The 72,089-nt window shown below is 40.8% G+C and overlaps 2 protein-coding genes across 2 annotated transcripts; both read right to left on the minus strand.

Moving 5' to 3' along the window:
• Positions 1-12,026: 12,026 nt before the first annotated feature.
• Positions 12,027-20,373, minus strand: LOC306826469 (uncharacterized protein). Its single transcript, XM_079347829.1, has 7 exons — positions 20,302-20,373; positions 19,044-19,103; positions 18,878-18,946; positions 17,828-17,866; positions 17,635-17,748; positions 16,991-17,050; positions 12,027-13,055 (listed from the first exon to the last, which is right to left on the minus strand). Exons 2-7 carry the CDS (start codon positions 19,069-19,071, stop codon positions 12,994-12,996), a joined length of 372 nt encoding a protein of 123 aa, XP_079203955.1. The 5' UTR covers positions 19,072-19,103; positions 20,302-20,373; the 3' UTR covers positions 12,027-12,993.
• Positions 20,374-24,112: 3,739 nt separating this feature from the next.
• On the minus strand, positions 24,113-41,431 carry LOC306827148 (uncharacterized protein; the record flags this gene model as incomplete). The annotated part of the gene is made up of 6 exons (XM_079348815.1): positions 24,113-24,376; positions 29,977-30,036; positions 30,624-30,737; positions 30,817-30,855; positions 41,105-41,182; positions 41,272-41,431. The coding sequence occupies 6 exons, from the start codon at positions 41,429-41,431 to the stop codon at positions 24,342-24,344; spliced, it is 486 nt and encodes a 161-aa protein (XP_079204941.1). The 3' UTR covers positions 24,113-24,341.
• Positions 41,432-72,089: the final 30,658 nt, after the last annotated feature.

The following is a 72,089-nucleotide window of genomic DNA, read 5'->3' on the forward strand; positions in this document are numbered from 1 at the left end:
CTGTGTTCAGACTGTTCTTCAGTACGTAGGAGTCTGTTTCTTTAAATAAGCCAATGAGGTACACCCTTAAGATCAAATTGGGAGGAAATTTATCAAACAAGGTAAAAAAAAAAAAGCACAGGCTGAAATGGAGATTACGAGCCTGATGAGAATATGACACATGAAACAGAGGCTGAAGTCATAATGACGTATAACTTTACACAAAGATGAAACATTTCATGCAGGATACCTTCAATCCAGCCTTTACCAAAATGTCACATTTCTCTTTCTTTCATTTAGTTTCCTTTAAATAAACAACATACGTGAATTTTACCTCCAGAAATTCACTGTTAATGTTAAAGATGCCAAATGAAATTCATCACAAATCATAAATAAAGGTTACGGTTACAAAGCTGAAGAAATTACAATATTTGACAAAGTAAAACATTTTCCCTTTACGCTGGAAAAAATACATGAAAGGAATAATTAAACATGTCATCAACATGCTCTGCAGTGTCAATGTGCACACTGCACTCAGTCATACTTCTACAAGTCTTTATACTTTTACTAAATGGGAGCTTCCCATCGACTGAGATCATTAAAATGCATTTATTTATGGTTGATTTAATAGAGAGGGATACAACATACATCGAAAAACTGAAAACAACAATCCATTACAAGTATGTTTATAGCGGGTGGTAATTTGCAACACTTCTCCCAAGAAGGGCTTTTGTGTAAATAAAAGATACAAACAGTTAAACAGGAGAAATAACGAGTACACTGGGTACGGTAGGATACACAGTAAGATACTGATTTAGATTTGAGTCTGTTGGTGAACTAAGCTGGACTTGATGGCGTCCTAAAAGGGATGAAGTTGGCAGTGAGCTTCAAATAATTATGTGGCGAGTTCCAGGATTTTACTCCTTTTCACAGAAAAAGTTATTTGAGCAAAAGATGTTTTGCAAAATGAAACTTTACAGTGAGCACTTGAAGCTGCTCTGCTGCAGCCCTGCAGTCTGTGTACAGTATGTTCAGAAAGGCTGAAGACCAAGTCTGTTAAAACATTTAAACACAAGCTTCACATGATACATGAATATTGACTTCACAATGGACGAAATTATTTCTCTGAGAGGATCGTCTCCGCCTGTTAATCAGCTCTCACTCTTCGTATTGGACAGATCCTAAAAGAAAGCAGCCTCTTTGGATGCCTTAGATGAGTTACCTGGATGGATCCAGTCTGAGTCTTCATAGGGAGACATCACAGCTAATGTTGGCAAAAATGCTGAGTCATGGAATGACGGGGATTTTTCAGTTATTAAATGGACATCTCAAGGATTAACCATGGGAGACTTCACAAGTGTACGTGGAAGAAAAATGGCAGGCCAATGATGGATGATGAACTTTGCAGCCATAACTCCAGATCTGAAGTCTTTCTTGGACACTTGAGGAAAGAGAAATGCAGAGCTGTCAACTGATGACCACCTATAGAGAGCTGGATCAGATGATTGGGGAAGCTGCTATCTCTAATCAGTGAATCCTCACGTTCTACCTCGGTAAAACTTTAGGAAGCTTTTATTTATTTAGTTAGTTAGTTCGGAGTTATTCCAATTAACAAAGACATGTGGAAGTGTCTCAAGTTTTTCATTATAAGTGACTATTGTGTGCACAGATGCCTCCATTAGGTCATATTATCTCCCATCCCAACATTTCATTTCAAGAGGCTTCAATTTCAATGACGTCCAACTGTATCTCATTATAAAACCATCTCAGTTCAATAAACCGGCTACACTTCAAAGTTGCCTAATCGATGTGAGATGATAGATGTCACACAACTTCGCCCAATTAAATTCTGACAAAATGGAAATGCTTCTGATTGGTCCTGAGATTCTACAGAAACATATTTAGCCACTGCTCGCCCCGCTTTCCCGAACTTCAAGGACACTGTGAAACATGATGAGGTTATATTTGACAATGACGATGCTTTCAATGAAACACACTAAGAAAGTGATTGAATTTGTTTTGATCAGCTCCGGAGCATGTCCAAGACCAGAGCAATATTACCAACACAGACATAATCTCTGTCGTGCTTTTATTTCTTCAGATTGTGTAGATCTGTGCAGCCAGACTTCGAACTTGCACATCACTCCTGTAATAGCTTCACTGATTGGATGTTTCTGAATTCATTTAAACATTTTCCTTGAGTCTGAAAAGCCTTGAATTATTTCATCTTGAAAGTTGTTACATAATAAAGTATTTTAATAAAAATACTTAAATGCAGGATAACACTCCTATGCTTTAGTGATAGTGTGATTAGAGCACAGTTTCTGCAAATGATGGGACTGGAGCTCTTCAACAAGCATCTGCTGCCCCCTTCTGGATAAAAACAGACTTCAAGGAGCTTGAACCCTGAAAGAAAACAACCATCTGATGTCCATCACTGAGCAAGCTTCAAACACGAGTTTTTTCAAAAGTATTTTACATTCAATGCTTCTGCTGACATTAGCATGACCTCCTCATGTGTACAGTGACACACAACAAGCTTCTTTTAAAAGCCATCCACAAAACATTTCTGTTTTGTAAAACATTCAAAGCTAAATATGTAGCAGGGAGAACATGTGTGTGATGTAAGTATTAGACCTTATAACAGCTCTGTGCATCTTACAGACAAACATGGAATTAAATGAAGCATGATTCCTATAGTCTTGATGGTTCACTATTAATGGTATCATCGTAGCACCTTTACCTTGGGTATTTGGCTTGTTAGAGGGACCAGAGAGGCTGCTTGAGCTCTCTTGGATTCCTAGTTTCCTTTTGTTAGGACTTTGAAGATGCATCGTCTCTTTATGTCCAACAATGAAGGAAATAAGATTTATATGTTGCAACTCTGCTGTTTTACCTTCAAAAATCAAACCAACATAAAAAATAACATCCCAGAGAGTGTATTCAAAGTGAGGATGAAGAGTGTGTGTGTCTGTGTGTGTGTGTGTGTGTGTGTGTGTGTGTGTGTGTGTGAGGTGTGCTGTGTGTGGCTAAAGGTAGATTGTGTCAGATCTAAAATGGACCAAATAATGAGACAAAACCCCACACTAAATACTGAGGTTGTTTCACACCGGGCCGCTCACATTCAGTGGGAAGCAAGAGGGTGGATTTAAGTGCCATAAATGTATTCCTTTGACTTCGTCACAAGCCGTTTTTTTAATTTTAAAATCAATTTGATTTCAGTAAAAGTTTGAATATGAAAATAAAAACATTTTACTGAGGTCACGTGTGGGTCAAAGCTGTGCATGCGAGTGAGGATCATGAAGAAACAGGCGACATTAACACATTCTTCTTTTTACTGGGGCGCCGCAGCAGAGTCTACCTGTCAGTCACACACAAAACGCCACGCTATCACCCCATTGTCCCCAGAAAACTGGCTCAGAGCTCACACTGATGGTGAGTTCAGTTTTGATTTTCAACAGTTTTCTTCAGTAGTTTGAGTTGCATTGTGCTTTTGCTGAACTTCACATATCTCAAAGTGACATAAGTAAAGGATTGCCATAAAGCGTGATATAATCCTTCCCATCGGCCCGTCACAAATATGACAGCTGCTGTCTGGTCTGTCAAGTCAAAATGGTTGGGTACCCCTGTTCTGCATCACATCAGTTAACTTTCCTCTTGTTGAATAAACTTTTAAACTGCACGTCAGTGTGGCTGCAGCATGCTGTACATCATGTCATTGCTGGCTGTTGCAGTCGTCCTCTCAGGGATGGTGTGGTACAAATGGTACAAAGACCGCTGGAAAAAGAAAGAAAAACCAACTTGAACATCTGTTTTATCTGGAAAATAATAATTATTGTTCTTCTTGTCAGACTTACGTTGCTTTTCCGAGACTCAGTCCTTTTCAGTCCCTCAGAACCTGAGACTGAGGAAGACACACAATGAGAACATTGACTGATGGCTCTGCTTTGTTGTTTGTTAGAAAAGGAGTAACTACAGCATGTTTTAGAGAAGTTGGGAAAACCAGACTGAGGAGAAGCATTTACAACATGAAGTAAGTCATGTAACAGGCAGTGGGGGAAACATTGACACAGTTTTGTGGGAATAGGGTCAAGAGGACATCTAGAGGATTTCAGATGCTTGACCACCTCCTCAACATCAGTAATGCTAACAGGTTAACCCCTTATCTTCTGCCACTAATAGTGGTCTACAGTCCAGAGCAATCAATTTAGCGAGTGAATTTGTACGTTTATCAGATATGGAATTACAAAATTTGGTCTTGAAGAGTCATTTAGTCGAGTTTAGGCTGCAAACTCTTCTTGTTTGTACTTTTGGCGAAGCTAGCAATCAGCTAGCACGTAGCCAGCTCGAAGCTAGCACGTAGCAATAACAAACAGTTCTGTGCTGTTTATCAGGCAAACTGTGATTAAATCTGTTTAAAAATGTTAACACGTTATTTTCTTGTAATTAGTTAATCGTAATTAACTTGTTAAAGTCCCACCCCCAGTAAAAATACATCTGAAGCCATTGTTTTCAACATTCACCTTCAGCCTGTCAGCGAGATCTTTTGAGCATCTTCATCTTTTTCCAAAGAATTATTTATAATAATGGACTTCAGCTTGTATAGCACTTTTCTAGTCTTCTGACAGAAAGGGGCTTTTACACCACACCAACCACACAGGGATCAAACCTTCAACCTTCTGTTTGCTAGACAACCAACTCCACCACTGAACCACAGCCATGTTGTTTCAGAGACTTCAGACGGGAGCACTGCTGCCAATGATCTGACTGAAAACAACTAAATTTGGCCATCACTCATAACATGATGATATTGAGCAGATTTTAGTTCATGTAAATCTGAATAAACATCATATATAACAACATACAATAACATTATAACAACTTCATTGCAATGTCTTGTTGTCAAGCTCATTTTAGAAATAATGCAGAAGTGATCTGAAATTGAAAACCTGTTACTGCGATACTGTGACCTTTAAATAGAATCAGGACGTTGGTGTGACCTTAAACACACTGTGAGAACTCAAATGCTTCTAGCATATTTAATAATAGTTTTGTGGTCAGACAATAGGGATGTTCACTGTGAATATAAAGTCACTGGAAATTACAACGCAGTCAATGGAAACTTTTGAAACGTTCAGTAAACACATCAGTAAAAAGTGAGGTTTTCCAGGTAAACGCAGTGATAGTTTACTTCCTGTCTTAAATTCGGTCTCGAGATGCAGTAGCTCAAGTCCCCTTCATTGTCTCTGTTCACTTTCAACTTTAAATCCATCTCAATCCAAAAACAAACTGTTTGAACATTTACAAACTCCGCAGAGAACAGTTATTGAACATGTTTTCACAGACACCATCTTCACGTCTCAGCACTGTGGTCTACCACGCTTGACTTTTGCGCAGTTTGAGCTGCAGCTCTTTGTGGTTGTTGATGCACATGCTGACATTTACCACAGAAAGTATTTTAATAAGCTAGGTGTGAAAGTCAACTCAACAGTCCCCCCCCCCCGCCCCCCACCCCCCCCCTTTTGTTTTTTTTTTAAAGTCCAAGCAAAAACGTGTGAAAGACACCTCAGGGAGGTGACCTGAACCTCAAAAAAATAAATGAAATGAACAACTCAGCTAAAATTAATAAATGAACAACTCAGCTGTGCATATGTCTCTTCAGCGGAGTCTTCAGTCATGCTTCACTAAAACCTTTACAGCTGGGTGCCTGTTAGAGCAGCCAATCAAACCTGACCATTGTTACTGATACTGACTCACACATTCATGTCATCAATGTTTCTTAAAGTGTTCTCCAAATGCAGCTTCTGTATTAATAAAACTAAATGTAATTCCGTTTGATTTATTGTAATAAAAATGCATTACAATTTGTTTTCAATGTGTCTGACTGAAGCACGTAGATAGTCAAAGTACATTTTTAATCCTTTTAAATGGATTTAAGGGACGACTGTGTCTCAGTGGTAGTGTTGGTCATCTCTCATCTAGAAGGTCAGGGGTTCAATCCCCAGCTCCTGCAGCCAATTCTGTACTTTGGCACAACTCAACCCCAAGTTTCTCCCACTAGTAATACTTTTTTGTCAAAGTGATCTTCAATCATACAATGTCCTACCTGTGGTTGTGATGAGTGACGGTGTCCTCTGGGTCCTTCTGGACTCTTTCTCTTTGATACCTACAGCAGAAGAGGCTAGAGTGATGTCATTATCAATCTGCATGATAACATGGGACATTTCAGGTTTTCTATGGATTTCCAGCAGAAAAACCTTCTCTGTAGTTGCAGATGGAAGGGACTATAAAACTGTGATGATTTTGTTAGAGCTTTCATTGAATCAATTCTCTCTTGTTTTCTCTTGTGTCATGGTTTGGTTACCAGACCTAAACAAAGAAATACAAAAATACAGCTCTGAATCAGAACTTTATTGTTGACAGCTGCAGCGTAAAGCAAGCTCTATTTTCCAAGACTGTTCTCCCCCTTAAAGAGTTTCAGCTTCTTCCCTCCAGCTGTCGGCTTGTTGATCGGTTGGTAGAGATGGTCGTTTCTGAAGTGGAAGGTTGGAGGTTTGATCCCCAGCTCCTGCAGCTACATGGCTGATGTGTCCTTAGGCAAGACACTTAACCCCAAGTTGCTAAACAAGCTCAAGTCCTTTTAACATTACACATATTTCAATATAAAAGAAAAACTGAAAGAGTAAAGCTTTACAGCTTCATATTTCAGTCTTCTAAATTAAAAAAAGATTCTGACTTCCTTCGACTCACCAGCTCTTCTTTTGATCCGGAGAATAACTTTAACAATCCCAGTGACGACCACAGTGGATCCACAACCAGCGAGAACCCAGACAAACGTCCATATCCACGATTCTACAGTCAGACCTTTGTGCACAGCCAAAACACTTTTACAACAAGAATAGAGAAACATTTTATTCATGTAGTGATATTAATATTGGTCTCCCTTTCATTTCATCCTCAGGTGCCGTCGATATATCTGTATCTTAAAAGCACACAAAACAATGTCAACATTAAAACCCAGCCTTGTCTTTGTTCAAAGAAGAAGCCTTGACTCTGTAAGTGGCCTGCTTTCAAGGAGTATTGTTGTTATTAACCATTAGGTGTGCATGCTGCAGGTCTGGGTGTAAGAAGTCCTCACTGATAGATATGTGTGCATGCTGCAGGTCTGGGTGTAAGAAGTCCTCACTGATAGATGTGTGTGCATGCTGCAGGTCTGGGTGTAAGAAGTCCTCACTGATAGATATGTGTGCATGCTGCAGGTCTGGGTGTAAGAAGTCCTCACTGATAGATATGTGTGCATGCTGCAGGTCTGGGTGTCAGAAGTCCTCACTGATAGATATGTGTGCATGCTGCAGGTCCTCACAAAGGTCCTCATCTTCTTTCTTGAGATGAAATTTATAAAACAAAACCGTCCCCTGCTGTCTCTGTGCTGCCTGTGAACACTTCTGTATTTATTTTGTATATTTGCATAATAATTATTACCATGTTGTTCATGTGAGTGAGCTAACAAGCCAACCAACTTGGCCATGGATCACTCTCTACTAATCAGCCATTGACCCACCAGATTCTCATCACTCTGCAATCCTTTACCTGCTATGTGTCTGCACCTGGGTTCAACCAGAACCTGTGACACAAGCAGCTGAGTATAAAACATTAACATGCAAGTGAAGCTATACTGTAGATGGTAGCTTTCAAATGTGTTTCTCTTTCTGTTAAAATAATGTAATGGATCTTTTGCACAGTTTCAGGATTCATCTGCTCTCGGCCTGGTTTGAACACAATTGATGCCTTCAGGCTTTCAGGTTACTTGAATTATTCAACCTCGAGTGTAAAACACTCTTTAAAGCAGTCACATAATCCCAGACAGCAGGGACTCTTTCTTCACAAACACTTACCTACATGTCCATCACCCATATCAAGTTAAGCAATCAATAACCATCAACTGTCCAAGTTGTCTCGTGCTTAAACAGACATTTAGGTTAAATGCAAAATTAAACATGTCACCTGGTTTCACTGGTGTAGAGGGGGAAAAGGTGGGGCCATCCTTGTTACTTGCTGTACCAACAGTCCAACCTTGTTAATATAAAACAGATCATTTCAAACAAATCATAATGAAAAAATAATATTAACTTCATAAGTAATGTCACATGTAAAATATTTTATTTCATTACCTGATGTTTGTTTTAAAGGTGTCACCATTGTGGAAGCACGAGAGCTACTTGTATGTAGAGCTGGTGGATGAAGTCAAATATAATTAGTTATACTTGTTTGTTAAAGTGATGTTGAATCATATAATGTTTAACCTGTGGTTGTGATAAATGATGGTGTCCTCTGGGTCCTTCTGGACTCTTTCTCTTCAAGACCTGCAGCAGGAGAGGTCAGAGTGATGTCAGTGTCAATATGCGTGATAACATGGGAAACTTTATTTGGATTTCCAGTAAAACTCATCTCCTCTTTTTGTCTTTAGTCATAGTTTGGGGACCAGACACTTTGAAATAAAACACTCTTAAATACATCTGGTCCACTGCAGAGTATAAAGCCAGGAGACTCTTTATTAATCCCCTAGAGGGAAATTCTGGTTCGCACTGTGTTATTTTAAAGACATGCTTCTCAAATACACAGGCCTGAATCACACATATGCACTGATTTTTTTCCCCATAATCCATCTGTAGCCCAGTGAATCTGTATCTCTATACTATCCTTCTCTAGGAAAGATTTCATGATGGTATCACTATTAGGCCAACGATTCCCAAAGCTATTTTGGAAAAAACACCATAAAAAGGAATCAACCTTCCTCTCATAACTGTTAATAACTTTGTCGCTACCCAAAAGTGTATTTATCTTAATTCTCTCCATCCTGATTATTGTCATTGAAGCTCAATGACAATCTGACAGCTCCCGCTGTGTGGGACTTGTTTAAAGAGTGACTGTCTGAATGTCTAAAATATGTTTTAACAGGAGTCTGAAGTTTGAAGAAAATGTGGCACCAAAAGGTTGATGTGACAGTGTTTGTAAATGACTGTAAAAGAGTAGTAGCACTACTCTACAACACACTAACATATCCAATATACTCACCTTGATCAGCAGGTGATGTTTTAAAAGAAACTGAGGTTTTCAAAGTGCTGACACTCTCCTTGTTTGGGTTTGTAACACCTGAAAATAAAATAAAATGTTTTTCTTCATGACATTTACACCACAGGACTTTTCTTCTGCTGATCCAGCAAGAAGACAGATTTACTTACTTTTAACAGTGACGGAGGAATAAACACTGTGTGAAGATCGAACATTTCTGTCTCCACTCTGAACAGTGTAAAAACATTTCACTTTGACCTCAGCAGGTGAACTCTGATGATCCATCTTCAGTAGTTCACTTCCTGTCAGAGTCTGCAGACAGGATAATATCCTCACAGTTCCTCCACTTAAGGTGAAGTAATAACACTGAGACATAGATGATGGAGTCAGACAGTTCAGTGTGACTGAGTCTGTCTCTGTGATCACTGCTGGATTCACCGTCAGGTCAGGTCGAGGAAGAGCTGAAAATATGAGCATATATGTTGTAAAAATATTAAACTAAATACGTATATTTACAACTGCCTAAAACCTGTCTGTTTCTCGCTGATTACATAACAAAACTATATTAATATTTACAACTCTACTATTACTCACTGTGTATGGTGATGGAGACTGTGTCACTGTGTGGAGATGGAACATTTCTGTCTCCAGTGTAAAAACATTTCACTTTGACCTCAGCAGGTGAACTCTTATGATCCATCATCAGCAGTTCACTTCCTGTCAGAGTCTGCAGACAGGATAATATGCTCACAGTTCCTCCACTTAAGGTGAAGTAATAACACTGAGACATAGATGATGGAGTCAGACAGTTCAGTGTGACTGAGTCTGTCTCTGTGATCACTGCTGGATTCACTGTCAGGTCAGGTCGAGGAAGAGCTGAAAATATAAACCATGAATATGTTGTATGAAACTCAAACATAATCTGCATGCTTAAACTCTTCAGTAGTACATCGATCTCAGCACAGTTAAGAACAATAAGAGATCACAGACTGACCTTCTGTTTGAATCCCATTAAAGACATCTGTTGGAAATACAGAGAGAAAGTAAGGTGACTACACACAATAATAAGTTCAAGAGTTCACACTTTCAAACTCATCCAAATATTTAATTATTTCAAACAGAGAATTATTAACTGAGAGAAAAATAGATTTTATTTGTCACAACGTGCAGAACATACAAAACACAATCTCACCGACTCAAAGTTTAAGCACAGACATGATGATGTCATCAACGTCATGTTTCTATGTATTAATCTGCAGTGCTTTATAACAGTCCATGATATTAATGAATAAATCAATAAAGGTTTAACTTACACACGAAGAAGACAAACAGCAGACGTGCGGCCATGATGAAGCTGAACACTGAGACTGTGCAGAGGATACTTGTGTGTCTGACTGTGAGGACTTTGTGGTTAATGAGACCAAGTTCTTAAAATGTGACACGAGAACTATCACCAGAAATTATACTCGCTGACAGAGAAACCACAGCTGAACATTTAAATCTCCCATATCGGAAACTATCATCTGTAGAAAGATGACATGGTGAATCTTCAGGTGTAAAACATACACTTCATGAACACACTGAGCTTGTTCGTAGTCTGCTGTATTAAAGTTTTTTTCATTTTGCCTTTATTACTAAAACAGCTTACTGAATATTCACTAATTTGTCTCCTCAAACTGGATGTTTTCTTCTGCTTCTTCAAGTTTTCAGTCATTGTATGAATAATATTTTACATACAGATGTGATAGATTTGTGGTTCCCTCTTTCTCCTCATTGTATTATAAAGTGTTTAATACTCTAGTTCTTTTATTTTTTGCTCTAGTCTCCACAGTGGACAGATGAGTAAAAGCTGTTTTAGGCTAACTGGAGGGGTTTTGATGGAATGGTTTAACATCGATTGATTCTCAGGAGTCCATGACCCATAGTTTGAGGGTCCGCGCAATAATTCACAATAAAATTGTAAAAGTTTGGTTATCATTGAAAAAGCATGTTTATGAACTGGGACCTCTTGCACCAATAAAATCTATTAGAAGCTCTTGTATCCAAGCCATTTTAGTTTTGTGCCAATAGATTAACTGACATGATTATGGCGTCTGTCACTTCATAGTGTGCAACACACAAGAAAAAAACTCAAAGTTAAAAAAACACCTCGGAGCCAACATTTTCTCAAAGTTTATAAAATGAATAACTTGGAAAGTATAAATGCAGCCTACTTCTATGGTTGCAAAGTACTCCATAGTATATTAATACACTGCATTAATATATGATTATCAATGTTACGATAATGAGGGGGGTCCTTGGAAAAATGTCTCACCTGAAAGGGATCCATTGTCTAAAAAAGAACCCCTGCTGTAGAAGACATTAAAAAGCCATACACTGCCACCCACTGGCCAGCTGTAGTAAGTGTATCAGACAGTCTTCAAAATCAAGATGACCATCACAAACTCATCATTGCTCCTGCTGATTTGTATTTAAAATGAGAGTGTCCATAGTGTCCAGAGTGTCCATGCAAATAGGGGCAGCAAACAAGACAAGGTAATTGAGTAAGTAAGTATTAAGTAATTGCATAAGTAATTATTAATTGTATTATAATGTGTTTAATATACTATTTTTATAGGTGTGTAAAAAGCTTTTCTCTGTTTAATGCAAAGCTCTGTTTTACTCTTACATGATTGGTTTATATACTGACATCCTGTTAGATATCAGGTGCAAAAACAGAAAGACAAAGTTGTAGATATCTGTATCTATATCTTAGCTGAATTAAGAGCTTAGTTTGTTGTTCCAGGTGTGTGTGTGTGTGTGTGTGTGTGTGTGTGTGTGTGTGTGTGTGTGAGAGAGAGAGAGAGAGAGAGAGAGACATATACCCACTCTGAATTAATTCAGTTTTATATGAATAAAGCAAACAGTAATACATTCTGTGCACAGTGTTTTTGCCGAAGTAAGCAAACAACAAGTCTAACAAGCGAACATGTTTGTCTGAGACCTCAAAACGTTGGTGTCATTTTAAAGCTTGGTTGATTTGAATAGAAGACATGACAGAAGCTCAGGATTACTCTACATCAGGGGTCCCCAACCATCGGGCCATGAGCCGTTACTGGACATTGGGTTGTTTCCTATCTCAACGTCACATAAGTAAGGTGATAGTATGTATTTTTATGGATTCATTCATCTTGATGAATTTGTGTATATATCTTTTAAATGTGTCAACCATGTGAGAGTAATTCTTTTAGGTTTGTGAAGATGTACTACATACATGTGTAAGAGATCTTATTACAGTAGCAGCAGAGTTATATTTGGTTTGAAGCCAACGGTCTGTTGTTGTTTTCTGAGAGATTTTGCTTAATATAGATGTTTGACATTTGAGTCAAAGAGATGAGTTCCTCATGCCTTAAACAGAGTCAAGTATTTGTGGGCTGTCTGTCTAGCAGAATATAAGGAACAATGTGAAGAAGGATACTTTGGCCAGTGACTACGGAGTCCTGGTCCACCACCACTATGACAGTGATTGTGAGATCCTGGTTCAGCAGCATGTCAGTGATTGTGAGATCCTGAGCAGCATGTCAGTAACTGCTAAGTTTCTGGTCATGAAGCGTGTTGTCAATTATTGTAAAGTCTCGGTCAAGCATGTCTGAATGATTGTCTGTGATGTAGTTATGTTATTTGACCATGGCTAAATAAATCTAAGATAATCCACAAGTCTGTTTGATAATGTCCTCCTCATTCATTCAACACAGATATAGAAACCCCCACCTTACATAAGGATTGCCATTAAGTGTGATATAATCCTTCCCACCGGCCCGTCAGAAATATGACAGCTGCTGTCTGGTCTGTCAAGACAAAATGATTGAATACCCCTCCTCTGCATCACATCAGTTAACTTTCCTCTTGTTGATAAACTTTTAAACTGCACGTCAGTGTGGCTGCAGCATGCTGTACATCATGTCATTGCTGGCTGTTGCAGTCGTCCTCTCGGGGATGGTGTGGTACAAATGGTACAAAGACCGCTGGAAAAAGAAAGAAAAAACAACTTGAACATCTGTTTTATCTGGAAAATAATGATTACTCTTCTTGTTAGACTTCTTATTATATAAAGTTCTTATTGTTGCTTTTAAGAGATTCAGTCCTTTTCAGTCCCTCAGAACCTAAGTAAAGTAAAGTAAAGTAAAATTTATTTATATAGCACTTTTCGCAGGCAGGGGCCACAAAGTGCTTCACAAACAGGGTTTAAAACATCACAAGCAACAAACAAACAGTACAGAGACCATAGCAGCCCTAAAAGAGACCAACCAAAAGCCTGGACAAATAAAAAACGTCCCCAGTTGACTCTTGAAAGTGTCGGAGTCACATTGAACGAGCATCCAATAGGCCGACGTGGATTGACGTCTCGGAGGTAGTGTCCGTGTTGCGGAGCGGGACTGGACGAAGGCACATCCAGCGGTCACGTGAGCTCCAGCTGGTCCACGCTAGAAAAGCCGGCATAAACACGGAAGTAGGCGATGGCGATGAAAACCCCTGATCATGGCTCCAGCACTGTGAAGGGTCCAGGACAGTTGTTGAAGTGCGGGCGGGCGGCAGCGAGGACACGCTGGCGCACACGTCGAGGAGAGGAATCCGGCGCCGGAACCGACGGAGCCCCCGGCAGCCGCAGCACGCCCTCGCTTCACTTGGATACCGGACCGAGAGCCCCTTTTTCTGGATCTCCTGCGGGTCCTACCCGGCACCCGATACAGCACCAAGTAGTCAGGTGAGACGGGATCGATTTCAAACGGAGGCAGAAATGCCTGTTTGTAACGGTCCCAGGTATGAAACATGTCCTCCAATGACTCTTTGATACGAAATAAAGAGTCCCGATCATAGGTTAGTAAAGCCAGGACACTTCCATTTGTCATCTGGGCTGCAAAGATCACATATAGTGTAACAATAATCATCAATAATCTACAAAACAGAGAGCGAACCGTGGCAATGCCAGTCACAGGCGCCAGTACGGTTTGGTCTCCATGGCAACATTCAAGAACATTCACCTGAGACTGAAGAAGACACACCCAATGAGAAAATGTTCCCTATATTTTTATTACAGCACACTCTGTCCATTAATTAGCTTAATTACCTTTTAGACACATTAGATCAGTTTTCTTCCAGACAGAGAAATTAATAATGTTGTTCTCCATATTACTTGACTGACATTATTTAATTGTATTTATTTTTTCTTTATTCAGGGGTGTTGGGAGACAAGTCAACTTGAGATGGGGATGATGTAAGGTAAACCTAGAAACTGGATTGGAGAAGATTTGAGGTTTGTTTTACATGCATTGAGGCAGTGAGGGAAACTTTTACACAGCTTTGTGGAAATAAGGTCAAGAGGACAGGTATAGAATTTCAGATGCTCGTTGGTGCTTTGCACTCCTGTGTCTTTCTTGAGAACATCCAGAAATGTTATTGTGGGAAGTCCTTGTGACCGGTGCTCATGCATTGGTTCCTACAGCACCATATTGCTGGCTGCCAGCTCTTGGTGTCTTTGTCAGTGTCCTGCAAGTCTCATTTTCCTGGCACCTATTTTGTCACTCACCCTGGATACTCCAGTATTCAGAGTTGGCTTCAGAGTCCAGCATTCACTGCCATAAAGGAGAACATATTCTACCGTTGCATAGAAGAAGCTGAGTTTGATTTGTGCCTTTCTCACTTTCAGATCTTGCTCTGTGGAGTTGATCCATGAGTCCAGGTACTTGAAGTCGTTGACTTCCTTCAGAGCAGTGCCTCCTCACAACCATGCTTGTGTCCCTGTTTTGTTATATATGTTAACCATTTTCCCCAGCCTTTAGTAAACTGTTCTTCCTTAATTTTCAACTTGTAGGTTTTCTTTTCCATCACAAGGATGTTGTCTATGACTGACAGCCACTGCCTGTGCTTTGGTATGTCAGTCTTTAGCCAGTTCTTCGTGATGGTTTTCTTTGCTGCAGAATCTTGATCAAGTATTAGTTGCTTGCATGTACAGTTCCTTCCAAGTGTCCCAGGTATAGAACAAGACCAGTTCAAGGGATTACATAACCCAGCACCTTACAGGGAGCCGAATGAACATAATACCAGAAAGGCTTTATCTTGGGGCAATACCAAAAAATGTGTGCATGGTTCGAATCCATGTTGTTGCACATTCTCCATTAGTTGCTTGCATGTACAGTTCGGTGATTGCAAGCATGGTTGTTGTACTTTCATTTGTTTACTTTTATTCTTTGGTGTGATGAAGCATCGAATGAGGTTTCTCCAAATGAATTCTCTCCATATCTGTGATTGTGTTGTGGTTTGAGTAATTTTCCACAAATTATACCAAACAGTCTCTGGGATCTCCTCACTCAGCTCGCTTTCTCATTTAACGTTTGTCCCAAAGGTAAAAGAAGACAATTGATGAAAAGGTTGAAGCTAGCAGTTTTTATTTCTGTAAAGTTTTCCAGGTGAACACTGTGATAGTTTACTTCCTGTCTTAGATTCGGTCTTATTTATATATTTCCACCGAGCGGTCCAGCTCGGTTTGTCTCTGTTCTACGCACGTTTTGTGGCGTTTCCATAGACTAATCCCGGGAAAGATTCCCAAATAACCGTTCCGTGCCGTCCCACTTTTTGGGACCCTTCAGTTGGGGTACCAAGAATGTGGAGCCGACCCGAAAAGGTGTAGCTAAACACTGCAGTTTGTTGATTGGTTGAAAGAATCGTCACTTCCCGTGTTACGTCGGCAAACAAAACCCCGCCGTGTTTAAACCATACAGAGCTGATTGTTTACGTCTGTATTTCTCCTCGCGGCACACAGCCTTCTCTGAAACAAGGCTTGATTGAGTTTTTGTAATAAAGAGTCACATGTCAGTGACAGAGGAGATTAACTGCTGGATGTCTTCCAGCATTGGTTTTGTTTGTGTAACGTTTTTCTCCTTTGTTGAATTTATTAGTTATAGGTTAGCTGTTAGCTGCTGTCATATGACGCTATTTACATAGCGGCTATCGTCATCCGGCTTACACACCGCCTACCAAATAGGGCACAGGTGGCTGTGGAAACGCAAACGGGATCGGGCTTAATCGAACCAAACTGTACTGATCCGTACCGGACTGCTGTGTGGAAACAGGGCTATAAGCTCCCTTCACATTCAACTATAAATCCATCTCAATCCAAAAACAAACAGCTGTTTGAACATTTACAAACTCCGCAGAGAACAGTTATTGAACATGTTTTCACAGACACCATCTTCATGTCTCAGCGCTGTGGTCGACCACGCTTGACTTTTACTCAATTAGAGCTGCAGCTCTATTGATGCACAAGCTGACATTTACCACAGAAAGTATTTTAATAAGCTCGCTGTAAAAGTGAACTCAAGTGTTTCCTTTTTTCTAAGTCCAAGCCAAAACGTGTGAAAGACACCTCAGGGACTGACCTGAACCTCAATAAAAAAAAAAAAGAAAAAGAAATTGACATCTCAGCTGTTCATATTTCTCTTCAGCGGAGTCTTCAGTCATGCTTCACTAAAACCTTTACAGCTGTGTGCCTGTTAGAGCAGCCAATGAAACCTGACCATTGTTACTGATACTGACACACACATTCATATCATCAATGTTTCTTAAAGGAATCTCCAATTGCAGCTTCTGTATTGCATTAATTAAACTAAATGTAATTTTATTTGTATGTATACAATATGTTTTCAATGTGTCTGACTGAAGTAGTAGCTCTTACAAGTAGATATTCAAAGTAAATTTTTAATCCTTTAATATGGATTTATGGATGTGTCTCAGTGGTAGAGTCGGTCATATCTACAAGAAGTCTAGAACTAGAACTAGAAGGTCAGGGATTCGATCCCCAGCTCCTGCAGCCAATTCTGTACTTTGGCACAACTTAACCCCAAGTTTCTCCCACTAGTAATACTTTTTTGTCAAAGTGATCTTCAATCATACAATGTCCTACCTGTGGTTGTGATGAGTGATGGTGTCCTCTGGGTCCTTCTGGACTCTTTCTCTCTGGTACCTGCAGCAGAAGAGATTAGAGTGATGTCATTATCAATCTGCATGATAACATGGGACATTTCAGGTTTTCTATGGATTTCCAGCAGAAAAACCTTCTCTGTAGTTGCAGATGGAAGGGACCATAAAACTCAGATGATTTTGTTAGAGCTTTCATTGAATCAATTCTCTCTTGTTTTCTCTTGTGTCATGGTTTGGTTACCAGACCTAAACAAAGAAATACAAAAATACAGCTCTGAATCAGAACTTTATTGTTGACAGCTGCAGCATAAAGCAAGCTCTATTTTCCAAGACTGTTCTCCCCCTTAAAGAGTTTCAGCTTCTTCCCTCCAGCTGTCGGCTTGTTGATCGGTTGGTAGAGATGGTCGTTTCTGAAGTGGAAGGTTGGAGGTTTGATCCCCAGCTCCTGCAGCTACATGGCTGATGTGTCCTTAGGCAAGACACTTAACCCCAAGTTGCTAAACAAGCTCAAGTCCTTTTAACATTACACATATTTAAATATAAAAGAAAGACTGAACGAGTAAAGCTTTACAGTTTCATATTTCAGTCTCTTAAATTAAAAAAAGATTCTGACTTCCTTCGACTCACCAGCTCTTCTTTTGATCCGGAGAATAACTTTAACAATCACAGTGACGACCACAGTGGATCCACAACCAGCGAAAACCCAGACAAACGTCCATATCCACGATTCTACAATCACACCTAAGTGCACAGCCAAAACACTTTTACAACAAGAATAGAGAAACATTTTATTCATGTAGTGATATTAATATTGGTCTACCTTTCATTTCATCCTTGGGTGCCGTCGATATATCTGTATCTTAAAAGCACACAAAACAATGTCAACATTAAAACCCAGCCTTGTCTTTGTTCAAAGAAGAAGCCTTGACTCTGTAAGTGGCCTGCTTTCAAGGAGTATTGTTGTTATTAACCATTAGGTGTGCATGCTGCAGGTCTGGGTGTAAGAAGTCCTCACTGATAGATATGTGTGCATGCTGCAGGTCTGGGTGTAAGAAGTCCTCACTGATAGATGTGTGTGCATGCTGCAGGTCTGGGTGTAAGAAGTCCTCACTGATAGATATGTGTGCATGCTGCAGGTCTGGGTGTAAGAAGTCCTCACTGATAGATATATGTGCATGCTGCAGGTCTGGGTGTAAGAAGTCCTCACTGATAGATATGTGTGCATGCTGCAGGTCCTCACAAAGGTCCTCATCTTCTTTCTCGAGATGAAATTTATAAAACAAAACCGTCCCCTGCTGTCTCTGTGACGTCTGTGAACACTTCTGTATTTATTTTGTATATTTGTGTAATAATTATTACCATGTTGTTCATGTGAGTGAGTTCAAAACAAAAGCTAACCAACTTGGCCATGGATCACTCTCTACTCCTCAGCCATTGACCCACCAGATTCTCATCACTCTGCAATCCTTTACCTGCTATGTATCTGCACCTGGGTTCAACCAGAACCTGTGACACAAGCAGCTGAATATAAAACATTAACATGCAAGTGAAGCTATACTGTAGATGGTTGCTTTGTTGTTAAAATAATCTAATGGATCTTTTGCACAGTTTCAGGATTCATCTGCTCTCGGCCTGGTTTGAACACAATTGATGCCTTCAGGCTTTCAGGTTACTTGAATTATTCAACCTCGAGTGTAAAACACTCTTTAAAGCAGTCACATAATCCCAGACAGCAGGGACTCTTTCTTCACAAACACTTACCTACATGTCCATCACCCATATCAAGTTAAGCAATCAATAACCATCAACTGTCCAAGTTGTCTCGTGTTTAAACAGACATTTAGGTTAAATGCAAAATTAAACATGTCACCTGGTTTCACTGGTGTAGAGGGGGAAAAGGTGGGGCCATCCTTGTTACTTGCTGGACCAACAGTCCAACCTTGTTAATATAAAACAGATAATTTCAAACTAATCATAATGAAAAAAAAATATTTTAACTTAAGTAATGTCACATGTAAAATATTTTATTTGATTACCTGATGTTTGTTTTAAAGGTGTCACCATTGTGGAAGCACGAGAGCTACTTGTATGTAGAGCTGGTGGATGAAGTCAAATAGAGTTAGTTATACTTGTTTGTTAAAGTGATGTTGAATCATAAAATGTTTTACCTGTGGTTGTGATAAATGATGGTGGCCTCTGGGTCCTTCTGGACTCTTTCTCTTCAGTACCTGCAGCAGAAGAGGTCAGAGTGATGTCAAACTTTATTTGGATTTCCAGCACAAAGAAAACCTCTCTTCTTTTTGTCTTTAGTCATAGTTTGGGGACCTGACTGTTTAAAATAAAAACACTCTAATACTAAACTGACTGCCTGATTCAAGTTTAACCCGGACTGTTATTTTACCATAATCCACCTGAAGCCCAGCGACTCTGCATCTCTCTCTTTCTCTCTTATACATAAGTGTATATATATATAATCTGTGAATGTTTGCTGAAACACTGGAATAAACTCAAATGAAGTGTTGCCCTGTCATGACTCTTGCTCCTGTTTGTTTTTTTCATTTTATATACTTTATTACAGGGTATGAAATACCTGGAGGCATTCGGGGGTCCCCCCTCCAACATGGGGCTTTTTTTTCTTTTTCTTTTTTAATCGTGAGTGGGCAGGAGTTTAATATTTTTCACAAACAGGTTATGGAGGATCTGGGATCTACAGCGTTTGTAGTAGTGTGCTTTGTATTCAAAGACCAGCGGACATCGCGCTTTCCTTTTCTCTCTCTGGTTCATTGCAGAGTATAAAGTCAAATATAGGTGATTCTTTATTAATCCCCTAGAGGGAAATTCTGGTTCGCACTGTCTTATTTTGAAGACATGTTTCTCAAATACACAGGAATGAATCATGCATTGATTTTTTTTTCTCATAATCCATCTGTAGCCCAGTGAATCTTCATTGTCTATTATCTCTATACTGTCTTCCTCTGGGAAAGATGATATCACCATGAAAAGGAATCAACCTTCCTCTCATAACTGTTAATAAATTTGTCGCTACCCAAAAGTGTATTTATCTTTATTCTCTCCATCCTGATTATTGTCATTGAAGCTCAATGACAATCTGACAGCTCCCGCTGTGTGGGACTTGTTTAAAGAGTGACTGTCTGAATGTCTAAAATATATTTTAACAGGAGTCTGAAGTTTGAAGAAAATGTGGCACCAAAAGGTTGATGTGACAGTGTTTGTAAATGACTGTAAAAGAGTAGTAGCACTACTCTACAACACGAACGTATCCAATATACTCACCTTGATCAGCAGGTGATGTTTTAATAGAAACTGAGGTTGTCAAAGTGCTGACACTCTCCTTGTTTGGGTTTGTAACACCTGAAAATAAAATAAAATGTTTTTCTTCATGACATTTACACCACAGGACTTTTCTTCTGCTGATCCAGCAAGAACACAGATTTACTTACTTTTAACAGTGACTGAGGAATAATCACTGTGTGAAGATTGAACATTTCTGTCTCCAATGTAAAAACATTTCACTTTGATCTCAGCAGGTGAACTCTGATGATCCATCATCAGCAGTTCACTTCCTGTCAGAGTCTGCAGACAGGATAATATCCTCTCAGTTCCTGCACTTAAAGTTTGGTAATAACACTGAGACATAGATGATGGAGTCAGACAGTTCAGTGTGACTGAGTCTGTCTCTGTGATCACTGCTGGATTCACCGTCAGGTCAGGTTGAGGAAGAGCTGAAAATATGAGCATATATATTTGAAAAATATTAAACTAGATATATTTACAACTGCCTAAAACCTGTCTGTTTCTGGCTGATTACATAACAAAACTATATTAATATTTACAACTCTACTATTACTCACTGTGTATGCTGATGGAGACTGTGTCACTGTGTGGAGATGGAAGATTTCTGTCTCCAATCTGAACAGTGTAAAAACATTTCACTTTGACCTCAGCGGGTGAACTCTGATGATCCATCATCAGCAGTTCACTTCCTGTCAGAGTCTGCAGACAGGATAATATCCACAAAGTTCCTGCACTTAAAGTTTGGTAATAACACCGAGACATAGATGATGGAGTCAGACAGTTCAGTGTGACTGAGTCTGTCTCTGTGATCACTGCTGGATTCACCGTCAGGTCAGGTTTAGGAAGACGAGCTGAAAATATAAACCATGAATATGTTGAATGAAACTCAAACATAATCTGCATGCTTAAACTCTTCAGTAGTACATCGATCTCAGCACAGTTAAGAACAATAAGAGATCACAGACTGACCTTCTGTTTGAATCCCATTAAAGACATCTGTTGGGAATACAGAGAGAAAGTAAGGTGACTACACACAATAATAACTCAAAGAGTTCACACTTTCAAACTCATCCAAATATTTCATTATTTCAAACAGAGAATTATTAACTGAGATAAAAATAGATTTTATTTGTCACAACGTGCAGAACACACAAAACACAATCTCACCGACTCAAAGCTTAAGCACAGACATGATGATGTCATCAACGTCATGTTTCTATGTATTAATCTGCAGTGCTTTATAACAGTCCATGATAATAATGAATAAATCAATAAAGGTTTAACTTACACATGAAGAAGACAAACAGCAGACGTGCGGCCATGATGAAGCTGAACACTGAGACTGTGCAGAGGATACTTGTGTGTCTGACTTTGAGGACTTTGTGGTTAATGAGACCAAGTTCTTAAAATGTGACACCAAAACTATCACCAGAAATTATACTCGCTGACAGAGAAACCACAGCTGAACATTTAAATCTCCCACATCGGAAACTATCATCTGTAGAAAGAAGACATAGTGAATCTTCAGGTGTAAAACATACACTTCATGAACACACTGAGCTTGTTCGTAGTCTGCTGTATTAAAGACAACGTTTTTTTTCCATTTTGCCTTTATTACTAAAACAGCTTACTGAATATTCACTAATTTGTCTCCTCAAACTGGATGTTTTCTTCTGCTTCTTCAAGTTTTCAGTCATTGTATGAATAATATTTTACATACAGATGTGATAGATTTGTGGCTTCCTCTTTCTCCTCGTTGTATTATAAAGTGTTTAATACTCTAGTTCTTTTATTTTTTGCTCTAGTCTCCACAGTGGACAGCTGAGTAAAAGCTGTTTTAGGCTAACTGGAGGGGTTTCGATGGAATGGTTTAACATCCACCTCTGTACAGCATTGATTCTCAGGAGTCCATGACCCATAGTTTGAGGGTCCGCGCAATAATTCACAATAAAATTGTAAAAGTTTGGTTATCATTGAAAAAGCATGTTTATGAACTGGGCCCTCTTGCACCAATAAAATCGATCAAAAGCTCTTGTATCCAAGCCATTTTAGTTTTGTGCCGATAGATTAACTGACATGATTTTGACGTCTGTTACTTCATAGTGTGCAACACACAAGAAAAAAACTCAAAGTTTATAAAATGAATAACTTGGAAAGTATAAATGCAGCCTACTTCTATGGTTGCAAAGTACTCCATAGTACATTAATACACTGCATTAATATATGATTATCAATGTTACGATAATGAGGGGGGTCCTTGGATAAATGTTTCACCTGAAAGGGATCCATGGTCTAAAAAAGAACCCCTGCTGTAGAGAACATTAAAAAGCCATACACTGCCACCCACTGGCCAGCTGTAGTAAGTGTATCAGACAGTCTTCAAACTCAAGATGATCATCACAAACTCATCATTGCTCCTGCTGATTTGTATTTAAAATGAGAGTGTCCATAGTGTCCAGAGTGTCCATGCAAATAGGGGCAGCAAACAAGACAAGGTAATTGAGTAAGTAATAATTAAGTAATTACATAAGTAATTATTAATTGTATTATAATGTGTTTAATATACTATTTTTATAGGTGTGTAAAAAGCTTTTCTCTGTTTAACGCAAAGCTCTGTTTTACTCTTACATGATTGGTTTATATACTGACATCCTGTTAGATATCAGGTGCAAAAACAGAAAGACAAAGTTGTTGATATCTGTATCTATATCTTAGCTGAAATAAGAGCTTAGTTTGTTGTTCCAGGTGTGTGTGTGTGTGTGTGTGTGTGTGTGTGTGTGTGTGTGTGTGTGTGTGTGTGTGTGTGTGTGTGTGAGAGAGAGAGAGAGAGAGAGAGAGAGAAAGAGAGAGAGAGAGAGAGAGAGAGAGACATATACCCACTCTGAATTAATTCAGTTTTATATGAATTATGCAAACAGTAATACATTCTGTGCACAGTGTTTTTGCCGAAGTAAGCAAACAACAAGTCTAACAAGCGACTTTAACTGAAAGCAAACAATTATGTAAAAGCAGGTTTGAACTTGTTTATCTGAGACCTCAAAACGTTGGTGTCATTTTAAAGCTTGGTTGATTTGAATAGAAGACATGACAGAAGCTCAGGATTACTCTACATCAGGGTTCCCCAACCATCGGGCCACGAGCCGTTACTGGACATTGGGTTGTTTCCTATCTCAACGTCACACAAGTAAGGTGATAGTATGTATTTTTATGGATTCATTCATCTTGATAAATTTGTGTATATATCTTTTAAATGTGTCAACCATATGAGAATAATTCTTTTACGTTTGTGAAGATGTACTACATACACGTGTAAGAGATCTTATTACAGTAGCAGCAGAGTTATATTTGGTTTGAAGCCAACGGTCTGTTGTTTTCTGAGAGATTTTGCTCAATATAGATGTTTGACATTTGAGTCAAGGAGATGAGTTCTTCATGCCTTATACAGAGTCAAGTATTTGTGGGCTGTCTGTCTAGCAGAATATAAGGAACAATGTGAAGAAGGATACTTTGGCCAGTGACTACGGAGTCCTGGTCCACCACCACTATGACAGTGATTGTGAGATCCTGGTTCAGCAGCATGTCAGTGATTGTGAGATCCTGAGCAGCATGTCAGTAACTGCTAAGTTTCTGGTCATGAAGCGTGTTGTCAATTATTGTAAAGTCTCGGTCAAGCATGTCTGAATGATTGTCTGTGATGTAGTTATGTTATTTGACCATGGCTAAATAAATCTAAGATAATCCACAAGTCTGTTTGATAATGTCCTCCTCATTCATTCAATACAGATATAGAAACCCCCACCTTACATAAGGATTGCCATAAAGTGTGATATAATCCTTCCCACCGGCCCGTCACAAATATGCCAGCTGCTGTCTGGTCTGTCAAGACAAAATGATTGAATACCCCTCCTCTGCATCACATCAGTTAACTTTCCTCTTGTTGAATAAACTTTTAAACTGCACGTCAGTGTGGCTGCAGCATGCTGTACATCATGTCATTGCTGGCTGTTGCAGTCGTCCTCTCAGGGATGGTGTGGTACAAATGGTACAAAGACCGCTGGAAAAAGAAAGAAAAACCAACTTGAACATCTGTTTTATCTGGAAAATAATGATTACTCTTCTTGTTAGACTTCTTATTATATAAAGTTCTTATTGTTGCTTTTCAGAGATTCAGTCTTTTTCAGTCCCTCAGAACCTGAGACTGAAGAAGACACACCCAATGAGAAAATGTTCCCTATATTTTTATTACAGCACACACTGTCCATTAATTAGCTTAATTACCTTTTAGACACATTAGATCAGTTTTCTTCCAGACAGAGAAATCAATAATGTAGTTCTCCATATTACTTGACTGACATTGTTTAATTGTGTATATTTTTTCTTTATTCAGGTGTGTTGGGAGACAAGTCAACTTGAGATGGGGATGATGTAAGGTAAACCTAGAAACTGGATTGGAAAAGATTTGAGTTTTTTTTTACATGCATTGAGGCAGTGAGGGAAACTTTTACACAGCTTTGTGGAAATAAGGTCAAGAGGACAGGTATAGAATTTCAGATAGTCATTGGTGCTTTGCACTCCTGTGTCTTTCTTGAGAACATCCAGAAATGTTATTGTGGGAAGTCCTTGTGACCGGTGCCCATGCACTGGTTCCTACAGCACCATATTGCTGGCTGGCAGCTCTTGGTGTCTTTGTCAATGTCCTGCAAGTCTCATTTTCCTGGCACCTATTTTGTCACTCACCCTGGTTACTCCAGTATACAGAGTCTCGTTGATTACATGTGAGCTCTTGCTGATGTTCAGCACTACATGTAGTAGGTGTAGCCCCCATCTAAAGCCTTCTGCAGAGTTGGCTTCAGAGTCCAGCATTCACTGCCATTAAGGAGAACATATTCTACCGTTGCATAGAAGAAGCTGAGTTTGATTTGTGCCTTTCTCACTTTCAGATCTTGCTCTGTCGAGTTGATCCATGAGTCCAGGTACTTGAAGTCGTTGACTTCCTTCAGAGCAGTGCCTCCTCACAACCATGCTTGTGTCCCTGTTTTGTTGTATATGTTAACCATTTTCCCCAGCCTTTAGAAAACTGTTCTTCCTTAATTTTCAACTTGTAGGTTATCTTTTCCATCACAAGGATGTTGTCTATGATTGACAGCCACTGCCTGTGCTTTGGTATGTCAGTCTTTAGCCAGTTCTTAGTGATGGTTTTCTTTGCTGCAGAATCTTGATCAAGTATTAGTTGCTTGCATGTACAGTTCCTTCCAAGTGTCCCAGGTATAGAACAAGACAAGTTCAAGGGATTACATAACCCAGCACCTTACAGAGAGCCGAATGAACATAATACCAGAAAGACTTTATCTTGGGGCAATACCAAAAAATGTGAGCATGGTTCGAATCCATGTTGTTGCACATTCTCCATTAGTTGCTTGCATGTACAGTTTGGTACTTGCAAGCATGGTTGTTGTACTTTCATTTGTTTACTTTTATTCTTTGGAGTGATGAAGCATCGAATGAGGTTTCTCCAAATGAATTCTCTCCATATCTGTGATTGTGTAGTGGTTTGAGTAATTTTCCACAAACTATACCAAACAGTCTCTGGGATCTCCTCACTCAGCTCGCTTTCCCATTTAGCGTTGATATTAGGAGTTGGACTTGAGTAAAAAATTGTAACTAATTAACTCAGGGCTTTCTAATTAATTAATTGAAATTAGTCGCATTTTCAGTGCATCACAATATTTGCCCTCAAAAGCAACAGTTCTCAGTCTAAATGGATTTTGGTGGATGAATAAATGCAATGCATTCAATTATACTTGCTTTTTATTCATAAAGCTGTTGGAACTTGTTTGAAATAGTTTATCTGCAGAGCAGCTTGAAAGTTGGATCACATGTTGGTATCTGTCGCACATTTTCTAACCCCTTATCTTCTACCATAAATAGTGGTCTACAGTCCAGAGCAATCAATTTAGCAAGGGAATTTTTAAGACGTTGAATTACTAATTTTGGTGAAAATAGTAATTTGGTTTAGTTTAGGCTGCAAACGCCTCTTGTTTGTACTTGTGGCGAAGCTAGCACGGAACTAGCGATAAGCTAGCATAACATAGCCTAGGCCTAGTTGAATTTTCATTTCAGTTATCACAACACGTGAGCTCACGGGGAATAGGCTTGTTAGTTGGTTGTAAAAAACATAAGAGAGAGCAGAAGAACAATGGCTGCATCAGTTAAAATAACAAGATTATTTGTTCCATCGCCAGGGGCGTCGTAGTGGTGGGAAAAGTAGGATTGACTATACAGGGCCTATGTGGGGAGGAGGCCCTTAATGGGCGAGAAATAAAACAATATTTTTATCAAGTTATTTTCCTTGAATTATAACGGCATTAAGATAACTAAAATTGTATGAATAAAAAATGAAACAAATATTCAGAAAATGTGGAGTTTCTCTCAAAGGCCTCTCTCCCCTTCTTACTGCACAGAATGGTTTAGTCTGCCCCATATTTCTTCACTAGTTGATCTTTCTGTGGTCAGTGAGTCAAGAGTGAAATGAAGGATGTTAGAGGCTTAAGTTAAACCAGATGATAGAGGAATTCAGCCAAGAATATTGTTTGGATCATGTTTGTGTTTTATGTGTAAATGTATTCGTACGGTTTCATATGAACTTTGTGAAATATTACATTGTGCAATATTTAGCGCCTTTCCCAGCGAGCTACAGTAACAGCTTTGACATGATCATATTTATTGCAAACTGTAAATTAATATACTGTATATCAATGTTGTTGCGCTAGCATTAAAACTAGTGAACTGGCTAAAAAACATAATTTTTAACGTCAGGTGAGACAAATGATTAGTAGAATAAAAGTAAACTCAAAACCGAGAAGAACTAATACAGCCTCATTTTAAAGTCTTGATGACAAGTGTGGCATAATCTAATTCAGAGTTATTTTTGTTTACAGGTTATTATTAATACTAGAAGAATTTTTAATTCAGTAATCTCTGCAATAAGATCACATTTAGACATTAAAAGCCTTTAGAACATTAATAAGTGAGTTAAAAAGTCAAACTCTGCCACTAGAATCGTTCAAATGGATGAACAGTGCTTATGACAATGTTTAAATTATTTTAAAACTATGACGAAATATATATATATATATATGTATATGTTAAATCTTTTCCTGTGGCCCGACCTTCCTGGCGGCTCCCCTGCCCTTCGCTGACTGACTCTCTCAGAACTGCTTTGTTGGACTCTCTGATGTTAATGTCTCTTGTTCAAAGAGTTTGTTGTGCTGTCATCCAAAGTGCGAACCTTAAATGTGCAGATAACTGTTTCTAAAGCCCTGTTGGTTTGAAAAAAATCAAACAAACTGTTGCATATAACCGGGAGGGTTTTCAGCAGAGGAGCAAAAGGGGAGGGGAGACAGGTCTGTGTGGCAGCATGCCAAATGATATGCCCCGAACCATGGCTGTGGAACAAAATGGGATGGATATTTGTTAATTCCATTCACCACCAGCCTAAATGGCTAATAACTCTACAATGACACCCGTAGTAAAAGTGAAATTTTACCCGTAATTGGTGGGTTGGCCGGTGTTAATTTAAAGCCCTGGTTGTATCTATGTATATACATATATAAGCATATTTTCTCAGAGGATGGGTCTTCTGAGTGTCCCAAAGGTCAAAAAGAAGACAATTGATGAAAAGGTTGAAGCTAGCAGTTTTTATTTCTGTAAAGTTTTCCAGGTGAACACTGTGATAGTTTACTTCCTGTCTTAGATTCGGTCTCAATATGCATATTTATATATTTCCACCGAAGGGTCCGGCTCGGTTTGTCTTGGTGCGACACATTTTGTGGCGTTTCCATAGACTAATCCCTGGAAAGATTCCCAAATAACCGATCCGTACTGTCCCACTTTTTGGGACCCTTCAGTTGGGGTGCCAAGAATGTGGAGCTGACCCGAAAAGGTGGAGCTAAACACTGCAGTTTGTTGATTGGTTGAAAGAATCGTCACTTCCCGTGTTACGTCGGCAAACAAAACCCCGCCGTGTTTAAACCATACAGAGCTGATTGTTTACGTCTGTATTTCTCCTCGCGGCACACAGCCTTCTCTGAAACAAAGCTTGATTGAGTTTTTGTAATAAAGAGTCACATGTCAGTGACAGAGGAGATGAACTGCTGGATGTCTTCCATTGTTGGTTTTGTTTGTGTAGCGTTTTTCTCCTTTGTTGAATTTATTAGTTAGCGGTTAGCTGTTAGCTGCTATCATATGACGCTATTTACATAGCGGCTATCGTCATCCGGCTTACACGCCACCTACCAAATAGGGCACAGGGGGCTGTGGAAATGCAAACGGGATCGCGCTTAATCGAACCAAACTGTACTGATCCGTACCTGCTGTGTGGAAAACAGGGCAATACAGACGTAAACAAGCAGCTTGAATTTCCCTTGGGATCAATAAAGTATCTATCTATCTATCTATCTATCTATCTATCTATCTATCTATCTATCTATCTATCTATCTATCTATCTATCTATCTATCTATCTATCTATCTATCCATCCATCCATCCATCCATCCATCCATCCATCCATCCATCCATCCATCCATCCATCCATCCATCCATCCATCCATCAGCCCCCTTCACATTCAACTTTAAATCCATCTCAATCCAAATTTGAACATTTACTAACTCCGTAGAGAACAGTTATTGAACATGTTCTCACAGACACCATCTTCACGTCTCAGCGCTGTGGTCAACCACGCTTGACTTTTGCTCAATTAGAGCTGCAGCTCTTTGTGGTTGTTGATGCACAAGCTGACATTTACCACAGCAAGTATTTTAATAAGCTCGCTGTAAAAGTGAACTCAAGTGTTTCCTTTTTTTTTTTTTAAGTCCAAGCCAAAACGTGTGAAAGACACCTCAGGGACTGACCTGAACCTCAATAAAAAAAGAAAAAAAAGAAATTAACAAATCAGCTGTTCATATGTCTCTTCAGTGGAGTCTTCAGTCATGAATCACTAAAACCTTTACAGCTGGGTGCCTGTTAGAGCAGCCAATCAAACCTGACCATTGTTACTGATACTGACTCACACATTCAGGTCATCAATGTTTCTTAAAGTGTTCTCCAAATGCAGCTTCTGTATTGTATTAATTAAACTAAATGTAATTCTATTTGTATGTATACAATATGTTTTCAATGTGTCTGACTGAAGTATAGCTCTTGCAAGTAGATATTCAAAGTAAATTTTTAATCCTTTAATATGGATTTATGGGACAACTGTGTCTCAGTGGTAGCATTGGTCATCTCTCAACCTAGAAGGTCAGAGGTTCAATCTCCAGCTCCTGCAGCCAGTTGTACTTTGGCACAACTTCACCCCAAATTTCTCCCACTGATAATACTTTTTTGTCAAAGTGATCTTCAATCATACTGTGGCAAGCTGCGTGGAAGAATAACATGTGGAACGAGAGCTGGTCTCATTCACTGCACACTGGCCCAAGCAGGTGCTTTTATTTAGACAGAACTCAACAACCACACCACATTGCCAACAGCAGGACGTGATGAACAGCAAAACCCCAAACACTCATGGTTTAACCAAAAGTCCCGAACACCCATAATGCTTTGCAGCATCCAGTCCCCGCGATTGGCTCTACGATCGCTACAATACAATGTCCTACCTGTGGTTGTGATGAGTGACGGTGTCCTCTGGGTCCTTCTGGACTCTTTCTCTCTGGTACCTGCAGCAGAAGAGATTAGAGTGATGTCATTATCAATCTGCATGATAACATGGGACATTTCAGGTTTTCTATGGATTTCCAGCACAGAAAAACCTTCTCTGTAGTTGCAGTTGGAAGGGACTATAAAACTCTGATGATTTTGTTAGAGCTTTCATTGAATCAATTCTCTCTTGTTTTTTCTTGTGTCATGGTTTGGTTACCAGACCTAAACAAAGAAATAAAAAAAATACAGCTCTGAATCAGAACTTTATTGTTGACAGCTGCAGCGTAAAGCAAGCTCTATTTTCCAAGACTGTTCTCCCCCTTAAAGAGTTTCAGCTTCTTCCCTCCAGCTGTCGGCTTGTTGATCGGTTGGTAGAGATGGTCGTTTCTGAAGTGGAAGGTTGGAGGTTTGATCCCCAGCTCCTGCAGCTACATGGCTGATGTGTCCTTAGGCAAGACACTTAACCCCAAGTTGCTAAACAAGCTCAAGTCCTTTTAACATTACACATATTTAAATATAAAAGAAAGACTGAACGAGTAAAGCTTTACAGTTTCATATTTCAGTCTCTTAAATTAAAAAAAGATTCTGACTTCCTTCGACTCACCAGCTCTTCTTTTGATCCGGAGAATAACTTTAACAATCACAGTGACGACCACAGTGGATCCACAACCAGCGAAAACCCAGACAAACGTCCATATCCACGATTCTACAATCACACCTAAGTGCACAGCCAAAACACTTTAACAACAAGAAAAGAGAAACATTTTATTCATGTAGTGATATTAATATTGGTCTACCTTTCATTTCATCCTCAGGTGCCGTCGATATATCTGTATCTTAAAAGCACACAAAACAATATCAACATTAAAACCTAGCCTTGTCTTTGTTCAAAGAAGAAGCCTTGACTCTGTAAGTGGCCTGCTTTCAAGGAGTATTGTTGTTATTAACCATTATGTGTGCATGCTGCAGGTCTGGGTGTAAGAAGTCCTCACTGATAGATATGTGTGCATGCTGCAGGTCCTCACAAAGGTCCTCATCTTCTTTCTCCAAATGAAATTTATAAAACAAAACCGTCCCCTGCTGTCTCTGTGCTGTCTGTGAACACTTCTGCTCCCTGCACTTGTTTGTTCTGTTACACTACTCATTTGTATTTATTTTGTATATTTGTATAATAATTATGATCATGTTGTTCATGTGAGTGAGTTCAAAACTAACAAGCCAACTAACTTGGCCATGGATCACTCTCTACGTGTCTCTATGTGTCTGCACCTGGGTTCAACCAGAACCTGTGACACAAGCAGCTGAGCATAAAACATTAACATGCAAGTGAAGCTATACTGTAGATGGTAGCTTTCAAATGTGTTTCTCTTTCTGTTAAAATAATCTAATGGATCTTTTGCACAGTTTCAGGATTACAACTGCCTCTGCTCTGTAGGAAATTACATAGACTTCCTGAAGCCACCAAATGGTCTGAAAGAATAGAGGTGCGAGAGAGTCACAGGAGGGCATCCTCTTTCTCAGACAACACCATACAAATGTAAATGTCATTTCATTATCAAGAGTCACTGTCTCCAGAAGGACAGGATACAGTAAACTTCAAAGAACCCTTGTAATGTAAAGATCACCATTTGTCACTGTAAGGTAACCTCCTCTCTGTTGCATATAAGGATTTGTAATGTGAAGGTTCGAGAGAGAACGCTGCAGACTGCGGCCTCCTCTCCACGCTGCGTGTTATTAAAGAGATCTGATTCAAGCGCCGAAGTATGAAGTTCTTCTGAGACTTAGCAACTCTCCACCTCACAAAGGAGAATTTCCACGACAATATGGCGACGAGGGATGGGGATGGACGTTCCGCTGATTGCTACCTGAGCCTGGACTAAAGGAAGCTGCTGGCAGGGAAAATTCCACTCCGACAAACGGAGATTTTGGATCCCATTTGATGTTGGGCACAGGTGCAGACAGCGGACGCTCCATCTAAGTGAGTACGGCGTTTGAATCATTTGCTCAATTTGTAAAAGCCTATGTAGCTGAAACGTAATTTAAGTCCTTTGTGGTGGTTTCAGTTATGCATTCGGGGCCATATAAAGCTGTGTGTTTATGGACGCCTTGAGAGCTCATGCGGAGCTTGTTTTCCCATGTAAAAGCCGGTCTTGGAGGTTTATGTTGTGTGTTAAAGGCTCGTGTTTAGAAGCGTTGCCCATGTAAAACCTGTGTGGTCTTGGAGGTTTTATGTGAAGTATGTTTTGAAACGAGAAAAGTTAAGAAAAATAAAAAAATGAAAAATGAGGCTAAAATACCTAACAAACAGCACGAGGCTGTCTGCACTTAAAGAATAAAGCATGCGAAACAATTATATTATTATATATATAAGGCCCCACTACAATAAAATGGGCGTATGAGTGATAACAAATAACAAAACCTTTGTTGCGACATTCAGTGTCTAGTGTACAGAAATGTATGCTATCAAGGGGGTTTCTCGGAACGAATGTGTCATACAAACCACCTGGCTGAATAAGTTGCTCAAAGTTAGAGTGTGTTTGATAAGATCCAACCATGCAATGTATGGGAAGATCAGTGTGATTGTGTAGTCTGTGTGAATGATAAGTCCATTGAACGTTTAAGCACATCTGTCCCAGTGAGTCACTGAAAACATGAGAAACAAAACGGGGAAAATAAAAATTATATCTGACTTTTTCCTTTTCTGACAGGCTCTGCTAAATTAAGAGCAGACAAATGGGGAATATGTGATTAAAGAAACTTTAGCATTTTGTCACACATGAGATGTCTTCTATTAAAAGACATTAAGCACAGACTGTTTATGATGGCGTTGAGTATGTTAGACTAAAAGGTAAAAATGAAAGTAGGGAAGAAAAGATAGACTGATTATTTTGTTTTTTCAAAATTAGTAGAGATTGAAAGGAATGAGAAATGAGGGTTTTAAGTAAGAAAAGAAGGAGAATAAAAGAATGTAGGGTTAGATTTTAAAATGTGGATCTCCTCCCTGCTGTCTCCACACCTACAACTCTTCAGCAACACCTTCTCCACATGAGGTCAAGCACACCAGAATGACTCTCAGAAAGAAGGGGGGCGACCAACACACCCTGATTTAAAAGCCTTCTTTCTATCTCCTAAACAAGTAACCCTGTTTCTCCAAGAAAGAATTTTTACAACAACTTCCGGTTTGAGCGGAGCCATGTGAAGACGCACGTTTTTGAGCTCCTCGCCGGTGCCGTGAGTTCTGTTCTGTTAGCAACCTCCTATCAACCCCCTACTGTTTATTTTTCTAGTTGTGACCGTTCTTCTCATTCTCATTTGCATATCTGCAAACGTCTATCCACCGGAGAAAAGGTGCCCCTACCACGGACCCGAAGGCTAAGGCTAGCTGCTCGGCTAAAGACAGTGAGGCGGAGCTCCCTCCGGCTAGTACAGTGGGAGACGGAGACTCTATAATCCTGCAGGCTATCCACTCGCTGAGGGAAGACCTGGTGAAGAAAATCGATGGTAATGCTGACACACATTCTAGGGAACTACGCCGGGAAATTGTCCAGCTGAGAGACGAATTGAAGACATCTATTGACCAAGTTAGTGGCCGTATTAAAGCCATCGAGGACCGAGTGGGGGACCTGCATGTAGCCACTAACGAAAACTCTGACAGGATAACTAATCTGGAGCACGATATGCAGCGGCTAAAGAGAGACATGAAAACCATAGCCGACAAGAACGAGGACCTAGAGGCAAGGTCGAGAAGATGTAATCTACGGATCACCGGGATAAAGGAGAAACGGGAGACGGGGAAGAATTCATCTGACTTCGTGGCTAAGCTGCTTCAGCAGACGCTAGGTCTGGAGTCGCCCCCCCTGCTTGATAGATCCCACCATGCCCTCCGTGAGCGGCCCCAGGAGGACCAGCCACCCCACACCTTTGTGGTGAGATGTCACTATTATCGCGAGAAGGAGGCTATTCTCCGCAAAGCAGCCACATCTGACGAACTGGTGACACCACAAGGGGACATTATCAGGATCTTCCCTGACTACACGCAGGACTCTTGGGATGTCTGACCTATACTGTCACAGGTAGCAGGGATGCAGAGTGCGGCTAGGGCTGCGACCACCTTTGTGAGCTGGAACGTCAGGGGTCTCAACCACCAGGTGAAACGTAGTAAGGTTTTCTCCACCTTACGTAAATTGAACTCAGACATCGTCTATTTGCAGGAAACACATCTCAGCTTAGCGGACCACTCTAGACTTCGGCAAGGTGGGTTCTCCCAAGTTTTTCACTCTAAATTACAGACCAAGCATAGGGGGACAGCTATTCTAATCCAGAGACATGAGCAGTTTGTAGAGTCCACCGTCATTGCAGACAAAAACGGTCAATATGTTATTGTCAGTATAATCAACCAGTCGTATTGGCTAATATTTACGCCCCTAACTGGGACGACTCGGTTTTCTTTAGTAATGTGTTTGCCCTACTTCCAGATCTGGATTCGCACTGTCTCATTCTTGGGGCAGATTTTAATTGTGTCCTCCACCCCAGCTTGGATCGTTCTGCGGTGTCGGCTAGACCTCTGTCTAATTCGGCCCGTGTGGTTAACTCCTTTGCCGAGGGTTACGGCATGCTGGACCCCTGGCGCTTTAAAAATCCCACGGTAAACAATTTTCCTTCTTCTCTGCGGCCCAACAGTCATATTCACGGATAGACTACTTCCTGTTAGACAAAAAGCTGATTTCTTTTCTCCATTCTACTGAATACGGGAACATTGTGGTCTCGGATCACAGCCCAGTAATGTTACAGCTCTGTTTTCCTGGTCACATGCGCCCACAGAGAGTGTGGCGGCTTAACCCGCTTTTACTATCGGACAAGGATTTTATTGCCTTTATTTCCAATCACATTGATATTTTTCTCGAAACTAATCGGCGACCAGAGACAAGTGTGGGCACTATGTGGGAAGCTATGAAGGCGTATGTTCGCGGCCAAATTATTTCCTATACTATCAGCGCAAACAGGCGGAGGACAAAACGTATGACAGAACTTATGGACTTGATTGGCGACGTTGATAGAAGACATTCATCTATGCCGACTGCCGACCTGTATAAAGAACGCATTTCTCTGCAGACAGAATATGACTCTCTGGCAACCGCCCATGTGGAGGACCTGTTTCTTAGATCTAGACAGTCTCATTATGAACACGGGGAATGATTGAATGATTGAATGATTTGGGTTCAGTCCAGGCTTCGTGTCCTGGATAAGGCTTTTGTACTCTGCACCTCAAGCTGCGGTTCGTACTAACAATGTTGTCTATTTTTCCCTCCGGAGGGGCACACGTCAGGGATGCCCATTATCACCTCTCCTATTCAACTTGGCAATAGAGCCTCTGGCCGTTGCTCTTAGAGCCCAGTCTGACTTTGCTGGTATTGCGAGGGGAGGTCATACGCACAAACTGGCCCTGTATGCGGACGATTTGCTACTGTTTTGCGCGGACCCTCTCAGGTCAATCACTTGATGTTATCGCCATATTTGGGTCGGCGTCTGGTTGCAAAATTAACCTCACCAAAAGCCTACTGTTCCCAATCAATTTGCACGCGTCTGAACTTTCCTACACTGATTTTCCTTTTAAAGTGGTTCCGGACTCGTTTACATACCTGGGGATGCATGTGACACGGAAATTCAGAGACCTGTTTAAGGAGAATTTTCAACCAGCACTTGAAAGGGTTAAAGAGGACCTAAAGCGCTGGGCGTCTCTTCCCATATCTCTGGCTGGAAGAGTAAATGCCGTGAAAATGGTTGTGCTGCCAAGGTTGTTATATTATTTTCAGCAGATTCCTATATTTCTTCCAAAGTCCTTCTTTAAAGAGCTAGACAAGCCTGTCTCTACATTTATCTGGGACAAGAAACTTCCGCGTCTTCATAAGACTTTTTTGGAGAAATGTAAGTCAGAAGGAGGTCTCTCACTCCCCAATTTTCTGCACTACTACTGGGCTGCGAATCTTCACAAGCTGGTCTTTTGGGTGTCCCACCTTAGGGAGGGGTCGGGTCCGATATGGTCCAGCATGGAAGTGTTCTCTTGCAAACCGATGGATCCAGCCTCCTTGTTGTGCGCTCCCCTGCCGCTTAGTAAAAAATATCATTCTAACAACCCAGTGGTTAGCAGTTCACTCAGAATTTGGTCGCAGTTTCGGTTACACTTTGGACTAACTCAGATGATTCCGGTTACTCCTATAGTTCGTAACCCAATTTTTAAGCCTGCTTTACTCGACTCGGCTTTTCAACTTTGGTTTTCCAAGGGCCTGAAGAGTGTGGCTGATTTCTTTAAGAAAGGGGTGTTTCTATCTTTTGAGGATCTGGTTGGAGGATTTGGCCTGCCTAGGACTCACTATTTCAGGTATTTACAGGTTCGTGACTTTGTCCGGAAACATGTCCGGCTCCGCCGAGGGGGTGGCTGGAGGACTGTCTTGACCTTAACCCCTTTCTGGGGGGATACGTCTCGAGGTTGTATAATATAGTCCAGGGCAGGGTTTCTTAACCATAGGGCCGCGGCCCTTCGAAGGGCCGCGAGCGCCACCTGCAGGGCCGCAAGGGGATAATATGTTTGCATCTGTGGGCCGTAAGGGCCGTGATCGTTGGCCTGCAGTATACTCTCCGACCACCAGAGGCAGTATCATCAGTTAGAAGTAGTGGAACTTTACAACGCGACACGCGCGACACTCAGCAGTATAACCGCTTCCTCCACAACATCCTGTTTAGCGGCTAGTTCTCCCAGGTCTTATCTAAATGCTGCATATGGTCGCCCTGTGCTTGGGTAAAGGTTGAACTATTTGCCGCAAGTATTCGTTGCTCTTTTGGCGGCGACATACACGATGTATCATATCAAGGTTCTGTTTTAAAAGACGATACAACGCGAATAGCTGCTGAAGCACATAGCCGCCGCCATTGTTGTTTGTTGTCGACTACTGCGCATGTCCAAATGTTTCGTCTTGCTGTCACAGCGTCTCCGTGTAAACGGGGCCTGAATCTGAATGGAAACGTAATGGAGAGGTTCTTAAAACGAAAAAATAATGACAGCAACGGGGGCAGCGCTACACAAAACAGAATGCTCATTTTAATTTCAACAAATCTACCTAACTTCATTGAGCACCTAATTTTATTGCTTTTGTTGCTAAGTTTATATTGTGTTACTTATTTGACAAACATGCACTAAAACATGGTTTTATATGAGCAAAATTAATTAAATGATCTTAACTTGTGCAAGGTTTTATGCATAATTAGCCTATGTATAGGTTATATATTGATTAAAAAACATACAAATGAACAGGATTCATTATTACAACATAGTGACACAAATAGCTATTAAATAAAAATGACCGCAAACGTTAAATCAGAACCATTCACTCGATTGGGCCCCAGACTACCTTGCCCTGAAAATGTTGGGCCCCAAGGTCAAAAAGGTTAAGAAACCCTGGTCCAGGGCATCTCTAGTCCACCCCTTAATCATCTTAGGGACTCCTGGGAGAAGGAATTGGGGTTGAAACTGTCTGATGAAACCTGGCAGTCCGCTATTGAGAGAATACATAAATCCTCCTTATGTGTAAGACATGGGGTACTTCAATTCAAGGTGTTCCATAGGCTGCATCTTTGTAGAAGCAGGCTTGCAAAGCTGTATCCGGGTACCGACCCCACCTGCCAGAGGTGTCATTCGGCCCCTGCCACCCTTTCTCACATGTTTTTCACCTGCCGATCGATTGCCCCATTCTGGTCCTCCGTGTTTGATACTCTCTCTTTTATGTATTCGCGCAAGATACAACCTGACCCTGTCACGGCTATATTTGGCCTGGCTCCCAGGGGGATGTCCCTCTCGAGCTGTCAATCAAGCTCTCTTGCCTTTGCTTCCCTCCTGGCCTGCCGACTCATTCTTCTCAAGTGGAAGGACCGTTCGCCACCCTCGCACGCTCGGTGGGTCAGAGAGGTAACAGCGCATTTAAAATTAGAGGAGCTGCGATATCGTAGTCAGGGCTCTGCAAAAAAGTATCATGAAACATGGCAGCCCTTCCTGGATTACTTTGATAACTTGCCAAGTGCAAATGTGACTGACTGACTGAGGCCCTCATGTAGCCCCCCCTCCCTCCCTCCTTTTTAGTTGCATTTTGTAACCTACTTTGGATTTCATATTTTTGTATGTGCATTTGTATTGTATTTATATATATATATATATATTTATTTATTTATTTTTTTACATTTTTTGTCTTTTTCTTACACTTTTTCATTTACATTTATTTTTTGTAAGGGGTGTGTGTTCTGTCGTTGCTGCTCTTTCACCTGTCTCCCCCACTCTACAAATGCCTTTTATCTGTCCAAAATGATGTTTTTCCCTCAAAGATATCTATGTGCGTCAAAAGTTTGACACATGGTCTTGACCATGGGGACTACATTGGTGAAACTCCACAACATCCAGCCTGGAGATGGAGTAGTGATAAAGGACCTGAGAAGGAAGCGTGGACGTTTTAACCACGGTGGACAGGACCAGACCTGGAGCTGCTGACAACAACAACTGCCGTCCGGATAACTGAGAGGGACACCTGGAGATGATGACAACATCCACTGACGATCGGACAGCTGAGAGGGATACCTAGATCCATGCATCACTGCAAACTTTTCCAAGCCATGCCACTGAAGGAAGAACAAGACCTAACCTATGGAGTGCTGAGAGAGGACGCCGTTGGACGATTACTTCACCAACTGATTCACTTAGACTCAAACTGATGTCATGTACACTGATACTTAGACACCCCATCTCTTACAGAAGGGTAAACATGGACTGTGTACAACAGCAGAAGAAGACACAAGATCCAACACAGGATCGAAACATCCAACAAGAACACGAACTAAAACTTGCCACAGAGAACTGCTTCAACAACATAAGATGCCTATTTTGTTCATTTCTCATTTGTTTTTTGTTTTTATTTGTTTCATTCATTTTCACTGTAACAAACAGTCAGTTCTAATGATCTTATATTGTAATTTCTACAAATGTTGTGTTGACACTTTGTGTCAAAGGGGAGGAATGTAGGAAATTACATAGACTTCCTGAAGCCACCAAATGGTCTGAAAGAATAGAGGTGCGAGAGAGTCACAGGAGGGCATCCTCTTTCTCAGACAACACCATACAAATGTAAATGTCATTTCATTATCAAGAGTCACTGTCTCCAGAAGGACAGGATACAGTAAACTTCAAAGAACCCTTGTAATGTAAAGATCACCATTTGTCACTGTAAGGTAACCTCCTCTCTGTATGCATATAAGGATTTGAAATGTGAAGGTTCGAGAGAGAATGCTGCAGACTGCGGCCTCCTCTCCACACTGCGTGTGAGATCTGATTCAAACGCAGAAGTATGAAGTTCTTCTGAGACTTAGCAACTCTCCACCTCACAAAGGAGAATTTCCACGACAGCTCTCTGCCTGGTTTGAACACAATTGATACCTTCAGGCTTTCAGGTTACTTGAATTATTCAACCTCGAGTGTAAAACACTCTTTAAAGCAGTCACATAATCCCAGACAGCAGGGACTCTTTCTTCACAAACACTTACCTACATGTCCATCACCCATATCAAGTTAAGCAATCAATAACCATCAACTGTCCAAGTTGTCTCGTGTTTAAACAGACATTTCGGTTAAATGCAAAATTAAACATGTCACCTGGTTTCACTGGTGTAGAGGGGGAAAAGGTGGGGCCATCCTTGTTACTTGCTGGACCAACAGTCCAACCTTGTTAATATAAAACAGATAATTTCAAACTAATCATAATGAAAAAAATAATATTAACTTCATAAGTAATGTCACATGTAAAATATTTTATTTGATTATCTGATGTTTGTTTTAAAGGTGTCACCATTGTGGAAGCATGAGAGCTACTTGTATGTAGAGCTGGTGGATGAAGTCAAATAGAGTTAATTATACTTGTTTGTAAAAGTGATGTTGAATCATATAATGTTTAACCTGTGGTTGTGATAAATGATGGTGTCCTCTGGGTCCTTCTGGACTCTTTCTCTTCAGTACCTGCAGCAGAAGAGGTCAGAGTGATGTCAAACTTTATTTGGATTTCCAGCACAAAGAAAACCTCTCTTCTTTTTGTCTTTAGTCATAGTTTGGGGACCTGACTGTTTAAAATAAAAACACTCTAATACTAAACTGACTGCCTGATTGAAGTTTAACCATATATATATATATATATATATATATAAAATCTGTGAATGATTGCTGAAACACTGGAATAAACTCAAATGAAGTGTTGCCCTGTTATGACTCTTGCTCCTGTTTGTTTTTTGTTTTTTTTCATTTTATATACTTTATTACAGGGTATGAAATACCTGGAGGCATTCGGGGGTCCCCCCTCCAACATGGGGCTTTTTTTTCTTTTTCTTTTTTAATCGTGAGTGGGCAGGAGTTTAATATTTTTCACAAACAGGTTATGGAGGATCTGGGATCTACAGCGTTTGTAGGTGTGTCCTTTGTATTCAAAGACCAGCGGACATTGCACTTTCCTTTTCTCTCTCTGGTTCATTGCAGAGTATAAAGTCAAATACAGGTGATTCTTTATTAATCCCCTAGAGGGAAATTCTGGTTTGCACTGTTTCATTTTAAAGACATGTTTCTCAAACACACAGGCCTGAATCACACACATGCACTGATTTTTTTTTTCTCATAATCCATCTGTAGCCCAGTGAATCTTCATTGTCTATTATCTCTATACTGTCTTCCTCTGGGAAAGATGATATCACCATGAAAAGGAATCAACCTTCCTCTCATAACTGTTAATAATTTTGTTGCTACCCAAAAGTGTATTTATCTTAATTCTCTCCATCCTGATTATTGTCATTGAAGCTCAATGACAATCTGACAGCTCCCGCTGTGTGGGACTTGTTTAAAGGGTGACTGTCTGAATGTCTAAAATATATTTTAACAGGAGTCTGAAGTTTGAAGAAAATGTGGCACCAAAAGGTTGATGTGACAGTGTTTGTAAATGACTGTAAAAGAGTAGTAGAAGAGTAGTAGCACTACTCTACAACACACTAACATCTCCAATATATACTCACCTTGATCAGCAGGTGATGTTTTAATAGAAACTGAGGTTTTCAAAGTGCTGACACTCTCCTTGTTTGGGTTTGTAACACCTGAAAATAACATAAAATGTTTTTTTTCATGACATTTACACCACAGGACTTTTCTTCTGCAGATCCAGCAAGAATACAGATTTACTTACTTTTAACAGTGACTGAGGAATAATCACTGTGTGAAGATCGAACATTTCTGTCTCCAATCTGAACAGTGTAAAAACATTTCACTTTGACCTCAGCAGGTGAACTCTGATGATCCATCATCAGCAGTTCACTTCCTGTCAGAGTCTGCAGACAGGATAACATCCTCACAGTTCCTGTACTTACAGTTTGGTAATAACACTGAGACATAGATGATGGAGTCAGACAGTTCAGTGTGACTGAGTCTGTCTCTGTGATCACTGCTGGATTCACCGTCAGGTCAGGTTGAGGAAGAGCTGAAAATATGAGCATATATATTGGAAAAATATTAAAATATATATATTTACAACTGCCTAAAACCTGTCTGTTTCTTGTTGATTACATAACAAAACTATATTAATATTTACAACTCTACTATTACTCACTGTTTATGGTGATGGAGACTGTGTCACTGTGTGAAGATCGAACATTTCGGTCTCCAGTATAAAAACATTTCACTTTGACCTCAGCAGGTGAACTCTGATGATCCATCATCAGCAGTTCACTTCCTGTCAGAGTCTGCAGACAGGATAATATCCTCACAGTTCCTGCACTTAAAGTTTGGTAGTAACACTGAGACATAGATGATGGAGTCAGACAGTTCAGTGTGACTGAGTCTGTCTCTGTGATCACTGCTGGATTCACCGTCAGGTCAGGTTGAGGAAGAGCTGAAAATATAAACCATGAATATGTTGTATGAAACTCAAACATAATCTGCATGCTTAAACTCTTCAGTAGTACATTGATCTCAGTACAGTTAAGAACAATAAGAGATCACAGACTGACCTTCTGTTTGAATCCCATTAAAGACAGCTGTTGGAAATACAGAGAGAAAGTAAGGTGACTACACACAATAATAAGTTAAAGAGTTCACACTTTCAAACTCATCCAAATATTTAATTATTTCAAACAGAGAATTATTAACTGAGACAAAAATAGATTTTATTTGTCACAACGTGCAGAACACACAAAACACAATCTCAAAGTTTAAGCACAGACATGATGATGTCATCAATGTCATGTTTCTATGTATTAATCTGCAGTGCTTTATAACAGTCCATGATAATAATGAACAAATCATTAAAGGTTTAACTTACACACAAAGAAGACAAACAGCAGACGTGCGGCCATGATGAAGCTGAACACTGAGACTGTGCAGAGGATACTTGTGTGTCTGACTGTGAGGACTTTGTGGTTAATGAGACCAAGTTCTTAAAATGTGACACCAGAACCATCACCAGAAATTACACTCGCTGACAGAGAAACCACAGCTGAACATTTAAATCTCCCATATCAGAAACTATCATCTGTAGAAAGAAGACATGGTGAATCTTCAGGTGTAAAACATACACTTCATGAACACACTGAGCTTGTTCGTAGTCTGCTGTATTAAAGTTTTTTCCATTTTGCCTTTATTACTAAAACAGCTTACTGAATATTCACTAATTTGTCTCCTCAAACTGGATGTTTTCTTCTGCTTCTTCAAGTTTTCAGTCATTGTATGAATAATATTTTACATACAGATGTGATAGATTTGTGTCTCTGGTGATTTCTCCTCATTGTATTATAAAGTGTTTAATACTCTAGTTCTTTTATATGTTGTTCTAATCTCCACAGTGGACAGCTGTGTAAAAGCTGTTTTAGGCTAACTGGAGGGGTTTTGATGGAAGGGTTTAACATCGATTGATTCTCAAAGTGGGGTCCCAGGACCCCCAGGAGTCCACGAACCATAGCTTGAGGGTCCGCGGAATAACTTACAAAAAAATTGTAAAACTTTGGTTATCATTTATCATTGAAAAAAAATGTCTACAAACTGGGACCTCTTGCACCAATAAAATCTATTAAAAGCTATTGTATCCAAGCCATTTTAGTTTTGTGCCGATAGATTAACTGACATGATTGTGACGTGTCTGTCACTTCATAGTGTGCAACACACAAGAAAAAAACTCAAAGTTAAAAAAACACCTCGGAGCCAACATTTTCTCAAAGTTTATAAAATGAATTACTTGGAAAGTATAAATGTAGCCTACTTCTATGGTTGCAAAGTACTCCATAGTACATTAATACACTGCATTAATATATGATTATCAATGTTACGATAATGAGGGGGGTCCTTGGAAAAATGTCTCACCTGAATGGGGTCCAGGGTCTAAAAAAGAACCCCTGCTTACATTAAAAAGCCATACACTGCCACCCACTGGCCAGCTGTAGTAAGTGTATCAGACAGACTTCAAAATCAAGATGACCATCAAGCTTATCATCGCTCAGGAATAATTTTCTGACTCTGCTGATCCCGACAACCCTTTTTATTTAAAATGTATTTAATTGAGAGAAATCTCTTTTGCCAGAGTGTCCATGCAAATAGGGGCAGCAGCACAACAAACAAGTTAATTGAGTAAGTAATTATTAAGTAATTATTAATTGTATTATAATTTGTTTAATATACTATTTTTTATTTAATTTAATCTGGTCTCTAGAGTAGACAGGTGTGTAAAAAGCTTTTCTCTGTTTAATGCAAAGCTCTGTTTTACTCTTACATGATTGGTTTATATACTGACATCCTGTTAGATATCAGGTGCAAAAACAGAAAGACAAAGTTGTTGATATCTGTATCTATATCTTAGCTGAAATAAGAGCTTAGTTTATTGTTCCAGGTGTGTGTGTGTGTGTGTGTGTGTGTGTGTGTGTGTGTGTGTGTGTGTGTGTGTGTGTGTGTGTGTCTGTGTGTGTGCATGTGTGTGAGAGAGAGACATATACCCACTCTGAATTAGTTCAGTTTTATTTGAATTATGCAAACAGTAACACAATCTGTCTGTATATACAGTGTTTGTGCAGAAGTAAGTCTAACAAGCGACTTTAACTGAAAGCAAACAATAGTCAGATTCACTGTATTTAGATTTTAAACTTTGTGGGATTTTTTGTGGGATTTGTTAAACTATACATTGTTGGAAAGGTTGTGATGTAAGGAGTCAGAAAATCAATGTTTGCATTTGCCCAGATGCCTATGTGGCGGCCATCTTGGATTTTAAAAAATGGCCGCCGTGAAACTGTTACAATCAGAATAATTGTGGAACCAAAAGCACGAGACAAGAAACTGAAAATATACCAAAATAACAATTTATTAGAAACACGAGTGATAATAATGCAAGTAATAAGTGACTCTAAAGTGTAGCATGAATCTAACATGACAATAAATAATGTGAACAAGTAATTAACGTGACACTAAATGTGATACAATAATATAAGTGACTCTAGATGTACAATGAAACGCGTGTAAGCCAGATGAGGACGAAGACAGACGACGAGGAACACGGGGTGAGGACGACAGGACTGGGAACAAACTGGGAAGGAGAGAGAGAACACGAAGGGGTCAAAAACACGACAGGGAATCACAAGATATATCACAGAGAATTGAATAATTTCGAGAAACACGGAGAGTACCAACCACTGGGGATGAACAATAACCTGGCGCTGGCTTCCTGGCAGAAGCCAGCTTAAATACCCGGATGACGAGATGAACCACACCTGTGGTCCACACCTGAAAACACTTAATTGAATGATTAGTAGACACAGAGGGAGTGACAGGAAAACAAACAGACACACGTGGGAGGAGAACAAACAGACCCAAAACATGACAGAAACTTTAATTTGTAATATCTCAGCTTCTGAATAAGTTGGAATGTTGATTTTAACTGCTAAACCCACATTTTCAGGGTCAGAGAATCCAATGATGCTAGTTAAAAAGTTTCCCAAAGTTAAAATTTATCTTTTATTATCTGCCAAATATAAGTTTTAAAAAATCATATTGATTATTGAGTGTTTTACATTAAAATCAGTTTCTTCTCTTCCAGTTTCGTATGTTTTAGGGCTCATCCTGCACTCAGGAGTATTTCCTAGATTTGCACCCAGTAAAAATGCTTACTTAGATTTTTATATCACACTGTGACTCTGAATTCACAGCCCCTGTAAGCTAGTAGGCATGTGCAAGACCGACCACAGTGAACATCCTGTTTCAAACTCGTGTTTATAGTATAATGAGCCTTTATTTTGAAAACAACCGAAAGCGCGTTATAATTACTGCACACTTGAACTTAACATCGCCCCTCCCCCACAACGGTTACCTGCTGCATGTTTGACAGGTTGAATTGACATTCGGCTGCAACTTGTCTCAGTGAGAGGTTTATACCTGCCATGTGGTTCCTTCCTTTTTATTCACTTTATATTTATGAGCAGTGGAAACTTATTTGAACTTAGCAACTGTGGACATTTTTGGCTGCTAGCTTGCGGACGTTTTCGGCTGCTAGCTTGCGGACGTTTTCGGCTGCTAGCTCGCGGACTTTTCGGCTGCTAGCTCGCGGACATTTTCGGCTGTTGGCAGAGGACAGTTTTTCGTGTGGCAGTTCGCCACTTTTTCACAGGAGAGGCTGTTTTTAAGCTGTGGACAACTGTTTCAACCAGTTCAACTGACATTTTTTTTATTGTTCATTCTTTCGGACACCGCCCCACTTTGAACCCGCGCCCCAGCAATGAAAGGAGGGTGGACGGGACAAACGCTGCGCTAAGGTACTCTGAATTTGGTGAGTAATTATTGTATGTCACTTGCATGCCTCGTTTTTGTAGCAGACGTTACTGTCATAACATTTTCTCTCTAAATTTGCTTTGTTTAACTGGGTAATCAGGAGAGATGCTTTTGGAGATGCTTTTGGAGGTGCAAGCCTGACATCAGTCAGATAATACATCGATGGCCCGCTCTTTTCACAGAAATCCAGGTTTGTATGACTGTTTGTATTTACAAAAAAAAATTGTGGACTTGTTTATTCTTAATGTAATGTTGAGTTAAATGAGTAAAAAATGACTTAATTAATTCCTTACACAGCTCGTGGCTGCCTTACTGTCTGATTTTAGAAGATGCATTATTCTTAGCAGCATTTTTATGCTTGCACTGCTCCTGTAACCTTTGTATCATGTGTTTAAATTTTTTAGACTTTATATCATATGTATCAAGGTGCAGTTACAGAGGCACTGAGACATTTTTTAAAATCAGACAGCAAAGTATGCACAAGATGTATACATAAAATTCCCAGTTGTTTCACCGCTGATAATTATTTTAGGCCTCCAGAATTGTATTTGATACTTGTCCAGATCATATACATGGGAAAATTCAATGTGAATCTGGAAAATTTGTATAACCATCTGGGAGTGTTTTTAACAGTGTGTGACCCAAATCTTGTAATGTGTAGTGGTTATATGACTGGACTTATACGTGGTTTGCTATGTTTTATTTTTCAGGTGTTTCACGAGTTCAGCAGAGTGGTAGGGAAAAATCTTAGAGAGGACTTCTTTGAAGCTCTTGACCGTGTTTCCCCAAGCCTGATAAGCCTCTTCAAGAAGAAGAGAGGCCTGTCCAATGGTCTCTGGAGGAGAGAGTCCCAGGTGTGGGACAGCATGAATGCTCCCTCGTCCCAGTTGATGGTGGTTTTTCCCCGCTAGCTGGGCTACTGGGACGAGGGAGCATTCATGCTGTCCCACACCTGGGACTCTCTCCTCCAGAGACCATTGGACAGCGGGGGGCACGGCCAGCCTGATAGACCTGTGAGATCCGTCAGGTTGACCACTCCTAGGAAGAACAACATATATGGATACGTCACAGCGATCAGCTGACGCCTCTGAGAAAGAATGCAGATGACGGTCGAAACATGTCAAAGTAAAAAAACATCTCCTACTATTACTCGTCTGAAAAGTACAGTTTTATTTGTTTTTCCCAAGTACAGTTTTAAGAACATAAATGTTATTGGGTGGGGGTAGCTTTTCTTTATCTTTTCCCTGGTACCTTTTTTGTCATCTCTTTATTCTTCTCCTTTCCTTTCCGCTCTTCTTTCCTGTCTTTTTTTCTGTACATTCTTAAGTGTCCTCCTTTTTCTTGAATCTCCTGTATCTTAACCTGTGCTTTGCTCCTCTCCTTTTTTGCTTCATATCTTCTCTTCTGTTCTTCTCATCTGTCTATCTTCTTCCTCCTTCATTTCCCTTCATATTGTGTCCTCTTGTCTGCCTAGCCAGGAAATTTCAAATAATGTTCTAAAAATTGTGGTGAAAGTTCTGGCATTTAATTGACAAATACATGTAAATATCTTCAGCTAAATGGAGCTCAGCGTAAGTTCAGACAGGAAGACTGGTGTTATTCTTTCATTCATTCACCTCTTCATTAATTCTTAAACCACACCCCCTACTACCACCTGTATCTCTCTCTGGCAAGCAGGTGATCATGGGCATGTATCATCCTGGAATTAACCAACCAGACTCTGCCACGAACTTTCTCTACCAATCAATGGCTTGCTGTCAATAGTTTAAAAACTCTCTCTCTTCCAGTCATCCTGTAGCTGCAGGCATACGCCGCAATACGCTCTTCGTGCTGAATTTGCGGGCAGCGAGAGACGCTGCCTAAATCAGATTCAACTCAAAAGGAGAACGTCATCTCCACTCGAATGACCTCAGCCCCACGGCTGGCCACACGCAGGAGCAGGAAGCAACCTGATCATCCAAAATCTGTGAAGTTCGGTAATTACCTCAAAGCTGCATCATGTCTCTCACAGTCGCTTAAGTTTCATTTCTCAGTGACAGCATTCTCACTCAAAATACAGCCTGCTTCAAGAATAATGTTCATGCTGCATTTAATCCACGCAGCTGCTGGCCTCCGCTGCTCGGTGTCACAGGCAGAGAAAAATATCATGTTTTACAGCGGTCTCAGGCACATCCTTGTTAACTTTTATTTCGTAAGGAAGCGGGCATCATGGCTGGCACGACTAAGCTTGTTTATGTCACAATAACTTGAGAAAACACATAATGACAGTGTCGGGCTAATCCTTAAACCGTGGTTAACTAATCAAAACTGTTTATATGCGTTAATCGGTTCATTCACGACCCGGCTCCTTACGCAATTCACGTGTGTGACAGCGCAGGTGATCAACCTGCATACTCAGGAATGCCCGGTTACAACGAGCTGCAGCCACAACGCATATTCCTTCAGTTTTTCTCATCAGCTGAGAAAGACTAGTTTCTTTTAATGTTAAAATTTCTCACGCAGTGTCACGTCATTCAGTCACTTGGCCCAATAAGTCATGTATGAAATTCTGCTAGATCGGCTGATCAATCTGCTCATCAGTTAATTGCTCAGCTTCACGTGCGTCGGGGCTCGTGGCATCAATTACAAATGCATTCCTCTCTCGTTTTAAACGATTTTCAATTATTTAAATAAACAGTCGGAGTAGTGAACTAATGGCATCTTAGCAGTAAGAATAATCATATATGTTACACAATAAGCGTAATTCTCGTGAACCAAATTTCATGCTCTATTCCTTTTACCATTTAAACTCAGATCTGTCAGAAAAGCTCTTTAGAAGTCCCCTTTAATCCCTGCACAACGGGATTTGTCCTCAGATGTTAGACTTTTCGTTTACTCAGGGTGTTAATTTATTTATAGCACGGATGCCAGTCATTCAAGAATATGTTTCCAGCATGAACAGGCTAGTAGTCCATTTTATTTTTTATTTTACTTATGCCTGTGTATATTCAACATATTGCTGTGTCTTTTCAACATTCATCAGATTTAGTCATACTAGGGCGGCATAAATACTTGTGAATATTTGCATTATGACGTCTGGAATTAATTCATATTTAATCAATTATGAGTGATATGTTTGATCTAACAAGCCATACTTGGCATGATCATTTACCTCGTTGTCACCCAAATTAAATCTGATTTCAAGTTACGGAACATGTATTCGAATACATGTTGCTAAAGGAGGGTCAAACTTGACGCAGCTTGACTAGTTCATGCAAACACTATCAATTAGAATGGACTTGAATGGGATATGCTGAAATACTTCAAAACGTAAATGCAGATAAAATGTAAATGCCGACAAAGAAGTCTCTACAGACTTTCAAGTGCTTCGCTCAGAGGAAGGATGGTCACTCTAATCCACTAGATGTCGCCATCGGGCGTTAGCATGAATCCAAAACAACTCAAACTGCATCGTCACATTAACAGGCTAGCGGTTGCGCCTGAGTAGGCTTATAGCCCCACTTTGCATAATTCTGTACATTACCATAATCTTAAATGTTATAAGACATTCAAATTCAATGGCGAGCGTAGTGTTTTTCTGTCTATAAATCTGCAGTTTAACAACTTCATGCACAAAGGGACTAGCGGCTGGGCAGCCCTCGAAAACCAAATGTAGATCCTGTAATTACAGCTCAGTCATCGTCAGAGTTAGCGGGACTCAGGCGTTGCTCTCTTGGAGGACAGCGAGACAAGTACACAGGATATACTCGATCTCTGCTATATGCACTCTAAAAATGTTCTAATTCAGTCTTTAAACCAGGTAATGTCCAGATATCGCGGTAATTCAAAAAATAGTTGTGTTATGATTGAATGTCATTTCACTCCGGCAGTTGTCCGGCTGGCAGATAAACCTGTGAGAGCTCTCTATAATTCAGCAATGAGTCCGCACAGAGTAGTTTACTACTGCTAAAGTATAAGTGATTCAGCATGCGCGTTGAACCTAATTTAGGTGGTGATGATAATCATAGATTAAAGCACATATGGAGTTCTCACTATATTGTCAGTCAATGAGGTGTGGCTAACCAGCCATATAGGATTCTGATCATGGCTCCCAGCTCTGGCTTCTCCACACATACCATCCAGCAGCTCAATCGACCTGCATCACAATTATAAGCGTTGCAAGTACGAACAGTAGGTGGTCGTCAAGTTAAGGCACACTATTTGGCGCGTGGTCGGAAGCAACTTCCGCAGACCGATGAACTCATGCAAGAATATGTAATCCCGAAGTAAATCAGAAATCACTAACTTACTATTAAAGCAAAAGGTACTTTAGCCCCTTCATACTAGTCATGGTAATTTGACCTCATTCAGCGGGTCGCATTACAATCGCGTCTCTCTAACATCAATTCCAGCAGGCTGTGTCTACTCATAAAGTCAATGCTAAACCTTCATCTTATTTCAGTGCATCCCTCTAGGTTTTGGGGGGAACTACACTCTGCATCGGCATGGTTGTCTACAGGCCATTTACATTTTAGGTTAATCAGAACACAAATCTGATGACTCGGTGGGTCTGCACATTATGAAAATTCTGTCTCAGTCAAATCTGTCTCAGCTTCAGCATGGACTGCAGATTTGTAAACTGTTATTAATCCAAGTAAACGCTTGTTGATGAACTCGTCTGTTTTGTCATAAATCAGGTTACAACTATTCAGTTGTAAAATGCATCCTAATCGTTCAGTCGCAACGAGAACTCAGTCATCATGGCAGCAGGACGGTCATTCATTGCTATAAGTCATGTCCAATACAATCCTAATCATCCATCATAAAACTGAAATTCCATATCTTGGTCTTCAATTCGTTCAGACCTTCCTGGACCTGCAAACTTCGTCAGCAGTTACATGTGTACCAAGGATGCTGCTAATAATGCTAACATGGTTTGCTTTTTGTAGCATCTCAACCTGGTCATCACAGGTTCCTGAGCATCAAGATTCGACTCCTATTTTTATGCATCTTGTATTTCTTTATTCTACATCATTAACGATTACAAATGTTTCATAATCACTTCATGACTTTAACATTCTACAGCTATTTTTCCACGCATGTTGCCATGGTAGCACCTAAAAGAATTTCTGAGTATGCTGCCTCGCTCATGAAGCTCTGGTTAGCTTGCTTGCGCTGGCTGATTGAATCACATTGCACCAAGGTCATGTAAACTTATTTCATACCGGCAACGCGTTACATCAATCACGAGCCATAAATAAGTTGAGTTCATGGCTATTCAGCTAATTCCATTTAGAATAGTCAGCTCCACATCAGCAGTCAATCCAGGTGTTCTTTTCTCCTCGACAACTCGGATGATGATCTTCCAGTCCTATATTCGTCCAGGTATCTGGCGGTTCGGTAAGCCAAAGATGACTAAAGCGCTATCAAATGGTAAGAAAACATATAACTGGTGGTGGTGTAATTCATGATGTTTTATAAGGTTAAGTCTAACTTCCTTCTAAATCACGGGCGTCATGTTTACAGTCTTCATTCTTCTCACAGTCATGCTGGCCACGTGTCGGGTCTGACAGATTCAATACACGCCGGGCCAGATGGCTACTATGTCAGACCATTAGAGAGTCATGCCAGGCCACATGTCTGCGGTCCCAAACCTAACATGCCGGGCCACATGACCACAGGGCAGCTTAGTAGTCATGCTGGCCACGTATCGGGTCTCGGCAGACCCCGGATACGCCGGGCCAGATGGCTACAGGGTAGGCTTAAGAGTCATGCCGGGCCACACGTCAGCGGTCGCCGAACCCTACGTGCCGGGCCACATGACTAAGGGCGGCTAGCAGTCTTCTAGGCCACGTGTCGGTCAAACGGACCTAGATGCGCAGGTCGGTTGGCGGCTGGTCAGTCCTCGTTTTCGTGCCGGACAACATGTCAGCGGTCGCTGAACCCTACATGCAGGTCACACGATTACAGGGCAGATTAGCAGTCATGCTGGCCACGTGTCGGGTCTGTCAGATCCATTACACGCCGGGCCAGATGGCTATAGGTCAGGTACAGTAGTCGTGCCGGGCTACTTGTCTGCGGCCGGCGAGCCCAACATGCGTGCCACACGACTATAGGGCAGCTTAAAAGGATCATGCAAAGCCACGTCAGGTGAGAACCTAGACTGGCGCATGATCAGGTAAGTCACCATACAATAACTACACAGGGTGAATACTCTCTGATCGTATTTAACAATTAATCAATGTTCATCATCTAACTCATAAATGTTTCCCACAGACTCCAGGCAGCCATAAGGTAAAACCTATAATGATTCTACCTTTGTCTTTCTCACTTTATTTTGGGGGGCATCCTATCCTGCGTCGGCCTCACTACCCCTCGGAGCTCATGAAGTCGTCATGACGGAGTCTAGCCCCCAAAAGACTTTGCACATTTCATTCTACAATTGTTGCACATTTCATTGTAATAAATAATTGTTCATTCTTAATTAAGTCTCTCCTGATTGAAATGGAGCTCAGCGTAAGTTCAGACTGGTGTTATTCTTTCATTCATTCACCTCTTCATTAATTCTTAAACCACACCCCCTACTACCACCTGTATCTCTCTCTGGCAAGCAGGTGATCATGGGCATGTATCATCCTGGAATTAACCAACCAGACTCTGCCACGAACTTTCTCTACCAATCAATGGCTTGCTGTCAATAGTTTAAAAACTCTCTCTCTTCCAGTCATCCTGTAGCTGCAGGCATACGCCGCAACCCTCCTCCACCCCAGTCACCTCCTTCCAGCTCAGCAGAGTCCAGGCCCCGGCTGAAACCCACTCCTCTTCTCAGCCTCCATCCTTTTCACCACCACCAGTGTCTAGACTCAACAGGGGGGCATCCTATCCTGCGTCGGCCTCACTACCCCTCGGAGCTCATGAAGTCGTCATGACGGAGTCTAGCCCCCAAAAGACTTTGCACATTTCATTCTACAATTGTTGCACATTTCATTGTAATAAATAATTGTTCATTCTTAATTAAGTCTCTCCTGATTGAACTTGTGTTCTTTTGAGTACATTTTAGACTACTGAGCCCACTGAGACCATGTGTTCGGGGCCTGCCAGTTATCTTGGGGGATGATCCCTCAGACTTCTTCAGGACCAACACAGTAAGTAACTTAATTTTAAATTGTATACAATATGGTTTGCTGGCTTTGTAGCTAGGGACAGTCCCAGTCATGCTGAAAAGATTGGGAGGGGGGGATAATTACTTAAAGTACAGTTTATATAGGATGAAGCTTAATGATTATGTTCTCTCCTGGTCCATCTCTCTCTTTCTTTGCTATGCTGTCGCTGACTAGGAATCATTCAGTCAGACTGCAGTGGGAATCCTGTGCGTAGATGAGGAACATCATCAGCTGAACCCATCCAGAGTGGGCATAATCTTGGAAGGAAATGTTGTCATGAATGAACTGTCCAACCTGCCTCAGGCCTTCTGCATCCTTTTTGGACTGATTTATGCCCTTCACCTGGACTACCCAAAGTCCATGAAGTACACTTTCCACTTTGTCCAGCAACTGCTACTGAACCTGGGTAAAAGTGAGCTGGCACCAAAAATTCAAACACTGAAAAATCTGCTTACCTTGTAAGTTCCAGGTAGGCATTTTATGACATGTTTATGTTTGCTGTTGTGCACTCTTTGCATTGTAAGTTTTAAAGTTTCTTAACAGTTGCATCAGAAGGGCAACTCCCATCATTTATACTTGTTCAAGATGTCTAGTTTCTACTTGAACGGAGAGCCGTTACACATAATGCTGTATCTTAACAAAAGTCTTCACAAATCCACTGAAAAATTACAGACCGAGATGGGTTGGTAGTGATTAACCCATTTAAGAAAAAAATGGTGCGACATAACTTGTTTTACCTTTTTTAAGTTTTTTATGTGAAGTAAAACCCAGTGCTGGGAAGTTTTATTCAGTACTGACTATTACTGCTCGCATGCCGAAGTGCACCTGTTAAAACAGGCATTCAATGTTCACGTTTGTAACTTACTTACTTACGTTTGTGAAAAACATTCTTCTGTTGCAAATTACATTTTTCCACTGTTTAAAAAATGGAAATAAAAAGAATGTACTTCTGTATTTAGTGTTTTGATGTTTTCTTTATTTAGTTTTCTGGGTTAATTAAACAAATATAATCATAAATGTACTTTAAGGTATTAAGTGGAGTAATTGGACAAAGCAATGTGTAGTGTAATCACTAAAAAAAATGTTATTACTGATGATTTTAAGTTAAATCAACTTGGCATTAAGTGTATTGAACTTAAAAAACTAAGTGTAATCAGTGTGCAAAGCAGTTGATACTACAGATGATTTTAAGTTAAGTCAACTTGGTATTCAGTGTATTGAATTCAAGCTTTTAAGTTAAATGCACTCAAGCTTCAAGTCCATTGTACTTTCTTTTTTAAGGCAACCGGTTTCCTCGGATTTTTTAAGTAGACTCAACTGAAATGGGTTTACAGTGTGGGAGCAGGCGTTTCAGATTGTCTTTATTGTGTTTCTTACATCATATTACGTTAAATTAGACCAGTCATCAAGATAGTTGAAGTCCCTTTAAGATTGTATCCAGTACATCCATCACAAACTCATTTCCTTTAACCATTTCCACAAGAAGAGTAAACAAGGTAAGTAAACAAAGAAAACAATCCCAGACAACTTAATGGTTAATGATTGGCACTTACACTTATCCTAATACGACTTGTTTGTTAAGTTGTTGTAAACGATGACACACTTAACAAAAGCTGATGTGAACACAACATTAGCTTAGATATCACTAGCACCCGTCACTCACCAGGACACCTGCTCTGTTCTCCACTGCTTCTCCTCACAGCACAATTCACCTTCTCTTCTGTGGCCGTTATTTCTCCTCATCCTGCCCTGTTCCTGGTCTTCATCACGTCCAGCAGGTTCATAATTCCATCCATGCTTTTCCATGTTAAACAGATGGGGCTTCAGCTGGACTCCATCATGATATGTCACTGTCTGATGTGGAAGTAAAGAGAGAAAATGTAATTAAATGTTTCCAGGAGACCCGATGGTTTATTAATTTATGAATTTCTTGCAAAATAGTATTTTTAAGTCATTATCCTGTGATTAGATCCCTGGTATCAATTGAGAAACTATTTAAGCTAGTTTAGCTGTGTGTTGTCTGCCGTCCAAACAGCGCCACACGAGGTCAGTGTTAGTGTGTGTGTGTAATTGTTTAACACAACGAACGAAAAGGGAGAACAGAGTAATTTAAGACACCTCCTGTATCTAGGCAACGGAACACATTTGTTGTCATGTGACCACTGTGTTTTTGCCAGAAAGGAGAGGACCTCATGGTGCTGTGGTAAATATATTGTTTGCATATAAATGTACATTTTCTTTCTGTCAACTGAATGAACTGGTGTGCCAAAGTAAATTGATTCAGGTAAAAAAACTTGTATCATATATGTTGATGAATTCCCAACATATAAAATCATGTGATGATGCTAGCTGACGATTAGCCTGAATTGCTAACAGAAGTCATTTTTTTCTAAAATTGTGGTGGTGGAGTAAAGTTAGACAAACGTCATGAGGCACAAGTTACGTTTAGTGTTAAACATGTTGCACACTTGTACACAAAGAACCAAGCCTGCATGGGATTTTTGATTATTCTTTGACTTCAGTCTGAAACACAGAGACCGTTAGCGATGTACTGTAACTCCAGATGCTGAGTATAGGCTTCGCCCGTTAAGGCTATCGCTAGTGGATTAAAGGTGAAGCAGGATGTGGTCTATGCCTCTGGGTCCGTTCGGTACCACAAGCACAACACACCTGATATAATAAAGATCCAAAACTTATCCATGTCCAGCCGCTGAACGAGCGTCAACGCACGTGCCCATCAGCGCCTTCATGGCGCGGCATTAATGAAACACATTAAAGATGGGTTAAGGCCGGAATAGCCAACTGTTGTGATGAATATGAACAACATGATGACAGTCAATTACCGAATAATGTAACAACAACCTGGACTCCACACACCGACAGGTAGAGGAGGAGAAATGTCACAGAGGAAAAACTCACTCAGACAAGGCTGCAGTTTGTTCATGCGTAAAGCTGAGAGCGTGCTTCGACTGTTGTCTTGTGCGTAAATCTGCGTCTGCTGGGCGTCAAGACATCCAGAACAAAAGTTGGCTGCATCTTTCACTCCCACCAGGAGAGCCCCAAAGAAAAGTGACGTGCAGCGTAAACACACAGGAGCAGAAGATCAGCTGGTCGATTTTAAGAGGAGTTAAATATAAAGTGACCGATCAGAATGATGAAGAGAGATTTCCGGCTTTTCATTTATGACAGCCATCACTCATCATTATACTTGTTAAGTACACATTAAGTGAGAATTCATTACAATGAAATAATGTTCAAAACAGCTCTAATGGGAGTTAATGATCAAATCAAATCAAATCAAACTTTATGTATAAAGCGCTTTTCATACTTTTTAAAAGTAGCACAAAGTGCTTTACATGTTAACATCACATTAAAATCACATTAAAATCATTCCCCCCCACCCCCCACGCATACAAACAGTATCACACTCATACTCACAGTCACCCCACGCTCCAACACACACGCGCAGACCCACACACATACGCACACATGCACACACACCAGCATCAATGATATGGACAGAAGGCTGAGTACGGATGAACCAGGTAAGTAAACGCCAAAGAGGAGCCGTCTGCATCGAGAGCGGCAGATCGGCCGCGGCCATCAGGGGCACCATCACAGGGTGCCCAGGGGAGGCGGGGCCGAGACCCCTGACCTCCACCCAGACACCGCAGGACGGCGCCCAGGCAGCCACAGCCCTCCACCGCTCCCGACACAGAGGGCTCCCTCGGAGGAAACACTGGCAAGAGACGTAAAATACATAAAACTTTTAAAATGAGGCCAAACAATAAACTGAATAAAGCTAAAACCAATAGAATGATGGTAAGATATAAGTAAACATAAAATGCTAAAATCATAACAGATAAAATGAATAAATATTATTTAAAAGCTAGACTAAAAAGGTGGGTCTTGAGCCTGCTCTTAAAAATATGAGCGTTCTCTGCGGCCCTGAGGTCCTCCGGCAGGCTGTTCCAGAGGCGAGGGCCGTAAAAACTGAAAGACGCCTCGCCGTGGGTGTGTGTCCTGACTTTTGGGATGACTAAAAGACCTCTGCCGGAGGAGCGCAGGGACCGCGAAGGCTCATATGGTAAAAGCAATTCTGACAGATAAGAAGGCCCAAGACCATTAATACACTTAAAAACCATTAAAAGAACCTTAAAACCGATCCTGAAAGACACGGGGAGCCAATGCAGTGATTCTAAAACCGGAGTAATGTGAGCCCGCCCTCTGGTCTTCGTCAGGACACGAGCTGCTGAATTTTGTAAGAGTTGTAGGCATGAAATATTCTTTTTAGGAAGACCAGAGAGCAGGGCGTTACAGTAGTCGATACGACTGGTGATAAAAGCATGCATTAGCGTCTCCGTGTTGGCCCGAGAGAGAATGGGGCGGACTCTGGCAATGTTCTTTAAATGATAAAAACCTATTTTGGTGATGTTCTTGATGTGTGGAATAAAAGTCAGCTCAGAGTCTAAAATCACCCCCAGGTTTTTCACCTGTGTGGATGGATTAAAAGATAGTGCCTGTAATTTGGGTAAAAGTTACTCTCTCTGAGCCTCAGGACCGAGGACTAAAACTTCAGTTTTGTCCTGGTTAAGCTGGAGGAAGTTATCTGCCATCCAGGATTTGATGTCTAAAATCCAGTTAAAAAGTGCATCCATTGGCCTTGTGTCATCAGGAGACATGGAGATGTACAACTGTGTATCATCTGCGTAGCTGTGAAAGCTGACTCCATGTCTCCTGATGACACTGCCTAGAGGTAGCATATACAAGTTAAAAAGCACTGGGCCTAAAATCGAACCCTGGGGCACACCACATGTGACTTTATGGACCTTAGAGGAGCAAGTATCTAGACTTACCATGAATGTCCTGTCTGTGAGATAGGAGGTAAACCATTTGTGAACAGCACCGGACAGGCCGATGTGCTGCAAACGGGTTTATGCCGTCTATGAATCTGACACATTAGCAACACACACACAGACACATAGACACGCGCGCACGCACGCGCACACACACACACACACACACAGACACAGACACATAGACGCGCGCACGCACGCACGCGCACATATACACACACACACACACACACACACACGTACACTGGATGTAACACTGCCTGACAATTTGACCCATCAACAACCAAAACACTTAAAACAACAACAACATTAACCATGGGCACAGAGAATAAACAGGAAGCTCACTTCACTTCATGATGTCTTTTTCAATTGTACTCATTTTCTTAAATGATCAACTCAATCCTGATCCTGAACTCAAAGATCATGTTAAGTCTGGGAAAAAAAAGCCATCATTATTATTTTTTTTTTTTAGCCCTAAACTAATACTTGTCAAGGAGCATGAGGAGTGGCTGCCAGCAGAGGGCGCTCATGGATCTGGAATTCCACATTTCCCCTCTCACATAGTTTTTTTTCTATTTCTGCAACATTATACATCTGATGATCTTTTGCTCCTTGGCAGTGTTATCTCAGGGCTATTTAGGAAATGTGGGGCCATTTATTTTGGCCAATAACTATTTTACAGTGAGTGGTTGTGTCATTGACAACAACCTGATGAGCCAATGAGGAAGAACTGCAGTTCAGTGAGTGTCCACTTGAGGCTCGCCATGTCATGTTAAAATGTCAGTTTTTACAGCAGAAAGCTGTAAAGAAAGTCAGCTGACTTTACAGATATCCCATAATGCTAATCAATGAATTCTGCATTCTGCAATTGGTGGCTTCAAAACAAAGTATTTCAACAACAATTCAACTCGGAATAAACAAACATTGGATCACAAATCCAAAATAATAGTTTTTATTTATAGAGCATTTTTCTAAATCCACATTATAAAGTGTTTCAAACCAAAGTTAAAAGACAAAAAGGTGAAAACCATCAAACCTGGATAATCCCACAAACTGAACAAGCGGTCAACAAACCCAGGAGAAATCAGGGAAGCTCTCAGATCTTCAGCACATCTTCAGAAGAGATGGAAGAATAGTCAGTGAGTGTGCTGACCTGATCTCCTCAGACAGCTCGTTCCAGAGCTTTAAGGCTTTCACTGAGCACGCTCAGTCACCCCTGCCTCAGAAACACATACATGATGTTAAAAGCTGAGTCCTGCTTCATATATGCCAAGAAGGTCAGATAAGTAGCACTGACATGGGCTTTAAAAAGATCAGAGGGGAGATCTTCAAATCGCAGACAAGCAGAGAGCTGGTCCAAGAAGGCCGAAACAGGAGGAATGTGATCCCTTTAATGTGTAGACTAGTTCTGCACAATGACGATCAAATGAAGAGGTCGTTGTAACAGTCACAGCGTGAAGGGATGAAGGCGTCTGACAGTCTTAAAAGCATCAAATAGATGTTTCTGGGATGGTTAAAACAAGACTGTACTCGTGTTGATGTGTGAGACTCCCTGACTGTGTTTCAGCAGGAGGCCACCAGAGGGCAGAGTTTGTTCACATATAAAAAGCAATCAGCGTACAAACTATGCACAGGCCATTATTCACTAAATGTGCTCAAACATGTAGAAAATGGTAATCATTATAAACATAATTAATTAACATTTCATGGTTTCTTCAAAAAATGGTGCTGTTAATAATCATCAATAGAGGTTTGCAGGGGCCGGGGGGCAGGCGAGCGGGGGCCATACACTTCCTCATCCAGGGATTATGCGGCTCAATCAGACTCTGGCAGATTATGTCTGACCAAAACAGACTCTGCTAGAGATTAACAACTATTTCCAAATAATGTTGTTCCATGAAAACAATCAGCTTTGAGATTAGTTAGCTGGAGGCATCAAATGGCCCACAGATGTAAAAGCGATGGTTTTGGAAGATAAATCCGACCTGAAATCCCCTCAGATTCAATGGTTTCAATATGTTTGGGAGGTTTGAGCGTAATTGGATTGATTTTACTAATCCTTAAAATATATTCTCATAAAGCTCCCCAAAAACCAATTAGAGCTGTCTAAAACATGTCTGCCAGGGCCATAATTAGTGTCACCCGTAGTGTCATAAACATCAAATCAGAGTTTAATGGATGCATTTACAGATTACTCTGTTGAACAAAGATTAAAATGAATTGAAATTATTTTTAAATTGGCTGGATTTCTGTTGTGTTTTAGAGCTTCATTTGTGAGTACATGCATTATGTCACTCTCACAGTGCAGCATCAGAGCTCGTTCTTTAATGAAGACAGGATCATTCATCAAATACAATTCTATAATTCATGTTTTTTATCCAAAGCGACATCAGAAGCTTTTTCAAGTAGCTGCATGTCGTTACTGCAGCTTCACGAGGAGCCAATGATCCAACAGATCCTGCACAACACCTGACTGATCGATTATTCTCAACGCTGATGCTAATCATTCCTCAATGTGAAGGGAAACAACACAAATAGAGAAATATGCCTCACCTTTAACAAGCTGTCTGTTTGTTTTTGTTGTTCATCAGTAATCAGAAAAAAACAAGTTATGAAACGTTTTCATTAAAATAAGACATCAGCAAGATACATCTGAGCAGCGTCAGCAACATAAATGATTTCTTTTCCCTGTTAACTTGTTCATCGTGATGCCTTTCACATCTGTAATGAACATGTACATGAACATGCGAGTTGTTTAATCTCTTTTGTTGAATCACAGTAAAGCCAAACAGGCCATGTGATCGAAGTCCTTCAAGTTGAAGCTTCACCGTACGAGTTGAGGCAGCAGTGTAATGTCAGCACCACAGAACTGTAGAAGAAGTTCATGTGTAGAAACTGAGTGCAGGAGAGGTCAACATCGTGGAAGACTCGGGTCTGAGGGACGACCTCGGGTTGGGATGTTGTTGTGAGTCACTCTGGAAACTAATCAAAGAGATTATTTCTTCTGACGTCGTTCAGGCTGAATCGTGAGTGATAACACAAGGCATGGCATCAAAAGGTCAGAGCAGTTCTAGTCTGCTGTGTAGCCGACAGCGTTCGAGAGCAGCGACGAATATGAATCATCAGCATGGGAAGACTTTCTAAAGCTGATCACCAAGCATCGCCTCAGGAGCAGGATGTCACAGGATCATCTGGAAGGCTCCACACTTACGGAAACAGAAAAAGAGATGCCGATGAATATGGACTCTGATGACGTGATGACAGGATCAAGGAGAAAATCTCTGTGACTGCTCAGTGCTGTCTCATGTTCTGGTCACCTACTGTTTGCATTGTAGGCTAGACCAAACCAACAGAGACCAAGACCAGAGTGCTCCGAGACCAAGACCATTAGAGATCAAGTCAAGGCCAAGAACAAGGCAGGGTGAGTCGGAGATAAAACCAAGACCATAGATATCAACTGAAAATCATCAACTCGTGTGCAGCAGGTGTGTTTTTCATCTAATCACAGTAATGATGTGGAAAAACAGGCTGTCAGTGCCACACCACGGCACGACCTTTGAGGTCATCCAGTCAATCTGCTGGCTGTCCCATCCTCCAAACTCAAGAGGAAAGCTGACTGCGCCCTGGTTGTTTTAGCTCCCCGACTGTTGAATGCACTCTCTCCTGAGATCCCTTCAATCTGTTCACTGTTGAAAAAAAAGTCCTCATAAAAACCTTTAACCAACCTTTAACCACCATAAAAATATTTTTTTTACTTTAGCTGTAAAATAATCCTCACTGCTGTCCTCTCTGACCAGGTCTGTTAGTCCTTTTAGATCACTTTAAAAGTTCATCTTTCTAGGTTTTTATTTGTGAAGTTGTATTGTTGCTTTTATTATGGTTTTAAACTTTAATCACCACATTTTCTCAACCTTGTTGTTGCTGTAGAGCACTTTGTATCCTGGGACGGGTGCTATGGTAATGCAGTTTTTTTGTTATAATTTAGTATCTTCAGAAATGGTATTATATAGCAATCATAGTTCAAACCATGAATTTATCATTAGACTTGTTAAATTTGAGTTATGCTGAAATTGAATTAACCTCTGTGTTAGTGACCATGCTTAGTGCCCGTCTGCAGCGCAGTGTGTGTGTGTGTGTGTGTGTGTGTGTGTGTGTGTGTGTGTGTGTGTGTGTGAAATATAGCTGCAGACCGAATGATGAGTGACACCCTGAATGTGCATTCCACTTGATTTGCTCTGTGCTTCAATTCACTGAATGATGATATTTCCCTGGAACTGGCAGTGTTTGTTGACTCAGGAGCTGATGAAAGTTTCATGGACAGTGGGTTAGCTAAACAGCTTCAGCTGACCCTGGTACCTCTACCTTGTTCATTTAGAGTTCCCTGGCTGCAGGTATCATTCGTCCCTCCTCCTCTCCTGCTGGAGCAGGGGTTTTTTTTGTGGATAAAAAGGTCAGAGTCATTACACCCGTGCATTGACTGCAGAGGCCTAAATGATATCACCATTAAGAATAGGTATCCTCTTCCACTTATGTCGTCTGCGTTTGAACTGGTGGAAGGGGCTTCCATTTTCACTAAATTGGATTTAAGAAATGCCTATCATCTAGTTCGGATACGAGAGGGAGATGAATGGAAGACGGGGTTTAACACCCCTGGTGGCCACTATGAGTACCTGGTCATGCCATTTGGTCTTTCTAATGCACCAGCAGTTTTTCAGGCCCTGGTGAATGACATTCTGAGGGACATGTTGAACAAATTTGTCTTTGTTTACCTTGATGACATTTTGATTTTTTCCAAGTCAGAGGAGGAGCATGTGCAACACGTCCGTTGGGTTCTTCGACGGCTGCTGGAGAATCAGCTATTTGTCAAAGCGGAGACATGTGAGTTTAACCAGTGTTCTGTGTCCTTCCTGGGGTTCATTATTACACCTGGCAGTTTCAGGATGGATCCAGAAAAGGTCAGTGCTGTCACAGATTGGCCCACTCCTTCCGACAGAAAACAGCTCCAAAGATTTCTAGGTTTTGCTAACGTTTTATCAGGAACTATAGTTCTGTGGCTGCCCCTCTACATGCTCTAACTTCCCCAGGAACAAGATTTGCATGGAGTTCTGAAGCCGAAGAGGCCTTCCAATCCCTAAAACAGCGGTTTTCCTCAGCTCCCATTCTTACTCTGCCAGATCCCAAGCTCCAGTTCATCATTGAAGTTGACGCCTCTGATGTGGGGGTAGGAGCTGTCCTTTCACAACATTCGCCTAAGGATAAGAAGGTTCATCCATGTGCTTTCTTTTCTAGGAAACTTTCCTCTGCTGAGCAAAACTATGATGTCAGCAACCGCGAGCTGCTGGCCGTCAAACTGGCTCTTGAGGAGTGGAGGCACTGGTTGGAGGGGGCTGAGCAGCCATTTCTTGTGTGGACTGACCACAAGAATCTCGAATATATAAGGACTGCCAAATGACTAAACTCCCGTCATGCCAGGTGGGCACTTTTTTTTAATCTTTTTGATTTCACCCTTTCCTATCGCCCTGGCTCCAGAAACATCAAGCCAGACGCCCTGTCCTGCCAGTTTGAGCGAGAGGAGACTCCGAGAACCCTTGGCACAATTCTCCCACAGTCTTGTATTATTGGAGCAGTGACGTGGGGCGTAGCCGATGAGGTCAGACGAGCATTGGTAGGGATTGAGATTCCTGAAGCCTGCCCTAAAAATCGACTATATGTCCTCCCTTATCTCTGTCTACGGGTCCTGCAGTGGGGACACTCCTCCACCCTCAGCTGTCACGCAGGGGTTGCTCGCTCCATCAGTCTCCTACAACAATGTTTCTGTTGGCCCACGTTGAAGGAGGATGTCCAGGAGTTTGTTGCTGCCTGTTCTGTCCTTGCCCAGAATAAGACATCCCGACAGCGGCCTTCTGGGTTGCTCCACCCATTGCCTGTTCCCAGGCGACCCTGGTCTCACATCTCCATAGACTTTGTCACTGGACTTCCTCTATCAGAAGGTAACACTGTTATTCTCACAACTGTGGACAGATTTTCTAAGATGGCCCATTTTGTTCCTCTGCCTAAGCTCCCCTCTGCCAAGGAGACGGCAGAGGTCATGTTGTCTAATGTTTTTCGGCTACACGGCCTCAAGATGTTGTGTCAGACCGGGGCCCCCAATTTGCCTCTCGGTTTTGGAAGGAATTCTGCAGACTCATAGGAGCTACGGGAATCTGTCATCTGGATTCCACCCTCAGTCCAATGGTCAGACAGAACGGTACAACCAGGAGCTGGAGACAGGACTCCGTTGTACAGTATCCCAAGATCCTTCCCTGTGGAGTAAACATTTGATTTGGATTGAGTATGCTCATAATTCTCTCCCTGTCTCTGCCACAGGATTTTCTCCTTTTCAGTGCGTGTATGGTTATCAGCCACCTTTGTTTCCTGAAGTGGAGGGGGAAGTCTTGGTTCCATCAGCTCAGGCTTTGGTGCGCCGCTGTCACTTAACCTGGAGAAGAGCCCGAGCTGCTCTCCTCCGCACCTCCAGCCGGTACAAAAGGTCAGCGGATAAGCGTCGTGCTCCTGCTCCTCGCTACAGGGTGGGGCAGAGGGTTTGGCTTTCCACCCAAGACCTTCCTCTACGCCTGGAGTCTCGCAAGTTGGCACCGAGGTTCATTGGTCCATTCCCAATTACTAAAGTTGTGAAACCAGTGGCAGTCCAGCTCAAACTCCCAAGGACGATGAGGGTTCATCCGACTTTCCATGACTCCAAGATAAACCCCAACAGACTCAGTCCCCTGGTTCCCTCCTCCAAACCCCCTCCACCCCCCCGGATTATTGATGGGGGGGCCCGTCTACACTGTTAAACGGCTTCTAGCTGTTCGTCCCAGGGGCCGTGGACTTCAGTACCTTGTTGATTGGGAAGGGTATGGACCTGAGGAGAGGTCCTGGGTTCCTTCAAGAGACATTATTGATAAGACATTGATCAGAGACTTTCAGAGGCGTCACCCTCTGGGGGGTACTGTGATATTCTGTTTGTCATCATGTTGTTTTCTTTTGTATGACTTCCTGTTTTATTTTGCCGACTGCTGTTTTGTATGAATTCTAGTCTGGCTTCCTGTCTTTGTTCTGTTTCCTGCCTTGTGTCCAACACACCTGTATCTCTTTTCCCATTAGTCAGACCGGTATATATGCCCTGTGTTTTCACCAGCCCTCTGCCAGATTGTCATTGTATTCCTCGTGTTTCATGCTCTCCAGCCTTTTTCTCCTAGTGTTTGCTTGCCCGTTTTTTTCGGACTTTGGATTTTTGGATTTTGGATTTTGGATTGTCTCATTTTGACCTACTGCTTTCTAAGTAAAGAACTTTCAAAGTGCTTTTTGTGTACTGGTTTTCTCTGCAACTGAGTCTGGTTTAGAAGCGTGACAGTGTTGCCCTGTTATGACTCTTGCTCCTGTTTGTTTTTTGTTTTTTTCATTTTATGTACTTTATTACAGGGTATGAAATACCTGGTGGCATTCGGGGGTCCCCCCTCCAACATGGGGCTTTTTTTTATTTTTATTTTTTAATCGTGAGTGGGCAGGAGTTTAATATTTTTCACAAACAGGTTATGGAGGATCTGGGATCTACAGCGTTTGTAGGTGTGTCCTTTGTATTCAAAGACCAGCGGACATCGCACTTTCCTTTTCTCTCTCTGGTTCATTGCAGAGTATAAAGTCAAATACAGGTGATTCTTTACTAATCCCCTAGAGGGAAATTCTGGTTCGCACTGTGTTATTTTAAAGACATGTTTCCCAAATACACAGGCCTGAATCACACACATGCACTGATTCTTTTTTTCTCATAATCCATCTGTAGCCCAGTGAATCTTCATTGTCTATTATCTCTATACTGTCTTCCTCTGGGAAAGATGATATCACCAGAAAAAGGAATCAACCTTCCTCTCATAACTGTTAATAACTTTGTCGCTATCCAAAAGTGTATTTATCTTTATTCTCTCCATCCTGATTATTGTCATTGAAGCTCAATACTCACCTTGATCAGCAGTTGCTGTTTTAATAGAAACTGAGGTTGTCAAAGTGCTGACACTCTCCTTGTTTGGGTTTGTAACACCTGAACAAAAAAAAAAAAAATGTTTTTCTTCATGACATTTACACCACAGGACTTTTCTTCTGCTGATCCAGCATGAAGACAGATTTACTTACTTTTAACAGTGACTGAGGAATAAACACTGTGTGGAGATGGAGCATTTCTGTCTCCAATCTGAACAGTGTAAAAACATTTCACTTTGACCTCAGCAGGTGAACTCTGATGATCCATCATCAGCAGTTCACTTCCTGTCAGAGTCTGCAGACAGGATAATATCCTCTCAGTTCCTGCACTTAAAGTTTGGTAGTAACACTGAGACATAGATGATGGAGTCAGACAGTTCAGTGTGACTGAGTCTGTCTCTGTGATCACTGCTGGATTCACCGTCAGGTCAGGTTTAGGAAGAGCTGAAAATATAAACCATGAATATGTTGTATGAAACTCAAACATAACCTGCATGCTTAAACTCTTCAGTAGTACATCGATCTCAGCACAGTTAAGAACAATAAGAGATCACAGACTGACCTTCTGTTTGAATCCCATTAAAGACATCTGTTGGAAATACAGAGAGAAAGTAAGGTGACTACACACGATAATAAGTTAAAAAGTTCACACTTTCAAACTCATCCAAATATTTAATTATTTCAAACAGAGAATTATTAACTGAGATAAAAATAGATTTTATTTGTCACAACGTGCAGAACATACAAAACACAATCTCACCGCTCAAAGTTTAAGCACAGACATGATGATGTCATCAATGTCATGTTTCTATGTATTAATCTGCAGTGCTTTATAACAGTCCATGATAATAATGAATAAATCAATAAAGGTTTAACTTACAGATGAAGAAGACAAACAGCAGACGTGCGGCCATGATGAAGCTGAACACTGAGACTGTGCAGAGGATACTTGTGTGTCTGACTGTGAAGACTTTGTGGTTAATGAGACCAAGTTCTTAAAATGTGACAGCAGAACTCTCACCAGAAATTATACTCGCTGATAGAGAAACCACAGCTGAACATTTAAATCTCCCACATCGGAAACTATCATCTGTAGAAAGATGACATGGTGAATCTTCAGGTGTAAAACATACACTTCATGAACACACTGAGCTTGTTCGTAGTCTGCTGTATTAAAGACAACGTTTTTTTCCCATTTTGCCTTTAATACTAAAACAGCTTACTGAATATTCACTAATTTGTCTCCTCAAACTGGATGTTTTCTTCTGCTTCTTTCAGTTTTCATTCATTGTATGATTAATATTTTACATACAGATGTGATAGATTTGTGTCTCTGGTGATTTCCTCTTTCTCCTCAGTGTTTAATACTCTAGGTTTTTTTTAATTTGTTGTTCTAGTCTCCACAGTGGACAGCTGTGTAAAAGCTGTTTTAGGCTAACTGGAGGGGTTTTGATGGAATGGTTTAACATCCGCCTCTGTACAGCATTGATTCTCAAAGTGGGGTCCCAGGACCCCCAGGAGTCCACGAACCATAGCTTGAGGGTGCGCGGAATAATTTACAAAAAAATTGTAAAAGTTTGGTTATCATTTATCACTGAAAAATAATGTCTACAAACTGGGACCTCTTGCACCAATAAAATCTATTAGAAGCTCTTGTATCCAAGCCATTTTAGTTTTGTGCCGATAGATTAACTGACATGATTATGACGTCGGTCACTTCATAGTGTGCAACACACAAGAAAAAAACTCAAAGTTAAAAAAACACCTCGGAGCCAACATTTTCTCAAAGTTTATAACATTAATAGCTTGGAAAGTATAAATGTAGCCTACTTCTATGGTTGCAAAGTACTCCATAGTATATTAATACACTGCATTAATATATGATTATCAATGTTACGATAATGAGGGGGGTCCTTGGAAAAATGTCTCACCTGAAAGGGATCCATGGTCTAAAAAAGAACCCCTGCTGTAGAGGACATTTAAAAAGCCATACACTGCCACCCACTGGCCAGCTGTAGTAAGTGTATCAGACAGTCTTCAAAATCAAGATGATCATCACAAACTCATCATTGCTCCTGCTGATCCAGAGAACCATTTATATTTGAAATGTATTAAATCGAGAGAAATCTCTTTGAGATTAAGAATCATATTTGCCAGAGTGTCCATGCTAATAGGGGCAGCAAACAAGACAAGGTAATTGAGTAAGTAATTATTAAGTAATTACATAAGTAATTATTAATTGTATTATAATGTGTTTAATATACTATTTTTTATTTATTTTAATCTGGTCTTTAGAGTAGACAGGTGTGTAAAAAGCTTTTCTCTGTTTAATGCGAAGCTCTGTTTTACTCTTACATGATTGGTTTATATACTGACATCCTGTTAGATATCAGGTGCAAAAACAGAAAGACATAGTTGTTGATATCTGTATCTATATCTTAGCTGAATTAAGAGCTTAGTTTGTTGTTCCAGGTGTGTGTGTGTGTGTGTGTGTGTGTGTGTGTGTGTGTGTGTGTGTGTGTGTGTGTGTGTGTGTGTGTGTGTGTGTGTGTGTGTGTGTGTGTGTGTGTGTGTGTGTGTGTGAGAGAGAGAGAGAGAGAGAGAGAGAGACATATACCCACTCTGAATTAATTCAGTTTTATATGAATTATGCAAACAGTAATACATTCTGTGCACAGTGTTTGTTCAGAAGTAAGCAAACAACAAGTCTAACAAGTGATTTTAACTGAAAGCAAACAATTAAGTAAAAGCAGGTTTGAACTTGTTTGTCTGAGACCTCAAAACTTTGGTGTCATTTTAAAGCTTGGTTGATTTGAATAGAAGACATGACAGAAGCTCAGGATTACTCTACATCAGGGGTCCCCAACCATCGGGCCACGAGCCGTTACTGGACATTGGGTTGTTTCCTATCTCAACGTCACATAAGTAAGGTGATAGTATGTATTTTTATGGATTCATTCATCTTGATAAATCTCTCCGTAATTAATCAGATAATATGGAATTAATAAGCTGGTCTCTCAATGCAATTGACAACCTATCTTTTCTACAAGATCCACTGGACCGGGGGAGTCCACCTGCCCAGACGGAACGAACGCTGCTGGTACGGGATGGATCCGTGGAGTACATGGAGAGTCATGTGCCTGGGAGTGCTTTCGGTGGAAGATGTTGAGGATGTGTACATATTCGGCTTCATGTTCACCGGGCTTGTGCTGATTGGCCTTGGCATAGCCCTGGTGTACCGGAAAATTGGGAAGACGGCAGCTCTGGCGGGAGCACCGAGGCTGCCGGTCATGATGATCGAGATGGGCAAAGCTGTTGGAGCAGAGACTGTGGCACTGGCAGAGCTAGGCCGAAGGATGGATGGAATCTGGGGAGAGCTCGCTGCGATGCAAGGCGAGTTGAACCTGTTGAGAGCCAGAATTGAAAAATTTTAGGGGGGACAGACAAACATGTGTCCCCCCGTCCTAAAGGAGTTTGTTGGATTTAATTTGGTTCCCACAGACGAAGATTTTCCTCCACGGATGGACAAGGACGGAGACACGCTCCCAACGCTACCCACCCCAACCCCCCACATGCACCTGTTGTTTCTGCAGGTGCATGGTCGCGAAGTATCACTGCAGACCGGTCCTCTTTGACCAAAGCAATTTTGTTGTACTTGTACTTTTACCTGTATCAATGACAAAATAAATCTGATTCTGATTCTGATTCTAATTCTTTTAAGTTTGTGAAGATGTACTACATACATGTGTAAGAGATCTTATTACAGTAGCAGCAGAGTTATATTTGGTTTGAAGCCAACGGTCTGTTGTTGTTTTCTGAGAGATTTTGCTTAATATAGATGTTTGACATTTGAGTCAAGGAGATGAGTTCTTCATGCCTTATACAGAGTCAAGTATTTGTGGGCTGCCTGTCTAGCAGAATATAAGGAACAATGTGAAGAAGGATACTTTGGCCAGTGACTACGGAGTCCTGGTCCACCACCACTATGACGGTGATTGTGAGATCCTGGTTCAGCAGCATGTCAGTGATTGTGAGATCCTGAGCAGCATGTCAGTAACTGCTAAGTTTCTGGTCATGAAGCGTGTTGTCAATTATTGTGAAGTCTCGGTCAAGCATGTCTGAATGATTGTCTGTGATGTAGTTGTGTTATTTGACCATGGCTAAATAAATCTAAGATGATCCACAAGTCTGTCTGATAATGTCCTCCTCATTCATTCAACACAGATATAGAAACCCCCACCTTACATAAGGATTGCCATTAAGTGTGATATAATCTGTCCCACCGGCCGTCAGAAATATGCCAGCTGCTGTCTGGTCTGTCAAGACAAAATGATTGAATACCCCTCCCACATCAGTTAACTTTCCTCTTGTTGAATAAACTTTTAAACTGCACGTCAGTGTGGCTGCAGCATGCTGTACATCATGTCATTGCTGGCTGTTGCAGTCGTCCTCTCAGGGATGGTGTGGTACAAATGGTACAAAGACCGCTGGAAAAAGAAAGAAACCAACTTGAACATCTGTTTTATCTGGAAAATAATGATTACTCTTCTTGTTAGACTTCTTATTATATAAAGTTCTTATTGTTGCTTTTCAGAGATTCAGTCCTTTTCAGTCCCTCAGAACCTGAGACTGAAGAAGACACACCCAATGAGAAAATGTTCCCTATATTTTTATTACAGCACACTCTGTCCATTAATTAGCTTAATTACCTTTTAGACACATTAGATCAGTTTTCTTCCAGACAGAGAAATTAATAATGTTGTTCTCCATATTACTTGACTGACATTATTTAATTGTATTTATTTTTTCTTTATTCAGGTGTGTTGGGAGACAAGTCAACTTGAGATGGGGATGATGTAAGGTAAACCTAGAAACTGGATTGGAGAAGATTTGAGTCTTTTTTTTACATGCATTGAGGCAGTGAGGGAAACTTTTACACAGCTTTGTGGAAATAAGGTCAAGAGGACAGGTATAGAATTTCAGATGCTCGTTGGTGCTTTGCACTCCTGTGTCTTTCTTGAGAACATCCAGAAATGTTATTGTGGGAAGTCCTTGTGACCGGTGCCCATGCACTGGTTCCTACAGCACCATATTGCTGGCTGGCAGCTCTTGGTGTCTTTGTCAATGTCCTGCAAGTCTCATTTTCCTGGCACCTATTTTGTCACTCACCCTGGTTACTCCAGTATACAGAGTCTTGTTGATTACATGTGAGCTCTTGCTGATGTTCAGCACTACACGTAGTATTCTGGTGTAGCCCCCATCTAAAGCCTTCTGCAGAGTTGGCTTCAGAGTCCAGCATTCACTGCCATTAAGGAGAACATATTCTACCGTCGCATCGAAGAAGCTGAGTTCGATTTGTGCCTTTCTCACTTTCAGATCTTGATCTGTCGAGTTGATCCATGAGTCCAGGTACTTGAAGTCGTTGACTTCCTTCAGAGCAGTGCCTCCTCACAACCATGCTTGTGTCCCTGTTTTGTTATATATGTTAACCAACCTGTCATCCAAAGTGCGAACCTTAAATGTGCAGATAACTGTTTCTAAAGCCCTGTTGGTTTGAAAAAAATCAAACAAACTGTTGCATATAACCAGGATGGTTTTCAGCAGAGGAGCAAAATGGGAGGGGAGACAGGTCTGTGTGGCAGCATGCCAAATAATATGCCCCGAACCATGGCTGTGGAACAAAATGGGACGGACATTTTTTTATTCCATTCACCACCAGCCTAAATGGCTAGTAACTCTTCAATGATACCCGTAGTAAAAGTGAAATTTTACCCGCAATTGGTGGGTTGGCCGGTGTTAATTTAAAGCCCTGGTTGTATCTATGTATATACATATCACTCATTCTTGAGATAAGGGACAAAACAGGTTTTAAAAATGTTTTTTTTAAATGCACACTGCATTCTTTGTATGTGCATATGTTTGTAGAGAAATGTCTCAACAATTTAACCATGTAAAGGAACAGGTCCTAAATGAAATATTTTTTAATGAAAATTATCATGTTGCATTTTGGAACTTGATTTGTGTCAACTCCGTCAGACACACTAAAAAGTATAGAATTTTAACTCCTCCAGTCCAAGAAAAATCCAAAGTCCTGAAATAGATTGCTGTAGTGTTTAGTTACTCTGATATGCCATAAAATATAATATATAAACTTCTATTGTGATGTCACACTATTTTGAAAACCCCAA

This window comes from Symphodus melops (assembly GCF_947650265.1).
Source record: "Symphodus melops genome assembly, chromosome: 7".
In the NCBI taxonomy this organism is placed as follows: domain Eukaryota; kingdom Metazoa; phylum Chordata; class Actinopteri; order Labriformes; family Labridae; genus Symphodus; species Symphodus melops.

Excerpts from the sequence above, each read along its gene's own strand:
- LOC306826469 (XM_079347829.1), bottom strand. The coding sequence starts at position 19,071 with ATGGTGACACCTTTAAAACAAACATCAG. Across the intron at positions 17,749-17,827 it reads ACCCAAGGATGAAATGAAAG|GTGTGATTGTAGAATCGTGG; the intron begins GTAGACCAATAT and ends CTGTGCACTTAG. Across the intron at positions 13,056-16,990 it reads ATCACTCATCACAACCACAG|CGGTCTTTGTACCATTTGTA; the intron begins GTAGGACATTGT and ends TTCTTTTTCCAG.